We start from the raw sequence: 55,489 nt of genomic DNA, 5'->3' as shown, positions 1-55,489 counted from the left end.
GAATGTGGCTCAGAGGAATAGTCAGAGTTTTTATTTAATGGAGATTAAAATACAATTATGTGGGGTGGACACAGGGATTGAACCCTAGTCTTCGGGGTCATAGACAATTAGAAGAGATCCATTAGATGTGAGTTTCAGTGTAACCAGAACGAACACAAGGCTATCGGAGCCTGCTGCTCCAATACCAACGTTGTATCATTACTATACTGCTGATATTGTGAGGATGATTTGCCTGGAATTGAAATGCCAGTTTAGTGCAGAAATGCTTGGCTTTAGCATTTGTTGGTTTAGCCTATCTGGAGTGAGGATGATGAGGAAGAGTGCACATTCATCCCTGGCTCCCTTTGTTGTCATCTGTAAAGAAAACATCTACTCGTTATGGCATATCCCAGTCTAGATCAAAAATTATGTTAAGCCATCTACCTCCATCACGATAACCTCATTGTTCCAGAGAACTCACTTTGCTGATGGGCATCTTTCTCAGACCAGTAATCTAATTTCACATCTACACTGGAGCTGAGTCTCACAATTAGATTGGTTGCATTGGGTTGGTTCCCTGCCGACCGACAGTTTGTTTTAAACGATGGAGTGAAATACAGAGCTCAAGATATTTACGATTTCACTTTTTACGCTTCGTTTTCCTATGGAATGTTGCAGGGGGGGGGGAATGCCAATGCAATTGAACGGAGAAGGGTGTCTCCTTTGAATGTTCCAAAATGAAATAAATATAGAACTCATTGCATTAAAACAGCATTAATAGCATTGTCTTGCTTTTTCTTGTTGCGTCCATGGTATCTGACTCTGTGTGTTCATATCACCTAGTTCCAAAGTGTCATTGTGGCTGTCGACAGACAACAGCAATCCATCGACTGCGTAAGACACTGATCCATTAGACCTCAGACGTCAGTCCTTTTCACTATCGATGTTTCTATTACTCTCCACGAGTCCAGATGGATGTCCCACAATCTTGTTATAGAAACCATTTTGTGGGAAATGTCATCATTATTTGATTACTCTCTCTGAGCTCTGAGTGTAGCTCTCCTCTTGGACCTCTGTGCCTTTTTATTCCCGTATATGCTCAGCATCAGTAATCTACATGAACATTGAAGGAGGCAATCTGAGTCCCAGAGAATATTGTCTCCCTGAATATAGTTTACTGTGTCATCTTGTTTGATTGATCCAATTATTAAAAGTCATTATTAATTGCAACATTTACCTGGAGCTTAACGCTGCAGATAGCACTGCTGGGTTATTTGAAAAGTCCTAGACAATCGATCAATATTATAATAATACTTTTAGCAATGATGTTTATCTTTAATTCACAATCTGTAGAAACGATAGGAATAAAAAGGTTCTGAACTTTTGTGAAGTATCACAGCACAGTTGGAAAAATATTTGGCAAATAGAAATCCAATATGAATGGCGTTAAGAGAGAGAGATGGGAGGAGTTGAATGGAGCTGGTTGGGACAAATAAGAAGACAACTCATGTAAAATATACTGTGTCTGTAAAATGTATATAGGTTCAGAACTGTTGTGGAATAGCAGTTAATAAAAATATATGGCAAAATCAAAAATCAAACTGGATGGACACCAGAAATAGATGTTAGAGGAAGGCCTGGACTAAAAACAAACTAAATATAACTATTGTAAAATAGATTGTGTCCGTAAAATGTATATAGTATGTATAAGTTGGAAGTAGAAGCCTAGGTGTTCTTGTTTATTAGTTTACTCCAATTAGGGGAGGGGTGGTAGGTTTTGTGGGAAATAAAGGAAAATGTATTTTAAAAATATGTCTGTGTGTGTATATATGTATATATGTATATGTGTGTGTGTGTTTTCAAACCAGAAAAATCCTGTTTTCTTATTCCTTCCAATCTGACATGTATATGATTGACTGGCAGAAATCACGTTACAAGTTGGTTAGACATTTATTGTTATGTTTGCATATATAGATTACAGTATACAGTTATTGACTTGGTTCGGGTTAGACTGTGGAAAGAGGGTTCTCAGTAAAAATTTCCTCCAACATGTTTAGCTGATTGCTGTAAATGATTTGGTTTATTTTTCTTGTGTTCAATTCAAACAATTTGCAATCATTTGAGATTGGGTTTAACAGTATAATTTCAGTCCCTGTCAATTGAACTGGACATGGAATTTATTTATTGGTGTTTAATTCAATTCCTGAACCAACAGGAATTGACATGGAATTGACACTAACCCATCAAGTCTTGGCTGTCTTTCAGTTCAATTCCGCAGAGGTGGACCCGTCAGAGGCCTTTCTGCGGACGTCTGAGACCGATTGGGGGAAAGGCCGTCCTGTCTGTCTGTCTGTGTGTCTGTCCGTCCAACAGTCAGGTGTCTGAGGAATAGCATCCTCCATGCATGTGGCCAAATAGCACTGTAGCAGCAGGACATCACAGGGCCACTCCCTCTGACAGGTCTGAGTGGTTGGAGCCATAGCTGATGGTGAATTCTGTGGGAACTGTGAGGAGCTGGCTGGGGCTGGGAACTTTACTGTCCTGAAGAAATATACAGTCAGAATAGCATAACATTACTTTAGACCAGGGTTTCCCAAACTCGGTCCTGGGGGCCCCCTGGGTGCATGTTTTGGTTTTTGCCCTAGCACTACACTATTCAAATAATCAAAGCTTGATGATGAGTTGGTTATTTGAATCAGCTGTATAGTGCTGGGGAAAAAAACAAAACGTGCACCCAGGATGGGCCCCAGGACTGAGTTCAGGAAACCACGCTAGAACAATATTAACACACAGGTAGGGACTAAGGCTAAACTATTACAATATTATATGAATACTTTTACACAATACGCACACTTTTACACACTACCATATTCTTTGGGAACTAAATGACCTAACTGGGTGTGCAATGATAAGTGCTATAGCAGAAAATGGTTAGCGAAAGAAAATATGATCATGAATGCATGGAATCAACTTGTTATTGTCTTACATCATCAAACTTTCTGTCACTGTAGATATCGTTCTTGTCAATGAACGTGAGCATGATCCAGTCACAGATAATGGAACACTGGAATGAAGAAAAGTAATATATCAATGAATAACTAGGAGATGGTAGGAAACTGGTACAAACAGACGACATCCACACATACCACGGGAGTGCTGAGAATCAAACTCACTATTCCAACAGATGTCATGGCTGTCACTGTGTTGATGATAGTTGGGATGATGCTGAATCGTCCAGCCTGGAGAGGAAGTATTGCAGAAAATGAGATTGACAGAGTCCATATCGCTTTATGTCACCGAGTAATCGTTCTTAACAACTGGTTAATGGTTAATTGAGTACTGATGAAGGATGTTGAAGAAGGAACTTCATACGTGTCCATGAACTATGACGTCCAGACGAATCCCGAAGGCCTTGATAAGTGTCCGGAACTCTTCTCCGTCCTTACTGTAATACTTGGCAAACCTAGACCATTTTACAAGTCAAGACCTGTATGCCTCTTCATAACCAAGTTACAGCAGAGATCGTCTTAAACGTTACAGTAGGTCATGTCAATGAGATGGCAATAGTAAAGACATGATCGTATGCACTAGGCACCAAACCGAAGAAAATGGACTAAAACAGAGAGAAACCAATCTGGCGAATAAGACACACGTTTCCTGGTTTCTGTTGCGAAACATTTTGCTATCGTGTGCACTAATGAATACAACCCAGGCGTTCACAAGATGCTATGAAGAGGCTCACCTGAAGTTGTAGCCAGAGCTGGGCAGGTTCTTCCGAAGATCCAGGCGACGGAAGGAGTACGTGGGGGTACACTCTGAGGGGTCCAGATCAAGGTCACACTTCCAGTTGATGAACACTCCAATCACTCCCCCCTGACAGGACACAATTGATGAGCTGTCTAACTGAACCATTACAGCCGCTCTATCCAACACATCTTCTCATTCCTCCTTAATGTGGATTGTTTCTATTAGTTTTGATTGCCATTATCTATTTAGCTACTTATTTCCATGATCTGTAAACACCGTCTGATTTTGAAACATCACACACGCACACATATTGTTAGAGACGCTAGACTGAGATCATGTGTTCTGTCGTTCATGTGAGCCCCGAATAATAAGGGTTCTCTATGCTTAATATGATTTGTAAAATGGGATATACAGTGTCACTGTCTGTCTAGATTGCGGGTGTAAACGTACAGTCCTGCAGAGCTCGCTGAACTTCTCCCTGGCCTGTTCTGCGATATAGCCCAGCCGGAAGATGGGGCAGTAGGGGTGTTCCTTCTCATTGTAATGACACTTATTCAGATATTTCTGCCCATTTCGTTTGTTTGGTTTGATGTTTCCTCTGCGAAAGAGATAAGAGAGAATTGCTTGCAGAAACAGTTGAGGCTGCATATTAACAGGGAAACAGTTCCCTTTACAGCCGTGCGTGCGTGTGGGTTGTTGAGGGGGTTCATACTATACCTCAGCACTTTAAATTTGGGGAAATGGATGGCATTCTTGATGTAAACAGTGAAATTGATGGCCTCTGCCAATGCCGGCTCCCTGAAGGCCACAACAACAGATTTCTCTTTATTTTATGATTTTACAAGTGACTTATTCCAGACTAGGCAGACAGTCATTTTGTTTGTGACTGCTTACTATCTAAAATGTCATATTGATATTGACCCTCACCATATTGCAGCATAGTCCTCAATAGGACACCAGGTCTGAATCTCACAGGTCTTGAAAGCCTGGTTGTAGTAGGGAACACAGCGCCCAGTTCTCTGTCCTACAGGAAACACATCAGACTGAATGCATTAGCTGGACCATCTACTGACAGACAGATTCATAGAAGTGGCTTAGTGGGACTTTTCACTTAGTTTCCTCTTTTTCAGTCCGTACCATTGCCATCAAAGTTCACTTCCCTTGAGGTGCAGTCAGCATCCTTTGAGCAGTTGGCACTGGGAACAGTGAAATGCTAAGAAAAGAGGAAAGTATCATTGTTTAGACATTATCAGCTTTTCCCAGCTGTCCTGCTGTGGGGTGGTAGTGGTAATGATATATCACATTATCTTACAGAGCTTTTCCTGGAGACAGTGCGAGATGCAATAGTAGAGTATGGAGCGAGGCACACAACTTAATTTAAAGCCCTAGAATTGATCCATGTAAAATGACTGTAGTATTTTTTATTGAGTTGGTTTTTTTGGGGTTTCAGGAGAACACGTGTGGACAATGGTTGAGACCTCTCACCTCAGCACACGTGCCTTGCCTCTGATTGTGTGTGACCTCTCGTCTCAGTATTGTGCTGATCACGTCACCGCCCTAGAGGTGAAATGCCACAGGGAAAAAAGTACAGCACACAATGGTAACTAATCACATAGGCTACATGTAGAAAACATACAGTATAGCTACATATTGCATCATCTTTTTGACACCTATTTTTACCTATGATCCTTGCTTGATGAATAGAGACAAACGTGCATGTTCAGGATCGACTGCATTGCAGTCGGTGACCGCAGACGGACTGATCTACAAATCATCGTGTTTCCTGACGGACTCATTATTATTTGTAAATCAGTCCGTTTTCTTAATCAGTGATCGTGCGACTGAGCAAAATGTACAGTACCAGTCAAAAGTGTGGGCTCACCTCTGAGGGTCGGACGTATTCCACCATGTCCAGGATGTGGTCACCCTGCAGGGCTGTGCCTTTCATCTTAGTGTAGACTGAGCTCTCTGGCCTCGTCTCACTGTCTTGATAGGCTTTCTGACTGATAAAGACATACCTGTAGAAGGGTGATATGACAGCCACAGAGTACCTTCTGTTCTGTGGACAAATCTAGTCTTTCCAAGTGATTTGAATTGCACTTTAATGCACGCCCACACTTGCGCTTATTCAGACAATAAAGATCTCAGTTCATTTGTTTTGGGCTTCGTGACATACTGATGACTTTGAGGCATACTTAAACATTTGAAACTTGATTTTAAATGTTTGAAAATGTTTGTAAAAGCTGAGATTTGATGTTTATGAGTAGACAGACACAAATCTCCGTCAAGGACCATCAGGAAAATGAAAATCGATGAAAATTGGTCAATTTGGATCACATTACACAATGATGGCCAGCGAGACTACAGTTGTCCGTCTTGACCACAGCAATCGTTATGTGCTTACCATCAATTATGCTGTATATTTGTTTGGAGATTTGATTGCGAGTGAAAGGCATTTCCTCACCACAAAGTGGCTATTCTCAGAAAATGATTCATTTCACATCACAGTGTTATGGGTAGTATAGCTATTGAAAGCAAAAAATATGGGTCCACTGACAGAACATTTGATCTGAGCTTGAAAATCAACCAATGTTTTTGTTTAAGTTATCATTCTTTACTTCTTATGCTTTCCAATACCGGACTTAACATTGCCTTGTTAGGCACAGTATCTGCAATATCCAAGGCAGGTCATGGATAATGCAACATAAATACTCAATCACAACAACAAGAAACAGGATAGTTACACACCAAGACAATACCATTTCAAATGGTATATTTTTATGCATGCATAAACAGGAGGCCAGTACTTACCAGATGAAATAGGTGATCACAAGAAATTGAACCCCCCTATATATGACTCCAAGTTTTTTGTTTTTAACCACCATTACCTTGGGGGTCTCATAGTCCCAGAAACCAAGAAAATAATCCTTAATAAACTCAAGCAGTCCCATTGTGATTTCTGAGTTTATTAGCTGTCTGTTCAGATATGAGGTCCTGAGTGACTTGTTCCCAGATACTTCCAAGTTTATGTAATGAGTCAGAGTCAGTCTCACTCTGTCTCTGTCTCGCATTCTCTCTCTCTCTCTCTCTCTCTCTCTCTCTCTCTCTCTCTCTCTCTCTCCCTCTCTCTCTCTCTGCCTCACCCCCTGTAGTACTGTTCTCAATAATACATAGCATAAAATTGATTAGGCGGCACAGTTTTATTCCTGATGGTTTATTTCTGTGTGTGTGTGTGTGTGTGTGTGTGTGTGTGTGTGTGTGTGTGTGTGCGTGCGTGCATGCGTGCGTGCGTGTGTGTGCAGTACCAGTCAAAAGTTTGGAAATACCTATTCATTCGAGGGTTTTTCTTTATTTTTACTATTTTCTACATTGTAGAATAATAGTGAAGACATCAAAACTATGAAATAACACATATGGAATCATGTAGTAACCAAAAGTAAAATTTTATTTTACATTTTAGATTCTTCAAATAGCCACCCTTTGCCTTGATGACAGCTTTGCACACTCTTGGCATTCTGTCAACCAGCTTCACCTGGAATGCTTTTCCAACAGTCTTGAAGGAGTTCCCACATATGCTGAGCACTTGTTGGCGGCTTTTCCTTCACTATGCAGTCCAACTCATCCAAAACCATCTCAATTGGGTTGAGGTTGGGTGATTGTGGAGGCCAGGTCATCTGATGCAGCACTACATCACTCTCTTTCTTGGTCAAATAGCCCTTACACAGCCTGGAGGTGTGTTGGGTCATTGTCCTGTCTAAAAACAAATGATAGTGCCACTAAGCGCAATCCAGATGGGATGGCATATCGCTGCAGAATGCTGTGATGACCATGCTGGTTATGTGTGCCTTGATTTCTAAATATATCACTGTTACCAGCAGAACACCCCACACCATCGCACCTCCTCCTCCATGCTTCACGGTGGGAAACACACATGCAGAGATCATCCATTCACCTACTTTGCATCTCACAAACACGTGGCGGTTGGAACCAAAAATCTAAAATTTGGACTCATCAGACCAAAGGACAGATTTACACCGGTCTAATGTCCATTGCTCGTGTTTCTTGGCAAATGCAAGTCTCTTCTTATTATAGGTGTCCTTCAGTATTGGTTTCTTTGCAACAATTCGACAATGAAGGCCTGATTCAAGCAGTCTCCTCTGAACAGTTGATGTTGAGATGTCTGTTACTTGAACTCTGTGAAGCAGATTAATTTGGGCTGCAATTTCCGAGGCAGGTAACTATAATGAACTTATCCTCTGCAGTCTTCCTTTCCTGTGGTGGTTTTCATGAGAGCCAGTTTCATCATAGTGCTTGATGGGTTTTACGACTGCACTTGAGGAAAAGTTCTTGAAATGTTCCGTATTGACTGACCTTCATGTCTTAAAATAATAATGGACTGTCATTTCTCATTGCTTATTTGAGCTTTACTTGCCATAATATGGACTTGGTCTTTTACCAAATAGGGCCACCTTCTGTTTACCACCCCTACCTTGTAACAACACAACTGATTGGCTCAAATGCATTAAGGATAGAATTGATTTGTTTAACACTTTTTTGGGTTATTACATGATTCCATATGCGTTGTTTCATAGTTTTGATGTCTTCACTATTATTCTACAATATAGAAGATAGTAAAAAATAAAGAAAAACCCTTTTGACTGGTTGTGTGTATTTGAATGAATTATGAATGAATTCTTCAAAGTCCAACTTACTTCCAATGAATAGATAGACACACATGGGTCATCTAAATTTGACTGATTTACTTTTATGTTTTAGGTCTTTTATATTCAGGCCTTAAAATGGACAGCTTGAGGTGTCGGGGTCCTGCGAGTTTATTCCGCGCATGTCACACAACACGTGCATCAGCCACGGTATTTTTTGGTGGTGGTTGTGTTTACATGATTGTCGAGAGAAGTAAAGCCAAACAAAAGTATTTTATTAGAATAACACCAAAATATCTATTGTAAATGGGGGGTCTACAGAAAAAGAAGGTAAGGTTGCCACTGTCTGTCAAATTAATTGTCCAACGATTTAGCTAGCTACGTAAAGCTAAAGTTGGCTACAGTAGTGTATCCGAGCACAGCATTAAATAGCTATGATTGTACTTTAGGCCTAACATGTTTAGGTAGCTGTTAGCTGTAAAACTATAATCTTGCTAATAATAAATGTTTTGTAATAGATTGCTTGCATGAAACACGTCTTTTGTACTCAACTATTGTAGTTTACGTCGGTCTAGTCTTGTTATATGCCGTTGATGCAGATTGTTTTCAACACTTCTATACTAGCTAGTTAACGTTGGCCTAGCTGCTAACATTAACGTTAGTACGGTACATCTTCACCTGGTGAATTAAAAAATACAATAGTACTAAATAGTGATAAAAGATGCGCAGAACATTGTCAGCATCATGCTTTTTGCGAATTAGTATGGTTACACGTGTTGTAGTAACAATCTAAGAATGTCATCCTCCCTAAAAGCCAGGTTTCTCCAATACCCCAATCTTTTACTGTCTTCATGTCTTGTGAGTAACTGTAAACCCATTTGTATTCAGTATGAGAGGGGCTCTGCCACCAACTACATCACACGGAACAAAGCCCGCAAGAAGCTGCAGCTAAGCCTGGCAGATTTCAGGTACTGGGTAACGTTACTACTGACCCACCACAACTTGGGTGGTATTCATTAGTACACACTGTCGCAAAAGTTTTACAATGGAAAATACGTGTTTTGTGAGTTGTAGGCCCTCCTTATTCCAGCCTTGTACTCTGGTTGTGGATGTAATTGCATGGTTGCCTCTGGTATTAGTTTCTGCTATGCCAAATTGAGTCTGCATTTTTGTCCTGTGTTCCACAGACGCCTGTGTATTCTGAAAGGCATCTACCCTCATGAGCCTAAGCACAAGAAGAAGGTGAACAAGGGTTCCACGGCCCCCCGCACATTCTACCTGTTCAAAGACATCCGGTTCCTCCTGCACGAGCCCATCGTTCGAAAGTTCAGAGAGTACAAGGTAATGTTTTATACTAGTGTTTTGACTACTATACAGACATCTTTGTTTATTGACATTTTTGTACCAGACTGTGAATTTTCAGTCCACTATTTTCAAATCAAGGGGCAAATCTAGTAAGGCTGCCTTGTCCTGTTTTGTCTCTGGTAGGTGTTTGTGCGTAAACTGAGGAAGGCATATGGAAAGGCAGAATGGACAGGGGTGGAGAGACTGAGAGATAACAAGCCTGGCTACAAACTGGACCACATCATCAAGGAGAGGTGATGTCTCAATCCACTGCAGTGCCAACTGCAAACAGGAGATGGCAATGTTGAGCATACAATTACATACACTGAATGTTCAAAATATTAGGAACATTTGGCTCTTTCCATGACTGTGAATCCAGGTATAAGCTCTGATCCCATATTGATGTCACCTGTAAAATCCACTTCAATCGGTGTAGATGAAGGGGAAGAGACAGGTTAAAACTGCCATTCAGAGGGTGAATGGGCAATACAAAATATTTAAGTGCCTTTTGAACAGGGTATGGTAAAAGGTGCCAGGTTCACCGGTTTGTGTCAAGAACTGCAACGCTTCTGGATTTTTCACGCTCAACAGTTTCCCGTGTATATCAAGAATGGTCCACCACCAAAAGGACATCCAGTCAGAGTTTGTGTCCCGATGAATCGAGGCTGTTCTGAGGGAAAATGGGGGAGCAACTCAATATTAGGAAGGTGCTCAGGGAATAGAAAATAGGCAGTGACTGCCAATACTCACTTTTTGCTCCCGCCAATCTGGAAGGCTTTTCCTCATAGCTAAGGATCTGGATCATGTTCTGTGCATGTTATTTTACGCACACTATGTAGGGCTGGGCGGTATACCGTATTTTACGATATACCGGTATTGATGCATGGGCCGTTTTGGGTTTTTACTTTACCATCTACATCTCTAGTGTAATGTTATAGTTTACTCCGCTACTTGAGTTCTCTCTCCGCTCTCTCTCTCCATGCTACTTACCACACAGAACTTGCCTTGCCCACTGTCACTCAAGGAGTGCCCTTTTTGTTGGTCGAGTACGAGACACTTGCGTTCAGTTTGCCTGGCCAATGCAGCGATTGTTGATGACTACAATGCTTTTTAATACAAATCCATAAGCATTCTATAATTGCATGATTCAATTCTTTATCTGCAAAAAACGCTAGTTTGTTATTTCTTAGCACATTGTGGCTAAGTCGTGTTAGCTGCTAATCGCTAGTAAGCTGGCTAAATGTACTGAGGCAGAATAAACAGCGCTAGCTATAGAGCCTGGTAATACCAGTGACGGTGTAGGCCTAAATCAGCATGTTGATTGTGCAACAGTATCTTCTAAATGAAAGAGGAGTACGCACAGCATAAATATGTTAGCTACATGAAGTAGTGAAGATAACGTTTTAATGTTGCCAAAGATTATAGGGTCCCCTTGGAAGCACTAACCAACACTTTGGTTCCTATCCTGTCACAATAACTCCGGCATTTTCATTTGCTGTCATGTCAATTAACACTGTATTCAAAGTGCCCACTATTATCTTCTAACTGTAGAATTATAATAATCATATTTTTTTCCCATGCTTCCAACAGTTCACCCAAGTGTTTTGATCTAAATATTTGGTTAAAAATATGGCCTAGATTTTTTTTTGCCCCATATCTTTGCAGCCCTACATGGCAGTGTGGAAATGATCTCAAATGAGTGCAGAAATGTATGAAAATGCAGGGAATTATTTTTGGTTGAAGTTGAATTGAACAGTATAAAACTATCAGAATGTAGAAAGACCCATTGAAATCACATAGAATGTATGTGTTGCCACCCTAGGGTCACACACTACTCGTAGAAAATGTATAACTTTTATTATTCAAAAATATAAATAGTCATACCGTCAATTTCTTTTTAAATACCGTGATAGGATATTTTGGCCATGTCGCCCAGCCCTTACCCTATGTAGCTGCTGCTCATGATGAACTGTTGTTTCTCTTTAAGGGCGCTGTACTGCAGCGCCAGCTGTGCCACCAGAGACTCTGGGTTCGCGCCCGGGCTCTGTTGTAACCGGCCGCGACCGGGAGGTCTGTGGGGCGACGCACAATTGGCCTTGCGTCGTCCGGGTTAGGGAGGGTATGGCCGGTAGGGAAATCCTTGTCTCATCGGTCACCAGCAACTCCTGCGGCGGGCCTGGCACAGTGCGCGCTAACCAAGGTTGCCAGGTGCACAGTGTTTCCTCCGACACATTGGTGCGGCTGGCTTCCAGGTTGGATGGCGCTGTGTTAAGAAGCAGTGCGGGTTGGTTGGGTTGTGTATCGGAGGACGCATGACTTTCAACCTTCGTCTCTCCCGAGCCCGTACTGGAGTTGTAGCGATGAGACAAGATAGTAGCTACTAAACAATTGTATACCACGAAATTGGGGAGATAAAGGGGTAAAATTCAACAACAACAAAAATGATAGGGAAGCAGCACTGGGAGCACTGAGCAGAAGCTATGAATGCAGCAGAGTGGGCAGCAGCTATGTAACAATACAAATCCTGCACATGCACAGAGATCTCCATATCAATAGCCATGGCAAGTCATAAGATCTCTATGGTATTGAGCCCTGTTTACGGCTCATGTCAACACATAACATTTGTAAAGGATGTCCTACAATTCTGCTGAGGGTTATGTTCGGGTCTATTTGTGTGCCAGGTACCCCACTTTCATCGATGCCCTCCGTGACATCGACGACGCCCTCTCTATGTGCTTCCTGTTCTCTACCTTTGCCCGCACGGGGAAGTGCCACGTCCAGACCATCACGCTGTGCCGTCGCCTCACTGTGGAGTGGATGAACTACGTAGTCACATCTCGCTCTCTCAGGAAGGTAGGAAGGACGAGACTGCAGATGTGTCCTCGCTAACATAAATAGTTGGTCCTCAATAAAAAATGAGTGTGGGCATGATTGATTAAGTAATGATACTGACTGTTACTTGTACAATAGCCTCTGAAATGGATTTAAGTCATGACAATTGTGTATACAGTGCATTCAAAGTTTTCAGACCCCTTGACTTTGGCAAAATATTTAAGTTACAGCCTTATTCTAAAATTGATTAAATATTTTTTTTCCCCCTCATCAATCTACACACAGTACCCCATAATGACACAGCAAAAATATTTTTTATCAAATAAAAATAAAACGGAAATATCACATTCAGACCCTTTACTCAGTACTTTGTTGAAACACCTTTGGCAGCGATTACAGCCTCGAGTCTTCTTGGGTATGAAGCTACATGTTTGGCACACCAGTATTTGGGGAGTTTCTCCCACTCTTCTCTGCAGATCCTCTCAAGCTCTGTCAGGTTGGATAGGACCGCTATTTTCAGTTGTCTCCAGAGATATTCGATTTGGTTCAAGTCCAGGCTTTGGCTAGGCCACTCGAGGACATTCCGAGACTTGTCCCGAAGCCACTCCTGCATTGTTTTGGCTGTGTGCTTAGGGTCGTTGTCTTGTTTGAAGGTGAACCTTCGCCCCCAGTCTGAGGTCCTGTGCGCTCTGGAGCAGGTTTTCATCAAGGATCTCGCTGTACTTTGCTCCGTTCATCTTTCCCTCAATCATGACTAGTCTCCCAGTCCCTGCCGCTGAAAAACATCCCCATGGCATGATGCTGCCACCACCATGCTTCACGGTAGGGTTGGTGCCAGGTTTCTTACAGATGTGATGCTTGGCATTCAGACCAGAGAGTTCAATCTTGGTTTCATCAGACCATATAATCTTGTTTCTCATGGTCTGAGAGTCTTTAGGTGCCTTTTGGCAAACTCCAAGCAGGCTGTCATGTGCCTTTTACTGAGGAGTGGCTTCAGTCTGGCCTCTCTACCATAAAGGTGTGATTTGGTGGAGTGCTGCAGAGATGATTGTCCTTCTGGAAGGTTTTCCTATCTCCACAGAGGAACTCTGGAGCTCTGTCAGAGTGACCATTGGGTTCTTGGTCACCTCCCTGACCAAGGCCCTTCTCCCCCGATTGCTCAGTTTTGCCGGGCGGCCAGCTCTAGGAATAGTCTTGGTGGTGCCAAACTTCTTTTGTTTAAGAATGATGGAGGCCACTGTGTTCTTGGACTTTAGAATTCTTTGGGGTGTCTTTCCCCAGATTGGTGCCTTGACACAGTCCTGTCTCAGAGCTCTACAGGTAATTCCTTCAACCTCATGGTTTGTTTTTTTTCTCTGACATGCACTGTCAACTGTGGGACCTTATATAGACGGACAGGTGTGTGCCTTTCCAAATCATGTCCAATCAATTGAATTTACCACAGGTGGACTCCAAGTTGTAGAAACATCTCAAGGGTGATCAGTGGAAAAAGGATGCACCGGAGCTCAATTTCGAGTCTCATAGCAAAGGGTCTGAATACTTATATAAATGAGGTATTTCTGTTTTTTATTTTTTATTTTTCAAAAAAAATCTAAAACCTGCTTATGCTTTGTCATTATGGGGTATTGTGTGTAGATTGAGGAAAAACATTTATTGAAAACATTTTTGAATGGGGCTGTAATGTAACAAAATGTTGAAAAAATCAAGGGGTCTGAATACTTTCTGTATGTACTGAACAATAATATAAATGCAACATGCAACAATTTCAAAGATTTTACGGAGTTACAGTTCATATAAGGAAATCAGTCAATTTAAAGAAATTCATTAGGCCTAATCTGTGGATTTAACATGACTGGGCAGGGGTACAGCCATGGGTGGGCCCGGGAGGGCTTAGGCCCACCCACTGGCTGGGCCTGGATCCCCAATCAGAATTTGTTTTTACACACAAGGGCTTCATTACATACATACATACACACACACACACACACTCCTCAGGACCTCTCCAACGCCTCCTCAAATGATCCTGCAGGTGAAGACGCCAGATGTGGAGGTCCTGGGCTCGCGTGCTTACACGTGGTCTGCGGTTGTGAGGCTGGTTGCCAAATCCTCTAAAATAACAGTGGCGGCAGCTTATGGTAGAGAAATGAACATTAGGTCATTAGCGCTGGTGGACATTCCTGTAGTCATAATGCCAATTGCACGCTCCCTCAACTTGAGACATCTGTGCCATTGTGTTGGTTGACACAACTGCACATTTTAAAGTGGCCTTTTGTCCACAGCACAAGGTGCACCTGTGTAATGATCATGTTTAGTCAGCTTCTTGATATGCCACACCTGTCAGGTGGATGGATTATCTTGGCAGAGGAGAAATGCCCACTAATGGCGACGTAAACAAATTTGTGCCCAAAATATTTTTTTTTTTTAGCCCATGACACACTTGCCGTTTGTTTTTGTTCAGTGCACTTAGCAGTGTTAGAAGCCTATTAAGTGTTGTGAAAGCAGTTTTGGAGTGGTTAGTTCACATTGAATTCGTCTGAATGAGATGCATGCTCTATAGCAAAGAGAATAACTGATATTCCGCATTACACTTGACATGGTTTTGCTTTCCCTGGCAGGTTTTCCTCTCCATCAAGGGGATTTACTATCAGGCAGAGGTCCTTGGACAGCTCATCACCTGGCTCGTGCCCTACCAGTTTGCCCATGATGTAAGTGCTGAGTCACATCACAGCAGTTCAAAGAGACATTTTTTTATTTTATTTATATACTTTGAATTTTTATCGATTTTTCCACTATGTACAGATTCACCATAGTAAAATGTATACAAAAAAATACATGCAAATGACCGGGGTTCAGGGATACGTTGTGTACAATATTCACATCACCAACGTACATACAGTTATGTCATAACCACATTTAGTAGTTAATGTCCCATTACTGAGCCTCAAACCATATCAATTTCTCCCATCTGGCCTCAAACTTGTTTTCCCTTATTTCTTAACAAATAAGATATCTTTTCCATATCGACTTATTGTATAATGGCTAACCAATCATCTAGTTTGGGAGGATCTGATTTATAACATTCTTTGTTATTGCTTTCTTACTAGCTGCAAGAAGGTTCCTAATCATATACTATTCACATGCCCTTATTTCATCCTGTACATTTCCTAGGTAGACAACCAGAGCAAGTCCTAGGCACACCATCCTAGCCCAGGATGTCTTTAATAGTAGAACACACGTTATCCCAAAACACACATTTTTTGCATTTCCAGAAGATATGATAGTGGTTAGCTCCCATGTGTCCACACATTCTCCAACACATTTTTTGCATTTCCAGACATTTGTTGCGTACAAAGTTCACTCATAATTTTAACTGTAATAAATAATCAATTCAGGTTCTTCCAATGTAACTCTGTCCATATTTTTGAGTTAGTGGTTGCCTGTTGTGTTGTACACGCTTTTCCACTCTTCATCTTCTGAGATTTAAAGTGGATTCATTTTTCAAAAATGTCCTTGCTCTACAACAGAGTTTTCTTTACTTTCTATCAAGCCTTGGTACAATACTGAGATTACCCTACTTGCCTATATGCTTTACTAATTGCTCTCAAAACTCAATTTTAGTCCATGGTTGAGTTTATATGCTTTAGCTACTTTGAGAGTAATCCACTTAACTGTTTAGTATCTAAAAAATCCTGGTTCTGTATGTTGCCTTTAGATCCTGAAAACACAATCTTCCCATTCTCAACAGTGGTACACAATGCTGTTAAACCATGATTAACCCAATGTTTAAAACTCTGATCATATGTGCCAGATTTAAATTTGACATATGCACATATCATCATAATAATTATTCTCTCCAATTTTGTGTTTCCAGACCATATCAAACCGAATATCTAACGTGAATGTTGTTATTGGGTCCAGTATGTCCTCCATGGTCTTAAATAGTTCCCTATCTCCCGCCAACGTTTGGGTTGGCTTTCCCGTTATGCTCCTCTCCTCTCTCCTCTCCTTCCATATTGCACAGTAACTTTGATCACACCATTAAACTATGGATCTGAGTTGTGCTGCATAGACACATTCTCAGGTTGGGTAGTGCCCTCCCTCCTTTATCCTTGAAGTTGCAATGTGCAGTATTTAATCCTAGGTTTTTTTGCCATCCCAGATAAATCTCGATATCAGTTTGTCCCATACTCTATATTGACTTTGAGGTATTATAATTGGAAGAGATTGTACTTATTTCAATGTTCACACTTCTATTCTGGAGTTGAAATACTATGGACCATCTCAAAACACCTCTCTTGATCTACATTTATATGGTTGTAGTTCGCTTTATATATCTTCGAGGGAATTCCACTTCAAACCAAATTTGGTGTTCATTTCTGGAGAAGGAGAAGTTAAATGTCAGGATTTGCGTTTTTAAGCACATTCAATTTATATCCAGAGTAATGACCATATTCCTGTAATAGATTCATCAGCTTAGGGAAACTTGGCTCTGGGTTATTCAAATACACTATGACATTACTATGACATTATCAATAGTCCAATGATGTTCTTCTCCCACAGTGAAAACCCCTAGGTTCTCTCTCTAATTGCCTGCGCTAGAGGCTCTATATACAGGGTGAAAAGTGTGGGCGACAAGCAACAACCCTGTCGTGTGCCCCTTTGAGGTTAATCTTGTTTGTCAGATTCCCATTCACCTTTTATTCCAGCTTTCGGATTCTGATAAATGACTTTGATTCATAGAAATGTCCTATTCACACAATCAAACGCCTTCTCTGCATCTAGGCTAACCAAAGCTTCAAATTTCTCCAATAATTGAGGTATAGAGTTTATAATATACATTTAAAATTGACACGGCAGTAGCTATTACATTATTTCTTTGCCTTTGGTTATTGAAATAATAGCTTCCTTCCACGATGGTGGAGTAAGGCCCTCATTCAAGGTCCAATTGAAAGGTGATCTAAGCAATATGGTCAATTCCGCAAAGGTTTTGTACCACTCTGATAGGAATATGTCGCTCCCAGAAGATGTTGTTTTTAACTCTAGTAACTGCACTCACTATCTCTTCCTCTATAATGGGTGCCGTGAGCGCATCATTCAGTTTTTTCCCCCAATAAATGGAAAATTTAGAGAATTGAGAAACTACTTCATTATATCCTCATCTGCTGTGGGTGTTTGAGTATACATGTTTTTGTAATAGCCCTCAAATATATATGTGCTATCAAATTGTATTTGGCACATGCACCGAATACAATGGGTGTAGACCTTTCCATGAATTGCTTACTTACAAACCCTTAACCAACAATGCAGTTCAATAAATAGTTTAGAAAATATATTTTAACACAAGAAAATTACATAACAACAATAACGAGTCTATATACAGAGTCAATGTGCGGGGGTACAGGTTAGTCGAGGTAATTTGTATGTGTTGGTAGGGGTAAAGTGACTATGCATAGATAATAAGCAGCGAGTAGCAGCAGTGTAAAAACAAAATCAAATCAAATTGTCACATGCGCCGAATACAACACCTTACAGTGAAATGCTTGCTTACATATATAACATAATGATGGAGCAACAATAAAATAACAGTAGCGAGGCTATATACAGGGGGTTCCGGTACAATGTGCGGGGGCACCGGTTAGTCGAGGTAATTGAGGTATTATGTACGTGTAGGTAGAGGTAAAGTGACTATGCATGGATAATAAACAGTGTCGCAGCAGCGTAAAAATGGGGGGGTGGTGTGGGGACAATGCAAATAGTTCCGGGTAGCCATTTGATTAACTGTTCAATGGCTTGGGGGTAGAAGCTGTTAAGAAGCCTTTTGGACCTAGACTTGTTACTCTGGTACCGCTTGCCGTGCGGTAGCAGAGAGAACAGTGTATGATTTGGGTGACTGGAGTCTATAAAATAATAATAATTGTGGCCTTCCTCTGACACTGCCTGGTCTTGACAAAGCAGTATATCCTTTGCGTCGGACTCGTGGTTATGGTCATGGGTCAGTGTTTAATTTGTCTACTTTTGTGGATCTCTTATCTTACCAAATACAAAATATATCTGTGTATTCGTATATCTAGCAGTCTTGTAGCTTTACGGCCTCCCCTCATGAATTCTGTTTAAATTATTGTTACTAAGAATATAATCTATTTTTCTCCTGGTTTCTTAAATTTGTTGTGTATCAATGGATCAAGTGATCTTTTCTTTTTGTTCCATACCTTTTCAACTCCTTAATCAAATTCTGATATATAGCCAATGTAGCTTTCTTCTGGAATGTTGTGAGTGTGATTTAGTTTAGCACAAATGACAACCTTCACTGCATCCCATAGAATATTAGGATTCAACTTATTGTTTTCCTCTATACACCTCCTTGTTTTTATTTGGATTACCATTGAATGTGAGAATTTTGAACAAGGCCATCTTAGATGTTTAGATGTATGCCCATAGAAATTATACAATGGTCGGATACATCAGATATCCCAAACACGCATTCCTTCACACTGTGCTCATAGAAAATAATCAATCTGAGAATGGAGTGAGAGACATTGCTTGATGGCAAATTTAAGTTGATGCTGTTAATTGTGGGTAATTTAGAGGAACTTGATAAGCGTACGTGGCAATGGCGCTCCTCAACATTGACTCTACAATGCAACCTTTCAGGCTTAATTATCTATCCTTTCTCCCCCAGCACCCGACAGATGTGGACTACAGAGTAATGGCCACATTCACAGAGATGTACACGACCCTCTTTGGCTTCATTAACTTCCGCCTCTACCAGACCCTCAACCTGGTCTACCCGCCCAAGGTAACCCAGTACCTGGACTTAACTTGCATCGTATTCATTACGCAACAAGCGGAAGAAAACGGAAGGAAACTGGGAGAAATGAGAAATAAGAAATGCTTGTTTTTGGTTTCCGTTGCAAAACATTTTGCTACAGTGTGCCCTAATGAATACGATCCCGTAGAACCATTTCAGCCATCTCGCGTCACAAGCGGCACCTTTTTCGTAACCATGTTCTTTTTGTAGATTAACATTATATTGTCTTGTAGTATACAGAGATCATTGGCCTGCTATTTGTTGTCTGTCTGCGCTGTGGCTAACTCTACCCATCTCTCCAGCTGGACAGCAAAGCTGAGTCTGAGCTGAAGGCAGAGCACGAGGAGGACTACGCTATGGACTCAGAGAGCTACTTGGAGGTGGGCCTTTTCATCACTGTTAGGATTGATACAAATCAATCAATGAGTAAACTAAATATTAACTTGAGGATTCCTGTATATGTCGGACAGGAAAACATATCTCTTTATTGATCTGGGCTACCAGCCTGTCCTTGATGGTACTCTATCAGTAGAAATGTGTTTTTAAGCTGTGTGTAAACTGAACCTGTGAGTTTCATGCGCTCAACAGAAACTGTCAGCCCTGAGTGCCAGCCTGGCACGGGTGGTCGCCACCGCGGAGGAGGAGGAGAACCAGCTGGACCTTTTCCCTACCGAGGGGGTAAGGAGACTGAGTAAATTAGCTACCAGGTGGTCAGGAGTGTGTTATGACCAATGCCTCCCACGTTCACCTTTCATTCCTTCCATTTAGAAAACCCTTTCTTTCCCAGATCTTTGTGGTTGGAGGAACTATTTGTAGCGCACCCTCGTCGTAAATTGATATTTCTGATACAAAAGTCATCCTCGGTATTTGACGTTGATGTACTTTCTAAATCACTGTTAGGCAATTTGAAGATGGGATAAAAATAACTGATAGAACTAATTGCTCACAGAAAAGCCACACTCTGAAAATCAGTGGGTCTACAGAGAGAGGCTCACGTTATTCCCCGATGGATTCACCTCATTAGCAGTGTTAGATTGGGCAACACTCCTCGATGGTTACAAGCTGTTTTATAAACAACATGATGCAACCAAACCACCCCACTAACTGCCTGTGTACCCTTCTAAAAGCTTTTCCTGTCTCCTTTCACCCACCCCTTCTGTCTTTCTTCAGGAGGACCAGGAGAATATGCAGGCCAGAGAGAAGGAACAGAAAGAGCAGGAGGCCCAGAAAAGGCTTTTTGAAGGGCTCAAGTTCTTCTTGAACAGGGAAGTTCCCAGAGAGTCACTGGCTTTTATCCTGAGGTGAGAACCGCCACAGACATTATGGCACCCTGGGAAGTAAAAGCAAGCCAAAGCTTTTGGGGACGGTTTCCATGCCACACCGCACCTCAAAGGGGAGCTTTGATCCACCATGAAGTGAACCATTGTTTTTTAAAAGTAAAAAAAAAAATCTCCATCCCTCTCTGTCTGCCAGGTGTTTTGGTGCCGAGGTGTCCTGGGACAAGTCCCTCTGCATCGGTGGCACCTATGAAGTGACCGATGAGACAATCACTCATCAGATTGTAGACAGGCCTGACATGGACAAGCAGTACATTAACAGGTGAAGGGAACCCGACGGTTCATGTCACTTTATCTGCACTCATTGCAGTCGTTGCCAATGTCTTGCCATTCATTCACAATCTTTGCATGAATTTTATTTCAGCCAGGGCTATTTTACAGACCCAAGTGTTTTGTTGCCCGGCTGCTAACTGTTGCTCTGGTTGGGGGGTTTCCTTCTCCTTCAGTCCCCCCTCCGAGATGGGCTCAGCTCATCCCCACAATGCCCCCTTTCAAAGGGCCTCTTCCTGCTCTGGCCGCTCAAAGGCCCCTGTTATCCAGGGCTTCCGGGGGGTGGAGTCTGTGGGCAGAGCCACGTGTGACAGTTCTTGTCCCCTTTATCGCTTTTCGTAGAGCTTAGCTTTAAACAGGGTACATAATGCCGACACTATGGGCCTACTAACCCTGTCCAGACCTTTATGTCTTTAGCTGTTGCCAATTCAACTTGCCAATGTGTGAATGGTCTCAAATATTTTGGGAATGTTTAAATGTTACATTCAAAGGTGGGTTGGGTTGGCTGACTGTAGTCCCAAAGGTGCAAACTCCGCCCATCTGGCACTCCAGACAGTCTGGATCAAACACTTAAAGTATTTGAAAGAAGACGGCTATTATTTGAACCCAGTTTGATCCATATCTGTGTAGAAACCTTGGTCGTAAAGGAGGCAGGCAGGTGTGTAACTAACCTTGTGCCTGGTGGTCGTGTCCTGCTCCAGGTACTACATCCAGCCCCAGTGGGTGTTTGACTCCGTCAACGCCCAGATGCGCCTGCCCGTTGAGGACTACTTCCTGGGGACGACGCTGCCGCCCCACCTCTCGCCCTTCGTGGAGGAGAAGGACGGCGACTACGTGCCCCCGGAGAAGTTAAAGCTCATGGCCCTGCAGCGGGGGGAGAAGCCCGGTAAGAGCCGAGCAGAGCTGGACTCTGGTCAAAAGTAGTGCACTGTAGAAGGGAATAGGGTGCCATTTTCCTATGCAACCTACAGTTAACCCGCTAAAATAAAAGACATTTTAACATAGTGTCTTAACAGGGCTTTGGGCTATTTGCTTCAATGCACCTTGGCATAGATTCTCAAAGTATCTGGAACTCTATGGGAGGGATGCGACGCCGTTCTTCCACAAGAGATTACATCATTTGGTGTTTTGAAGTGGAAACCTGTCTCCGGTGCCGCTCTAGAATCTCCCATAAGTGTTCATTTGGGTTGAGATCTGATGACTGAGGCGGCATGGCATATGGTTTACATCATTTTCATGCTCCTCAAACAATTCAGTGACTACTCGTAGGGGCCAGATCGAACCCAGATTTTAAAACAGAATAAATAGTTTAAACAAAAAAAATCATCTAAAATGTATTGAACTTATTAGAAAATGGATTAATTTGCCCAATATTATTATCATAAGACATTAACAAAATGCATCTTTCTGAACATTCTGCCCATCTGTCTGCGCGTTTGTCTGTCACTATTTGTAGCCGTTAGCGATGAGTCTTAATGTAATGACAACCGTCTTCTGGTAGATGGAAAAACCTTATCAATTACATGTTTACTACAAAGTAGCGTATGCCTACCTGGCAGAATATGATTATTTGCATCAATTCAGTGGCCATTTGTTTAGCAAACTCTAACATCACTAACCAACGGTCTCTGGCTGGTGCGCATTTTAATCCACATTTCTTTGATTTTTACCCTCGAGGTCTCCTGATGTGGTTTAAGCATTGTTGTGGACTTGGAACATCCAATTTTGTGGATGGGGGCATTGTCATCCTATAGGGGCATAGCCATGGTGGCCAAAATAATGGCCTGCTGAGCATTTTTATACATGACCCTAAGCATGATGGGATTGTAATTCTTTAATTAACTCAGGAACCACACCTGTGTGGAAGCGCCTGCTTTCAATATACTTTGTGTCCCTCTCTGCTTCACATGTTTCTGCACCTGCATGATGTATGTTGTGTTGAACTAAAATGTTCAACCATTTTTTTCTTTAAATATCAGTACAAGAGGATGAAGAGGAGGAGGATGAAGAAGAGGAGGAGGATGATGATGAAGAGGAGGATGATGATGTGGATGATGAAGAGTTGACCGAGGAGAAGAATCTGAAGAAGATGGAGGGTACGCGAGCCCAGGGCAAGGTGAGAGAATCCTAGCAGTCTCTACACCAGGGTTCCACAACTGGTGGCTCAAGGGCCGAATTTGGCCTCGGGTGATTTGATCTGCCCCCTCCCAAGTTTTCAACAAAATATATACATTTTAAAGTCCGCTATAAGTGGTTTTAATTTTGAAGAAAAAAATAATAAGTAGTATTCTATCGCATTATAGAGGGAGGTTGTATTATTGTATAGAAATTTTAAGCAAGGTTTTGAAATGGTTTTAGTTAAATATTATATCAGTTTGGGTTTCTTCCGGTCAATTTGCAGTCTACAAGTTATTTAGAATTATGTTCCTGACCTTCCGCTCAAGAATCTTCCCGTGGCTGAATCTAGATGACCCTTGCTCTCCAGTTTTACCATCTGAATGGCCTGTTTCATCTAACATAAAACATTATCGTAGGGCGTAGTGCACTATAGAGTGCCATTTTGGACACACCCTTAGACGTCTCTTTTCTCGCCTATCCCTGCAGACTTTGGCGGTGAAGGTGACCCCCGGCAAAGTGAAACCCTGGGAAACTGGTTCCGTGGGGAACAAGGTGCGCCTTGAGCAGGAGGAGAAGGCAGAGGAGAAGCGTCTGGCCATCATGATGATGAAGAAGAAGGAGAAGTACCTGTACGACAAGATCATGTTTGGCAAGAAGAGGACGACCCGAGAGGTGAGTTCCCTCCGCTGCGCACCGGCCAAACCGACAAGGCCATCACTGCGTCCCTTTGCCTGTCGATGGAGATAGATATTTACATAGGTACAGGGCTGTAAAAAAGTATTTCCCCCTTTCTGAATTTTCTCTGTTTTAGTGTAATTTTTTACCTTGAGTTGTCAGATCTTCAACCAAAACCTAATATTAGATAAATCTGAGGGAATAACACAAACATTTTAAGTTTTTTTGTTTTAATATTTTAAAGTGATGCAACACCTAATGCCCCTGTATGAAAAAGTAATTTCCCCCTTACACTCAATAACTGGTTGTGGCACCTTTAGCTGCAATGACTCCAACCAAACGCTTCCTCTAGTTGTTGATCAGTCTCTCACGTCGCTGTGGAGGAATTTTGTCCCACTCTTCCATGCAGAGCTTCTTTAACTCAGTGACATTTGGGGGTTTTCGAGCATAAACTGCACTTTCAGGTCCTGCCACATCTCAATCAAGACAATGATCCAAAACACACAAGCAAGTCTACATCAGAATGGCTGTAAAGCTACACATTTCAAGTTTGAATGGCCAAGTCAAAGTCCAGACCTAAACCTGATTTTGAGATGTTGTGGCAGGACCTGAAATGAGTAGTTTATGCAACAAAAAAAACTGATTAACTCCGGAACCACATGTGTAAGGGGGCAATTACCTGTGCACATGGGCATTGGTTCCTTTTTAAATTTGTTTACTAAATAAATCAAATAAGTATCACATTTTGTTATTTGTTCATGTTCACTCATGTTTCCTATCTAATATTAGGTTTTAGTTGAAGGTCTAACAATTGGTGTCAAAAATGGAGAAAGTCCGAAAGGGGACAAATACTCTTTAACGGCACGATTGATGGATAGATAGACAGACGCAGCACATTACTGTGTTGGACCCATCAGTACATTTGCCTCGGGAACAGCTAGTCTCACAGCCGTATTAATATACATGGAGGTAGAGGATCAGGCCTGACATTTTGGGATAACTGGCAGTGTACTTTTTTTTTTTTTTTTTTTTTTCTAGGCTGCTATCTTTGTACCTAATACCTACCTATTGAGCTGTAGGGATAATGATTAACAGGGTTTGAATAGACAGGCCCTGGAAACCTTGCTCGCTAAAACAATAGCCCTTTTAGAGCGCATGTGACCTTGGTTGCACACCCATGAATTCTCGATTTTACTCCACTGTTCATTAACTCATTAACTCTACTTTCCCCTCGCAGGTTAACAAACTGACGGCCAAGAGAAAGGCCCACGAAGACGCCAGCAAGGCTCAGAAGAAGCAGAAAAAAGCCAAGAAGCAGTAGCCGATTAAATACTTGTGTTTTTTCTGTTGTTGTATGGTCGTCAATCATACAAGGTTGAAGTCCCATGAAACGCCATAGGTTTATTCAGAAAAAGTTGGTCCCATTGAACATGATGAGTGTTAACCATGTGGTCACGCATATTGGCAGGTGGGAAAGCTGGAGGAGTCACATTGTGGTGAAATATTATCCACCCTGCCTCAACCATCGCGAGGTGACTGTTTGCTTTGTTCTTATTTGTGTGAACTCAGATATTCTGGTCAGTACTCTGTACCTGAACCCCCCCCCAATGATTCACCCTATTTTAATCTATGACGTGTAATTAAATGGGGTTCTGAATTCTTTAGTAGAGTAACTTGTTGGTGTCATCAGACAAATTGAAATTTGTATGAAACTTCCCCATGAGAACATTTTGTATGCTTAAAAAAGGTGACTCTTTCCTTGATATGTACTTCAAATAAATTGTTTATGGACTTTTGTTTTTGGTTCAAATTGGGCCACTTCTTTTAACTTTAGGGCGGTGGGTAAGGTGTGGCAGCAATGCACACGGTAGTGCTTAGTTACCCCTGTCAACCTAGCACTACCTGTCATTTATGTCCAATCTTTCTTTGCTTTACGCGTTAGGGCCTGTTCTCAAGACTTTCCGTCATGAAAGTTTCAGTGGTGCGGTTCCTTTGGATTAAGATTCTTGCATCACTGTCCATTGTAATGAATTACTTACCGTTACTTCTAGTCACTGCCACTGACTGGGAGTCAAATTCTGCTAGGGTTGGCGGGGCTTGAGTAATTTCTTGGTGCCGTGTGACACTGATGGTTTGTTGACAACCGTAGCATGTTAGCTAAGCCTCACCCAGCTATGGACAGAAGTGACTACATAGCAGCTTAGGAGAATGGAAAAGGGTTAGGCTCTATCCAAAGTTGTCAGCGTTATTTCCGACGCGACAACTAGATGGCGCTGTACTGGTAGCCACAACCATACAAAGCATCAGTCTCGACCAATGACTGTATATGAATGGACAAACCCATCGATCACGTGGCCCCATTCATTGCTATGTGAAGATAGTGCCTTTTGAAGGCAAGGAAGTCAGTTTTAGCAGCTAGGATGGTGTTTTATGGGGTTGTCTTGAAAATCTACATGCACTGTTTGAGTTAGTCCAGGAAGTGATGTTGCAGGCTAGTTTGGTGCTGCCCTCTCCTTGAGTATCTCCAGTTGAAGGTTGACCGTGGTGCTGCCAGTAGCAACTGAATAATCCTTAACTTCTGTGTGTTATTTTGAAAGAACTGGTTCAAGGACATACATCTGGTGTAATAGAAGCAATTATTGGTACCCTGATTTTCTTTTTACACGAAGATATTGACCCCAAAGATTTTTCCCCGTTCACTAGAATGGGGATGCTGGTTTTTAAAAAAAACAATGCCAGCAGTACCGCGGTCCGCCTTGACCTTCATGGCTTCAGTGAGAGCGGAGAGTCGTTCTCCCCTGATCTCGACAAGTCATCAGTGTCATAACACTGTCTGTCTGTAAATAGCAGATGGTAGCCTTCTTGGTTTCAGATGTGCAGTTGGGCCAACTCTGATACCAGAGATGTGGAATCTGATGCCGCCACATGAGGATCGTGGCGTGGAGGTTGCCATGGTTTCACTGTTCACTTTTCCTCACGTGTGAACAGAGCTACCCATCCACCTTTGCTGCTGGAACTGTGATGTGAAAGCACCCCCTCCCTACTTACCAGCATGCCATATCTGCATTCCACACATGCCCGCCTAGTCCGAGTCTCAGCCTGGCACTCGCCAGGACGCACCCCGTTCAACAAAAGACTGAGTGTTGAGGGGGGAAGGGTTAGAGGCAGGGTGGGATGATCAGCGTGATCCCTATGCTTTCTCCTGGATTGAAAGGCTTTAGTGTGTGGAAAGTGAGGGACAGTGTCCACCTCCCTTTACTGTAATAGTCAGTGCTGTATGACAACATATTGTCACATCCCGCTTCCCAGAGTAAAATGGACTAATCAATCTTTGGCTCGTATGTCTGGATCATTCTCTATTGACACTGTGATACTGCCGTTAAATGGACAGTAGTGGTACCAAATACAGTTGTCCATATTCTCACGAGTCCAAAGAAGTCGGCAAATCTCCATTGAAAGTGCATTTTGGTCCAGGAGTAGGCTTAATCTGAGTCCGGTAACACGCCTTTATTATGAAACTGAAAATGCAGAATGAATCAAATCAGCTTTTTGCGTAAGATCTCCTGCTGTTCCTCACAATTAGATTTACTAGGATCCCCATTAGCCGACGCCAATGGGCGACAGCTAGTTTTACTGGGATACCAAGACATTACAGACCAAAGACTACAGTTGACATACATTTAAAACATTCATTAACATGTCGTGTGTTTGCATCTATCAGTTACACACATATGTCAGTACATACACACAAGTACTGTAGGTCACGTGTGGGAGAGGTGTTGCTTTATTTGTTTTTTGAAACCAGGGTTTGCTTTTCACTGGCGCTTTATGAGGTGGAAGGGAGTCCCATGCACCCATGGCTCTGTATAATACTGGACATTTCCATTTCCTTGTTCTGGACCTGGGGACTGTGAAAAGACCACTGGTGTCATGTCTGGTGGGGTAAGTGCTTGTGTCAGTGCTGTGTGTAAGTTGACTATGTAAACAATTTGGAATTTCCAACAAATTAATGTTTCTTACAAAAACAGTCAGTCTTTCCTCATCTCTCAGCCAGGAGAGATTGGCATGCATAGTATTAATATTAGCCCTCCGAGTACAAGGAAGAGCAAGACATGCCGCTCTGTTCTGGGCCAGCTGCAGCTTAACTTGGTCTTTCCTATTAATGTATTACATGTACCTTTGATTCTTAAGTAATATAACTTACAAACTTAGTACAGAATCCATATATCATAACCCAAACAATGTATAGTTTCAACATATACATAAACTGTTGGTCCTTCAGTTGAGAACAGCAGAACATTTTTCAAGCCCATCCCTCAAGTTCAGCTGTTTAGTTGAAAAATGAATTGTGGCTATTGTTCTGTAATGTAACTGGGTTCACCACAAAACAAAGTGTACATGAAATGCAATACCCATGTCTTTTCGGTGTATTTATAACCTATTGTTCATGTTGTGCCCAAGAACATCCCTTAGCCGTGTGTATTACTGATAATCCATGGGTTCTCATGCCTTATTGCTTAATTCATACTTCATTATGTTATTAATCCTATTTTTCATTTTGTTTTCAAATGATCTATATGCACAGCTTGCTAAAGTAGTCTTTAGAACAATACGGTCGTGAAACAGAGCAGGCTTGATAAGTTGGCACAATCGTGGGCTTTGTGCTTTGGCTCTCTGCATGTTATTTTTAAACAATTTGCTAGCCCTCCTATCAGCTTGCATCTCAGACTTGAGTCCAGTGTCTGCTCTCAATAGCCTTCTGTATAAAGACAGAAAAGAGCCCTTCCCCTGTCCCTCTACCCCCTCACTCTCTCTCTCTCTCCCTCTCTCTTTCTCTATGTGCCTCTCTCTCTTTCACACACTGTGTCAAGTCCCCTGACAGGGAGCCTGATCACGTTGAGAGTTGAAAGTGGAGGAGGAGGGTGCCAGAGACATCAGGTTTGCATAATATACAGAGAGAGAGAGCACCTGCCAGGTGAATGGGCTTCTGAGCGTTGGGCTGTCATATGTAATGATAAGGAAAGTACTGGACCATGTGGTGGGGTTGTGACAGCATGTGCGATCCAACGGGAGCAGGAAAAAGGCACCAGTGGACCGGACAGCTCTTCTTATACTCACTGCTATACACTCTGAGGAGAAACAACCGTCCTAGGTTTCAACTTCAGTGGCATTTTTAATCTAACTGCAGTTGCTGGATTTATGCACAAAAGGGTAAGTGTTATTTTTCACAAAGAGAATCACAGATTTGTATATTGAAATGTATACTACAGACCGATTTATGGTTCTCAACAGTGATGTAAAGTACTTCAGTAAAAATACTACTTAGGTTGTTTTGGGGGGTATCTGTACTTTACTATTTACATTGTTGACAATTTTACTTTTACTCCACTACATTCAAAAATCAAATATGTACTTTTTATTCCATTACATTTTTCCTGGCACCCAAAAGTACTCGTTTCATTTCAAATGCTCAAGCTGGACAGCAAAATGGTCCAATTCACACCTATCAATATAACGTGTTGTCATCTCTACTGCCTCTGATCAGGCAGACTCACTAAACACAAATACTGCATATGTAAAAAATTGTGCCATCTGGTTTGCTTAATATCAGGAATTTGATCTATAGCAGTATGACAATTGATTATTTTTTTCACAACTGTACATAAGTACTTTTTAAACCAGATACTTTTAGACTTTTACTCAAGTAGTATTTTACTGGGTGACTTTCACTTTTACTTGAATCATTTTCTATTAAAGTGTCTTTACTTTTACTCAAGTATGACAATTTAGTACTTTTTCCACCACTGGTTCTAAATACCTATTTTTTTTGTCTTATTCTTTGACATCGGTATAATAGAATGATCATAATGTGCAACTAAAATATCTTATCTCAAGTTTGAGTTCTGAAATTTGGGTTGAAGAAAATTGTTTCAAATGATAGAGCAGCCAATATGGCCTGTTACAGAACTGATAATACTGTTACACTATACTCACTGGTTCTAGGGGGCCTAGGCTTGCCTAATTGTTCTGTAACCTGACTACCCAGCAAACATGGCCCTATTGGCCCCATTTGGGTATTTGGTGGGAAGGGTGGGCAGGGGCTTAGCATGGGCTTAACATGGGCTAGCCCACAACAACCCCATCAGCCCAACATGGGCTAGCCCTGCATGGGCTTTCCCCATACCAAGCCCACACCAGTACAACACAGGCTAGCGCAGTGGTTCCCAACCTTTTTCAGTTACTGTACCGCCAAGTACATTTTGCTCTGCCGATTAGTATCCTTGAAGACTAGCTGTCGCCATAGAGCCCCACAGTGGAGGTGTCATAATACCCATCAAAACGAGCGGTCAAACAGGGAAATGATTCCAAATGGTTTTCCACCATTCAATTTTCCCATTTTAGAAACACTTAAAGTACGGGCTTTGTTTTGTGTAGGCTTACCCTGGCATGACATTTTGATAACCATGTAAATCTCTCTCGGACAAGGTGACTTATATCAATATATTTGGCTCTATTTACTCTCATATTCAAAAATACAAATTAGCATCAAAGTAGGCATCAAATCACTGCAAGCTCCTGCACGTCATCTCTAACGGACACCTTCGCTAACAGGTATTGTGTCAATTTAAAACCTGCACAAGACATTTCACAGAATTGTCCATTTAAAGAAACGTAGCCAATTTATTAATTACTACATTTAGCGAACATTAGATAGTTAATCCAGAAATTCTTACCTAAACCTTGATGGATTCTGGGTTCTAACTCCTAAACTTGGAATAGGGTTAATTATCAGGTATCCTATTGAAATATTGAGTGCTTAGGTTTAGAGGGGCTACACCAGAAGTTAATGGTTATCTGTAGGAGGAAAGTATATGGTGGGGGCAATTAAGCTTGGAATGTACAGAGTGTAGGGAAAACGATCACATGGCAGGCATTGATAAAGGGAGAGAGTCATGGATTAGTGATGAAGGGGGTCGAGGGCAGGTCAGGTCACGTTAAGGGAGAAGGAACAGTTTTTAGCTTGCATCACTTAATTTCCTGCCTAGTAACAGAGATGTAGTATTTGGAGAGAAGGAGGAGATTACACCTCAAATTGGGGTACATATACCACCGCTATTGTGAACATGTTTTTTTTTCGGTTCAGCTGTTCGATCCTTTGGGGGACGATAAACTTGCTGTTAGCTTTTGTAGTGTCAGCCGAGTTCTTACTCTGATAATTAGAACCTAACAGCCTCGATTCGGCAATCTCGTCCAGGTCATCATGGCATTTGTAGTTTTTTACGATAGACAAATTAAGAGCTAATTAGCATTTGGGGGTAAAAAAAATCCTTTATGGGAAAATGAATGGTTGAAAATACGATTGGAACCATTTCCCTGTTTGACCGCTAGGTTTTATGGGTATTAAGACTCATACTATGGTACTCTATAGGCATCGGCAAACAGGGATCCTAATAAATCAAATCAAACCCTCTCGTGCATTTAAAGCCTACAGTCTCATGAGTCTGCTCAAGTACCCCCTGTGGAAAGGCCAAATACCGCCTGATTAGGAACTACTGGCCAAGCGGGAACCAGCCCAACATGGGCCAGGACCCCACCAAATCCAACAAGGGCCAGCCCACACCAAACCAAACAAGGGCAAGGGATAGCCCACACCAAGCCCAGTTACTTCATAATGTAGAGGCGTGGACTCATTAGAATATTTGGGGGGCGTGGTTTGCAAATACCACAATTCATGTTGTTAAGTTTTTAAAAAATGCTGACAGAATACATTCAAACTAAATGAGGGTTTGGAACATTAAAGCCAATTATCTTGGAATAATCTTTTTTCAGATAGAACCTTATAGTTCTAAGTTCAGAAGATACAGTTGAAGTCGGAAGTTTACATACACCTTAGCCAAATACATTTAAACACAGTTTTTCACTAAACATTTTAAGAATGTAAAACGTCAGAATAATAGTAGAGAGAATTATTTATTTCAGCTTTTGTTTCTTTCATCACATTCCCAGTGGGTCAGAAGTTTACAAATACTCAATTAGTATTTGGTAGCATTGCCTTTAAATTGTTTAACTTGGGTCCAACATTTAGGGTAGCCTTCCACAAGCCTCCCACAATAAATTGGGTGAATTTTGGCCCATTCCTCCTGACAGAGCTAGTCTAACCAAGTCAGGTTTGTAGGCCTCTTTGCTCGCACATGCCTTTTCAGTTCTTCCCACAAATGTTCTATAGGTTTGAGAACAGGGCTTTGTGTTGGCCACTCCAATACCTTGACTTTGTTGTCCTTAAGCCATTTTGCCACAACTTTGGAAGTATGCTTGGGGTCATTGTCAATTTGGAAGACCCATTTGCAGCCAAGCTTTAACTTCCTGACTGAGGTCTTGAGATGTTGCTTCAATATATCCACATACTTTTCCATTCCTCATGATGCCATCCATTTTGTGAAGTGCACCAGTCCCTCCTGCAGCAAAGTACCCCCACAACATGATGCTGCCACCCCCGTGCTTCACTGTTGGGATGGTGTTCTTTGGCTCCCCCTTTTTCCTCCAAACATAACGGTCATTATGGCCAAACAGTTCAATTTTTGTTTCATCAGACCAGAGGACATTTCTCCTAATAGTACGATCTTTGTCCCCATGTGCAGTTGCAAACTGTAGTCTGGATTTTATATGGCGGTTTTGGAGCAGTGGCTTCTTCCTTGCCGAGTGGCCTTTCAGGTTATGTCGATATAGGACTTGTTCTACTGTAGATATAGATACTTTTGTACCCGTTTCCTCCAGCATTTTCACAAGGTCATTTGCTGTTGTTCTGGGATTGATTTGCACTTTTTGCACCAAAGTACATTCATCTCTAGGAGACAGAACACGTCTCCTTCCTGAGCGGTATGACAGCTGCGTGGTCCCATGGTGTTTATACTTGTGTACTATTGTTTGTAAAGATAAATGTGGTACCTTCAGGCGTTTGGAATTGCGCCCAAGGATGAACCAGACTTGTGGAGGTCTACAAAAAAAATTCTGAGGTCTTGGCTGATTTTGATTTTCCCATGATGTCAAGCAAAGAGGGACTGAGTTTGAAGGTAGGCCTTGAACTACAGCCACACCTCCAATTGACTCAAATTATGTCAATTGGCTTATCAGAAGGTTCTAAAGCCATGACATAATTTTCTGGAATTTTCTAAGCTGTTTAAAGGCACAGTCAACTTGGTGTATGTAAACTTCTGACCCCCTGGAATTGTGATACAGTGAATGATAAGTGAAATAATTTGTTTGTAAACAATTGTTGGAGTAATTACTTGTGTCATGCACAAAGCAGATGTCTAACCAACTTGCCAAAACTATAGTTCATTAACAAGAAATTTGTGGAGTGGTTGTGACACGAACTGGCTCAAAGCCCGTAACAAAAGGGAGACAACTTGGAGATAAGGAGTAACAAAATACATATTTATTAAATACAGTAACTAAGTACAATATACAATGGTGTGTAATCAGTAGTGTAAGTGAGTGTTTTGCATGAATTAATGTGATAATGCAGGGTGTTGAAAGATGCTAAAGCAAACAACCAAGAAACACAACAAAATCCGTAAAGGTGTCTGCGTGGAGAGAGTCTCCCTCCATGAATGGGGAAGTGCTGTATTTATCCTGGGACACACCGGGCCCAGGTGTTTCCCATGTAGCGGACAACCCTCCCAACTCCGCCCACCAACACCCTAACAAGGAAAACAAGAGCAAAGAGAGAATACTGCAGACAGAGTGGGAGGGTCGTCACAGTTGAACGCGTTTTAATGACTCTAACCTAAGTGTATGTAAACTTCCGATTTCAACTGTACTGTTACTGAGAGTGTCGTTCCAGTTTAAGTGTTCTGTTGTGAAGTCAGCAACATCTTTTAATTTAATCATCTTATTAAATTATGTACAAAACATTATGTACAACTGCTCTTTCCATTACATAGACTGACTAGGTGAATCTAGGTTAAAGCTATGATTTCTTATTGATGTCACTTGTTAAATCTACCTCAATCAGTGTAGATCAAGGGGAGGAGACAGGTTAAAGAATGATTTTTAAACCTTGAGACAATTCAGACATGGCCATTCAGAGGGTGAATTGGCCCAAAAAATATTTAAATGCCTTTGAACGGGGTAATGTAGTAGGTTCTGGGCACACCGATTTGTGTCAAGAACTGCAACGCTGATGGGTTTTTCACACCTAAAAGTTTGCAGTGTGTATAAAGAATGGACCACCACCCAAAGGACATCCAGCCAACTTAACACAACTGTGGGAAGCATTTTTTTTTCACCTTTATTTATCCAGGTAGGCAAGTTGAGAACAAGTTCTCATTTACAATTGCGACCTGGCCAAGATAAAGCAAAGCAGTTCGACACATACAACGACACGGAGTTACACATGGAGTAAAACAAACATACAGTCAATAATACAGTATAAACAAGTCTATATACGATGTGAGCAAATGAGGTGAGATAAGGGAGGTAAAGGCAAAAAAAAAGGCCATGGTGGCAAAGTAAATACAATATAGCAAGTAAAACACTGGAATGGTAGATTTGCAGTGGAAGAATGTGCAAAGTAGAAATAAAAATAATGGGGTGCAAAGGAGCAAAATAAATAAATAAATAAAATAAATACAGTAGGGAAAGAGGTAGATGTTTGGGCTAAATTATAGGTGGGCTATGTACAGGTGCAGTAATCTGTGAGCTGCTCTGGCAGTTGGTGCTTAAAGCTAGTGAGGGAGATAAGTGTTTCCAGTTTCAGAGATTTTTGTAGTTCGTTCCAGTCATTGGCAGCAGAGAACTGGAAGGAGAGGCGGCCAAAGAAAGAATTGGTTTTGGGGGTGACTAGAGAGATATACCTGCTGGAGCGCGTGCTACAGGTGGGTGATGCTATGGTGACCAGCGAGCTGAGATAAGGGGGGACTTTACCTAGCAGGGTCTTGTAGATGACATGGAGCCAGTGGGTTTGGCGACGAATATGAAACGAGGGCCAGCCAACGAGAGCGTACAGGTCGCAATGGTGGGTAGTATATGGGGCTTTGGTGCCAAAACGGATTGCACTGTGATAGACGGCATCCAATTTGTTGAGTAGGGTATTGGAGGCTATTTTGTAAATGACATCGCCGAAGTCGAGGATTGGTAGGATGGTCAGTTTTACAAGGGTATGTTTGGCAGCGTGAGTGAAGGTTGCTTTGTTGCGAAATACGAAGCCAATTCTAGATTTAACTTTGGATTGGAGATGTTTGATGTGGGTCTGGAAGGAGAGTTTACAGTCTAACCAGACACCTAGGTATTTGTAGTTGTCCACGTATTCTAAGTCAGAGCCGTCCAGAGTAGTGATGTTGGACAGGCGGGCAGGTGCAGGCAGCGATCGGTTGAAGAGCATGCATTTAGTTTTACTTGTATTTAAGAGCCATTGGAGGCCACAGAAGGAGAGTTGTATGGCATTGAAGGGCCAGAAGTATACAGAATGGTGTCGTCTGCGTAGAGGTGGATCAGAGACTCACCAGCAGCAAGAGCGACATAATTGATGTATACAGAGAAGAAAGTCGGTCCAAGAATTGAACCCTGTGGCACCCCCATAGAGACTGCCAGAGGTCCGGACAGCAGACCGTCCGATTTGACACACTGAACTCTATCAGAGAAGTAGTTGGTGAACCAGGCGAGGCAATCATTTGAGAAACCAAGGCTGTCGAGTCTGCCGATGAGGATGTGGTGATTGACAGAGTCGAAAGCCTTGGCCCGATCAATGAATACGGCTGCACAGTAATGTTTCTTATCGATGGCGGTTAAGATATCGTTTAGGACCTTGAGCGTGGCTGAGGTGCACCCATGACCAGCTCTGAAACCAGATTGCATAGTAGAGAAGGTATGGTGAGATTCTAAATGGTCGGTAATCTGTTTGTTGACTTGGCTTTCGAAGACCTTAGAAAGACAGGGTAGGATAGATATAGGTCTGTAGCAGTTTGGGTCAAGAGTGTCCCCCCCTTTGAAGAGGGGGATGACTGCAGCTGCTTTCCAAACTTTGGGAATCTCAGACGACACGAAAGAGAGGTTGAACAGGCTAGTAATAGGGGTGGCAACAATTTCGGCAGATACTTTTAGAAAGAAAGGGTCCAGATTGTCTAGCCCGGCTGATTTGTAGGGGTCCAGATTTTGAAGCTCTTTCAGAACATCAGCTGACTGGATTTGGGAGGAGAAATGGGGAAGGCTTGGGCGAGTTGCTGTGGGGGGTGACCGGGGTAGGAGTAGCCAGGTGGAAAGCATGGCCAGCCCTAGAAAAATGCTTATTGAAATTCTCAATTATTTGAGTCAACATGGGCCAGCATCCCTGTGTAAAGCTTTTGACACCTTGCAGAGTCCATGCCTTAACAATTTGAGGCTGTTCTGAGGGCAAAGGGAGTGGCTAAGTTCTTTCTTTCTTTTTACCCCTTTCGTGATATCCAATTGGTAGTTACAGTCTTGTCCCATCGCTGCAACTCCCGTATGGACTCGGGAGAAACACGACCCTGCTAAGCGAAACAGCTTTTTGACACACTGCTGGCTTAACCCGGAAACCAATGTGTTGGAGGAAATACCGTCCAACTGGAGACTGTGTCAGCGTGCATGCGCCCGGCCCACCACAGGAGTTTCTAGAGCACGATGGGACAAGGACATCCCGGCCGGCCAGACTCTCCCCTAACCCGGACAACGCTGGGCCAATTGTGCGCCGCCTCATTGGTCTCCCGGTTGCGGCCAGCTTCGGCACAGCCCGGGATCAATCCCGGATCTGTAGTGACGCCTCTAGCACTGCGATGCAGTGCCTTAGACCGCTGTGCCACTCGGGAGGCCCAACCTACACACAATGTCCCATAATGACAAAGCAAATACAGGTTTTTAGAAATGCTTGCAAATCTATAAAAAATATAAAACAAAAATACCTTATTTACATATGTATTCAGACCCTTTGCTATGAGACTCAAAATTGAGCTCAGTTGCATCCTGTTTCCATTGATCATACTTGCGATGTTTCTACAACTTGATTGGAGTCCACCTGTGGTAAATTCAATGGATTGGACATGATTTGGAAAGGCACACACCTGTCTATATATAGTCCCACAAGTTGACAATGCATGTCAGAGCAAAAACAACCTTCCAACAGGACAACAACCCTAAGCACACAGCCAAGACAATGCAGGAGTGGCTTCGGGAAGAGTCTTTGAATGTTCTTGATTGGCTCAGCCAGAGCCTGGACTTGCACCCAATTGAACATCTCTGGAGAGACCTGAAAATAGCTGTGCAGCGATGCTCCTCATCCAACCTGACAGAGCTTGAGAGGATCTGCAGAGAAGAATGGGAGTAACTCCCCAGATACAGGTGTTCCAAGCTTGTAGCGTCATACCAATACTCAAGGCTGTAATCGCTGCCAAAGGTGCTTCAACAAATTCCAGGGCCAGCTCTGTCCTGACACCCATTGGTCGGCCAGCCCAAGTGGATTATTGTTCGTTGTACAAAAGGATGGCGAAAATACATATTTACAGTTGAAGTAGTAAGTTTACATACACTTAGGTTGGAGTCATTAAAACTCATTTTTCAACCACTCCACAAATTTCTGGATAACGAACTATAGTTTTGGCAAGACAGTTAGGACATCTACTTTGTGCAAAGTCATTTTTCCAATAATTGTTTACAGACAGATTATTTCACTTACAATTAATTCACTGTATCACAATTCCAGTGGGTCAGAAGTTTACATACACTAAGTTGACGGTGCCTTTAAAAAGCTTGGAGAATTCCAAAAAATTATGTCATGGCTTTAGAAGCTTCTGATAGGCTAATTGACATCACTTGAGTCAATTGAAGGTATATTTGTTGATGTATTTCAAGACCTACCTTCAAACTCGGTGCTTCTTTGTATGACATCATGGGAAAATCCAAAGAAATCAACCAAGACCTCAGAGAAAAAATTGTAGACCTCCACAGGTCTGGTTCATCCATGGGAGCAATTTCCAATCGCCTGAAGGTACCACATTCATCTGTACAAACAATAGTACGCAAGTATAAACACCATGGGACCATGCAGCCGTCATACCACTCAGGAAGGAGATGCATTCTGTCTCCTAGAGATGAACGTACTTTGATGCGAAAAGTGCAAATCAATCCCAGAACAACAGCAAAGGACCTTGTGGAGATGCTGGAGGAAACAGGTACAAAAGTATCTATATCCACAGTAAAACGAGTCCTATATCGACATAACCTGAAAGGCCGCTCAGCAAGGAAGAAGCCACTGCTCCAAAACCGCCATAAAAAAGCCAGACTACGGTTTGCAACTGCACATGGGGACAAAGGTCATACTTTTTGGAGAAATGTCCTCTGGTCTGATGAAACAAAAATAGAACTGTTTGGCCATAATGTTTGGAGGAAAAAGTGGGATGCTTGCAAGCCGAAGAACACCATCCCAACCATGAAGCACGGGAGTGGCACCATTATGTTTTGGGGGTACTTTGCTGCAGGAGGGACTGGTGCACTTCACAAAATAGATGGCATCATGAGGAATGGAAAAGTATGTGGATATATTGAAGCAACATCTCAAGACCTCAGTCAGGAAGTTAAAGCTTGGTCGCAAATGGGTCTTCCAAATTGACAATGACCCCAAGCATACTTCCAAAGTGGTTGCAAAATGGCTTAAGGACAACAAAGTCAAGGTATTGGAGTGGTCATCACAAAGCCCTGACCTCAATCCCATAGAAAATTTGTGAGCAGAACTGAAAAAGTGTGTGCGTGCAAGGAGGCCTACAAATCTGACAGCTACACCAGCTCTGTCAGGAGCAATGGGCCAAAATTCACCCAACTTATTGTGGGAAGCTTGTGGAAGGCTAACTGAAATGTTTGACCCAAGTTCAACAATTTCAAGGCAATGCTACCAAATACTAATTGAGTGTATGTAAACTTCTGACCCACTGAGAATGTGATGAAAGAAATAAAAGCTGAAATAAATCTTTATCTCTACTATTATTCTGACATTTCACATTATTAAAATAAAGTGGTGATCCTAACTGACCTAAGTCAGGGAATTTTTTACTAGGATTAAATGTCAGGAATTGTGAAAAACTCAGTTTAAATGTATTTGGCTAAGGTGTATGTAAACTTCTGACTACAACTGTACATTGTGGAAACTGAGGAATTTAACTAAAAAAACAAAAACTGTCACGCCGAGAGGCTCTATAGCCACCTCTCTCTCAAGGATTGACTAATTTGGGCATTGGCAATGATTGTGATGGTGTGCATAGCAACTTAGCCCTCACATTGAATGTTTTCCTGAATGTCTCTGTTTGGGGTTCATTGCCATGAATGTTTTCATGCACAGTATGTCAATATGTGCTTAGGTGACTGAAGATTATGATATCATTAGATAATGGATACATTACTGCTTATACGATTTGTGGAGAGAGTGACTTTTACCATTGCCCTTCACCATACAATTCCATTTGAATGGGGTTGTAGACAAACAGAAAGTATTCACACTCCTTTTTCCACATGCTGCTATTACAAAGTGGGATTGGATGTCATTGTCATTGTTTGTCAACCATCTGCACAAGATACTCTGTAATGTCAAAGTGGAAGAAAAATGTGAACATTTGTTTTTTGTTTAAATCATGAAAAATAAAACACTAATATGTCCTGATTAGATATCTTGATTAGATATCTTGATTAGGTAAGTACTCAACCCCCTGAGTCAATACAGCGATTACAGGTGTGAGACTTTCTGGGTAAGTCTCTAAGAGCTTTCCACGCCTGGATTTTGCAAACATTTGCCAATTATTATCCTGTAAAACTCCCCAGTCCTTAACGATTACAAGCATACCCATAGCATGATGCAGCCACCACTATGCTTGAAGATATGGAGAGTGGTACTCAGTAATGTGTTGCATTGGATTTGACCCAAACATAACACTTTGTATTCAGGACGAAAAGGTAATTGCTTTGCCACATTTCGTTCTGTATTACTGTATTTCTGTATTGTGCCTTGTTGCAAACAGGAAGCATGTTTTGGAATATTTTTCTTCTGTACAGTCTTACTTCCTTTCACTCTGTCAATTAGGTTAGTATTGTGGAGTAACTACAATGTTGTTGATCCATCTTCAGTTTTCTCCTATCACAGCCATTAAACTCTGTAACTGTTTTAAAGTCATCGTTGGACTCATGGTGAAATCCCTGAGCGGTTTCCTTCCTCTCCGGCAACTGAGTTAGGAAGGACGCCTGTATCTTTGTAATGACTGGGTGTATTGATACACCATTCAAAGTGTAATTAATAACTTCACCATGCTCAAAGGGATATTCAATGTCTGTTTTTTTTCTCCCATCTACCAATAGGTGTCCTTCTTTGCGAGGTATTGGAAAACCTCCCTGTTTGAAATTCACTGCTATACTGAGGGACCTTAAATATAATTGTATGTGTGGGGTACAGAGACGAGTTACTCATAAAAAATCATGTTAAACACTATTATTGCCCACAGAGTCCATGCAACTTATTATGTGACTTGTTAAGCAAATTTTCACTCCTGAATTTATTTAGGCTTGTCATAACAAATGATTGAGTACTTATTGACTCAAGACATTTCAGCTTTTCATTTTTAAATAATTAGTATAAATTCCGACTTTGACATTATGGGGTATTGTGTGTAGGCCAGTTACAAAAACATCTCAATTGAATCCATTTTAAATTCAGGCTGTAACACAACATAATGTAGAAAAAGTCAAGGGGTGTGAATACTTTCTCAAGTCACTGTTACTTCTTAGCTCCTACCCATATCAGACAATACTTGGTAGATACAATATACCACATGTAACATTACGCAATAACAGACACCTGCCCAACAAAGGTGTGCATCCTTCCCAGAGCCAGAGTAAGAGCTCAGCCTAACGAAGCACACATCTATACCAAGGTCCATTGGCAGGTTAAACAGCTCCATGAAAAGATCCCTGATTCAGGGGGACGAGCGCTTAAATGTCTCCCATATATCCCAGTGCCTGGGCTGACTCTTAGGGAAGGCAGAATGCCCCCTCACATGCCTCTATAATGGTCCCGTCATGGAACTCCCAGACAAAGGAGCAGAAGACATAGCCCCATTTTCAACTCCATCACTGAGTGACCAGCAGCCACAGAACGTTTTCTTTTCCACCAAAAAAAACAACCATGTATCACACAAATGTCTGCAAAATGGTGATGGTGATTCTAGCTGATGTTAGACCTAATTGTTCACGGAAGATTTCAGTATTGAGGAAACGTCAAACTTCAACAAAGCCGTGGGAGCTTTCTGTCAAATAAAGAGCATTTTGATACAGATTTGGTTTGTCTTTAGTATAGTTGCTCGAGCATGCTCTAGGTTGCAACTGGGTGACCCACGTTACGTACTTAATGCTGCCAGTTTGTTCTGGGTCACTGTGCAGTCCGATCTGATTTCAGGCTGCAGGTTGAATGGCTGCAGATCCGTACTGGATCACTTTCCAGCCCTGTGCATTATTCATCTAAGGGACAGATGACACAGAACCACAGGGTATATCAGTCCGTGCTGTTGTGTGGCTACACCGTGCCTGTGTTCAGAGTAAAGGTGTAGCTGCAGCACTTTCAAAAGCATGCAGGTACAACGCTTTATAATTGGAAGAATAGGTGTGATCCCTCACAATGTCTTACAATAAGACTTTTACAATGTTAAGCCTGTCTTATGTATCAGAATGTCAACTTAAATGAGGATACATTCTTGAGTACAGCTTTGATGATTTGGTGCTGGGACATGTTTCTTCTTTGGACAATTCCCCATTGCACCTTTATCAAGGAATTGCATGAAGGATGCAGTGTGTGTTCAAATGATCAATCAATCTACATTTCTTGCCATTCGCTCAACATAAACCTAGTAGTTGTTTCATTACCAAAGGCACACAATGTGCTCATTGGAAACAACCATTTGACTGAGCTGAGACGTGTGTTCCCAAACAATTAGGAACAGGAGACAGTGGATCCAAGTGACTAACAGACTTCATGTCAATGAAAAAAAAGGGGAGTTTGTTGATTTCAGGACTGTCAGCCTATTGTTTTGGTACACTGTGGATAAACTTACACTGCTTTTTTGTTTCAGATAGCCCTCAATTTGGGACCATGGTTGTCAAACAGGGGAGGCAATGGAGGTCGATGTGCAAAGGCCTTGTCCTGGGTACCCTACTTACCAGCTGTATGATCCTGCTCTACTGCCTTTCTGCTCCACAGGTCCACTTCAACCTGCCCGAGTAAGCCCCTTTTAGACACTTTTTACCCGGGGAAGTTGTTGGGCATCCTTTGCAGTAAATATTGCATCAACAACATTCAGTAGCAATATATATGGTATACAGATGATACAGATTGCTTTATTTGCCACATGAATGGTGGTAATAGGCTACTATGAGAGGCAAAATGAGTTTTGGGTCCTCTATGTCATTGCATAATGGTAAATCAGATCATATTTGTGATTTGATGTGTTGTGCTGTACACTACCTGTCAAAAGTTTGGGCACACCTACTCGTTCAAGGGTTTTTCTTTATTTTGACTATTTTCTACATTGTAGAATAATAGTGAAGACATCAAAACTACGAAATAACACATATGGAATCATGTAGTAACCAAAAAAGAGTTAAACAAAGCAAAATATATTTTACATTTGAGCGTCTTCAAATTAGCCAACCTTGCTGTGATGACAGCTTTGCACACTCTTGGCATTCTCTCAACCAGCTATTCTGAGCACTTGTTGGCTGCTTTTCCTTAACTCTGCGGTCCAACTCATCCCAAACCATCTCAATTGGGTTGAGGTTGGGTGATTGTGGAGGCCAGGTCATTTGATGCAGCACTCCAACATTCTCCTTCTTGGTAAAATAGCACTTACACAGCTTGGAGGCGTGTTTTGAGTCAGTGTACTGCTAAAAAACAAATGATAGTCCCACTAAGCGCAAACCAGATTGGATGGCGTTTAGCTGCAGAATGCTGTGGTAGCCATGCTGGTTATGTGTGCCTTGAATTTTAAATAAATCACTGACAGTGTCACCAGCTAAGCACACCCACACCATCACACCTCCTCCTCCATGCTTCACGGTGGGAACCACACATGCAAAGATAATCCGTTCACCTACTCTGCGTCTCACAAAGACACGGCGGTTGGAACCAAAAATCTAAAATTTGGACTCATCAGACCAAAGGACAGATTTCCACCGGTCTAATGTCCATTGCTTGTGTTTCTTGGCCCAAGCAAGTCTCTCCTTATTATTTGTGTCCTTTAGTAGTTATGTCTTTGTAGCAATTTGACCATGAAGGCCTAATTCATGCTCTCTCCTCTGAGTGTTGAGATGTGTCACGAACTCTGTGAAGCATTTATTATAATGAACTTATCCTTAAAGTCTTAAAGTAATGATGAACTGTTGTTTTTCTTTGCTTATTTGAGCTGTTCTTGCCAAAATATGGACTTGGTATTTTACTAAATAGGGCTATCTTCTGTATACCACCCTTACCTTGTCACAACACAGCTGATTGGCTCAAACGCATTAAGTCAGAAAGAAATTCCACAAATTAAGTTTTTACAAGTCACACCTGTTAATTGAAATGCCTTCCAGGTGAGTTCCACATGAAGCTGGTTGAGAGAATGCCAAGAGTGTGCAAAGCTGTCATCAAGGCAAAGGGTGTCTATTTGAAGAATCGCAAATATAAAATATATTTAGATTTGTTTAACACTTTTTTGGTTACTACATGATTCCATATGTGTTATTTTATAGTTTTGATGTCTTCACTATTATTCTACAATGTAGAAAATATAAAAAAATAAAGAAAAACCCTTGAATGAGTAGATGTGTCCAAACTTTTGACTGTTACTGTATGTGTACGCTTGCTCTCCATAGGGTGCCAGTGCCTTACTCCTGCGCTCATCGGCCGGCTCAAGCCCACGCCTCACCACTCAGAAATGGCTCCCAGTATGCCACGGGACAGACGGGCCTCTGCACTCCCAAAGTGGATGTCATGTTCATGAAGACCCACAAGACGGCCAGCAGCACGCTCCTCAACATCCTCTTCCGCTTCGGAGAAAAGCACAGGCTCAAGTTTGCCTTTCCAGACAGCCGTAACGACTTCTTCTACCCATCCTCATTCCAACGCTCCCAGGTCAAGGACTACAGGCCTGGCATGTGCTTCAATATCATATGCAACCACATGCGCTTCAATGCACCGGAGGTGGCCAAGGTGCTCCCCACAGACACCTCCTACATCACCGTCCTCAGAGACCCGGCTGAGCTCTTTGAATCCTCCTTCCACTACTTTGGCCGCCTGGTGCCCATGACCTGGAAAATACCAGGCAAGGACAAGGTGGGGGAGTTCCTGCGTGACCCCCGCCACTACTTTGACCCTGATGGCTTCAACTCCTTCTACCTCAAGAATCTTCTGTTCTTCGACTTCGGGCAGGACAACACTCTGGAGCTGGGCGACCCGAGGGTGGAGGAAGGCATCCGGGCCATCGCAGGCTGCTTCCAGCTGGTCATGCTGGTGGAGCACTTTGAGGAGTCCCTCATCCTGCTCATGGACGCCCTCTGTTGGGAGATGGATGACCTGCTCTTCTTCAAGCTCAACGCCCGGAAGGGCTCCACCGTGTCCAAACTGACCCCAGAGTTGAGGGCCAAGGCCCTGGAGTGGAACGCCGTGGACTGGAGGCTTTACCAACACTTCAATGCCACCTTTTGGAGGAAGGTGGAGGCATACGGGCACCAGCGGATGGCTGACGACGTGGCGGAGCTCCGGAGGAGGAATGCAGAGATGGCGGCCGTCTGTATTGAGGGAGGGCATGCTGTGGATGCAGATAACATCCAGGAGACAGTCATGCAGCCCTGGCAGCCCATCGGGGAGAAGTCCATCATGGGCTACAACCTGAAAAAGAACGTGGACAAGGCCCACCTCAAGCTGTGCCGTAAGATGCTCACACCCGAGCTGCAATACCTGACAGAGCTGGGGGTCAACCTGTGGATCACTAAGCTGTGGGGACATGTGAGAGACATGATCAACTGGTGACAAGCGGGTGACTGAAGGGTGATTTGAGAGAGAGAGAGAGAGAGAGAGAGAGAGGCATATGTGGCCTGAGAGAGAGAGACAGAGGCATATCCGTGGCGAGAGAGAGAGAGAGAGAGAGAGAGAGAGGCATATCCGTGGCCTGAGAGAGAGGCATATCCGTGGCCTGAGAGAGAGAGAGAGAGAGAGAGAGAGAGAGAGAGAGAGAGAGAGAGAGAGAGGCATATGTGGCCTGAGAGAGAGAGACAGAGGCATATCCGTGGCGAGAGAGAGAGAGAGAGAGAGAGAGAGAGGCATATCCGTGGCCTGAGAGAGAGAGAGAGAGTGAGAGAGAGAGAGAGAGAGAGAGAGGCATATCCGTGGCCTGAGAGAGAGAGAGAGAGAGAGAGAGAGAGAGAGAGAGAGAGAGAGAGAGGCATATCCGTGGCCTGAGTGAGAGAGAGTGGGAGAGAGAGAGAGAGCGAGAGAGAGAGAGAGAGAGAGTGAGAGAGAGTGAGTGAGAGAGAGAGAGAGAGAGAGAGAGAGAGAGAGGCATATCCGTGGCCTGAGAGAGAGAGAGAGGCATATCTGTGGCCTGAGAGAGAGGCATATCCGTGGCCTGAGAGAGAGAGAGAGAGAGAGAGAGAGAGAGAGAGAGAGAGAGGCATATCCGTGGCCTGAGAGAGAGAGAGAGAGAGTGCGAGAGAGAGGGAGAGAGAGAGAGAGAGAGAGAGAGAGAGAGAGAGAGAGAGAGAGAGAGAGGCATATCCGTGGCCTGAATGCCTGCATAAGGTCATAAGGGGGTTTGTTTAGCACAGCCTCCTCATGGAATGATGAACTCTTCCTATGTGTCAGCAGTATTGACTTGTTTGCCTAAATGGAAAACTCCACCCCAAAACTATCTTTTGGTATTTGTTTCATTAGTCCATTGTTGATATTGTCCCAAAACGTTTTGCATGTCAGCATTTATTTAACCAGGCAAGTCAGTTAAGAACAAATTCTTATTTTCAATGACGGCCTAGGAACAGTGGGTTAACTGCCTGTTCAGGGGCAGAACGACAGATTTGTACCGTGTCAGCTTGGGGGTTTGAACTTGCAACCTTCCAACCAACCACTCTAACCACTAGGCTACCCTGCCGCCCCATTACAGCTAGTATGATGCATTTCGAATCATATGATGCTGTGTTTTGCAGAATATGATGCAAAATGCATCCTACCAGCTGTATTTCTGTATCTTGAAAACTTGATCGCTGACAAGCAAAACATTTTGGGACTATATCAACAATGCAGTGCTTAATTTGTAAATTGGTAGGTGCCAGAACAGTGTGCCAGAGAGGGGGGTGACTTGCGGGGCTCTGATGTACCAGAATACATGAAGAAAAAAAATCACCTTTATAATAAATTCCATGCAGCATTATCATAGCTTTTGCTACTGGCATAGAGCGGTAGAGAAGAAGCGCTTGCATAAATTCTACATATGGGGGGGGGAAAATGGAGCTTAGTGTCCGTGAAAAATGTGGCCTTTTATTAAAACATTGAATGAAATTAATTATACATCATATTAGATTAATGGAGACTTTAGCATACTATTTTTAATACCTCACGAATGATCGAAATGACAGGCAACTTTGACACGGAGAATCTGAGATCACTAGAAATGAGTTTGTCTTGAATTCATCAATAGCCTAGGCCTGTGTGTGCGGGGAGACACATAGTATACAATATGAGGAGGAAATTATAGTCCTAAAAAAGCTTTGCAATTTCACTGTCTCTCGCTGCTCACTCGCCGGTGATGGCCGATGCACTCGTGCCAAAAAGCGTATCTCTCTTGCTTTACTTTGTAAAACAATGCTGTTGTCTCAATATGCCTATTTGGAAGTTGATAACAGGTTAGCCTTCTTTTCAGCAGGATCCATTTTCTTTCCAACCTGTGTTTTCCCGCGATTGTATTTGAAATATTGCGAAATGCCTGTTTTGGCTGCATGCTGTTTGTTCACTGAAAGATTTTCCGCGCGTTCCGGACTGTAGGCATGCCTTTGCGGTTCGGCTACACACAATCCACACCTAGCCAGCATTTTTTTTATAAGCTATTGATCCTCTGTGGGTGAATTATAGTTTTACTCCTGATGTAGTATACAGAATTGTTTAATGTCTTCCTGAACAGACAGCGGTAATTCTTCAGCGTTGGCAAATGTAGGCTATTTCAATCTATCAGTGTTGCTGCGGCACCTCCAGCAACCTTCCTGTGGCTATGATTATATAAGGAAATAAATTATGAAGTGCAAAGTGTAAGGAAGTGCTATTTCTTATGCAGGTGACCAGCCTACTGCTATTACATTGCTATAACTGAGACAACGTATTTTCACAGTAAAACATGTTAGGTCCCATACAGGATAGCTCCCACACCCACACACACAGCACACACACATTACACACACTAACTGCCGAGGACACACAGATAAGACATACACCCACACATTGGGAGGAAGAGACAGCCTTGACTTGCAGAAACCAGCGCACACACCTAATCTCCTTTTTAGCTGAACATTGTGTGGCAAAGAACAAGACTCAGAGGGATGACGGACGGCCCAACAGGGCCAATCCAAGAAGACTACACCTCAGCCTGAACCAACCCGAAGACCCGATCTTCTAGAATCAACCTACTTTCTGTTCTGTATATGAGACATGTGCACTCTGTTATCTGCGCTCTTTTCTGCTGGTTCCTTAAGAACCGAATGAAATGGGCCCGTATACGTTGTACCAGATATCTTTACTCATAATTAAACTGTCACTTGTCATACAATAGACCACCTTGTCTGAATCGATCCTTGACCGGCTCACCCTCCTACATATCCCATTATTAACAGAAACTTGGTAGCAGAGGATGGTTTACTAACGACCCAGTCCAGAGTGGTTGATGTGGGTGTGAGGGGGCGAGTTGGTGAAAGGACGGTTCCCGGAGGACAGGTGAAAACCATTCGGGGGTGGACAACAATTCTGCTCAACTCGGGAAACTGATCTCTGGTCGACCACAAAATAAGGTAAGCAAAACCTGTTTTATCAAACTTTGCATATTGTCGAATAGTCATACCAAATTACGATCAGTAGTACCGAGTGTGGGTAAGAATTTTTGTGTAAATTTTATATAAATAATGGACTTGAAATTGACAGTGAAGTAAACATATGTGGTAATTAGAATATCCCGATAGTCCGGCATGAGAACGGTCCGGTGGCAGACACCGGTAAGGGATGAGTAGTAGTTAGAATATTCCGATAGTCCGGCATGAGAACGGTCCGGTGGCAGACACCGGTAAGGGATATTTAGTAGTAGACCTAATATTAATAGAATATTCTGATAGTCCGGCTGTGAACGGTCTGGTGGCAGACACCAGTAAGGAATAAATAATATAGTCTAGGATAGATTTTCACCGATAGTCCGGCTAGTGACCGGTCCAGCTGTGTCTGGTAAGGTGGTCTATTATTGAGTATTGATGTGACCAGGATTATATTCTATGTATAAGTGATATTCGTTCGGGCGTCTGAAAAAGGGCGTGATCAGTTTTATCATTAACATCTGAGTATGATTCGATCATTCATCTGCAAAAGATAAATCCAATTAGTGTTTTAGATAGAACCAATAGCCGGTAGTGTCCGGTGAGGTTAAAATCCAATAGCTGGTAGTGTCCGGTGAGGTGTCTACAATAGATTAATGTATGATTAAGATATGTTGGACTGAAAAGTCCGCTTTGTGTTGTGGCCAGAATGAATGTGATAAATGTACTAATGTGTGATGTCATAGAATAAGATGTTCTAATTGAACAATTGTGTTTAAAACTATGTCCATGTAATAATATTTGTGTGTTGACTATAGACTAAATGTAAACGGCGTTTCACAAGTCCCTGATATTATTACCATTATTTAAAATTATTGTGAGCAAAGTATTTCCTAAATTCAAAAAAAAAAAAAAAAAAATATATTATCCAAATTGTTAAAACATAGTTTATGTTGATAATCATTTCCTGAATTGGTGGCTCGTGTTTAATCATTAAAACATTATTGTTTAAAATTCTGGATATATGACGGAGAGGCTCTGAGTTAAGACAGAGTACGAGTAATAGTGTCTCCTAAGAATACATCACTGGCACGAGCCAGTGACGGGCTAAGTATATCCAAAGAGTGTACAAAATATTTCTAAAAAAAAACACGTCAAATCAGCACCTAAGACAGGTGGAGGAGAGGTTTGGCATTACACACAAGTTTGGCTCTGTGTATAGGCCGCAATCGCAGGGCCTTGTGGAACGCTGTAATCAAAATCTGAAAGCTAAGATAGCTAAAGTGTGTGCAGGGACCAAATTGACCTGGGTGGAAGCCCTGCCCCTGGCACTGATGGCCATGAGGTCCTCACCAGGTGCAGGGACACATCTTTCACCCCATGAAATAATGACAGGTAGAGTAATGCCAGGGCCACCAAGAGAGGGAGGTCATATGCCCCCTCTTGATGTGCACCAGATAGGGATGTCTGACTATGTGAAGAAATTGACGGAATTGTCTGCAGCTCTCTCCAAACAGATACACCGTGTCGCAGAGGGGGAGCTGACTGACGTCCCGGAACAACCAAGGGTAAAAGTTGGGGACTGGGTAAGGATCAAGGTCCACAAGAGAAAGTGGGCTGATCCCAGGTGGACTGGACCGTACGAAGTGAAGGAGGTTACTTCACACTCAGTCCAGGTCAAAGGTAAATTAGGCGCACCTTGGCACCACCTGACACATTGTACACCAGCCCCAACCCCTGCCAGAACTCTGGCTGAAGTAAGAAGTGATTTACTCACATCCAATTCGAATTCAAATTCTGACATCCCTCCCGTCTGATCATGTGGAGGAGACTCCCATCCTCAGATGATAGGGACACTAGAGTAGCACCATGGGCTAGAAGGGCTAGGAGACCATGGGAAAGACTGGGTTGTTCTGGCCCATTGTTTGTCCTAATTATAGTCAATGTTGTTTTGACATTGGGAGTAATGATATGGGCAGCCCAGCGTATAATCACTGACCAGGAACAGACTACCCAGCTAAACATCACCAATGCTTCAATATTCTCGGATACGCATGTTCTGTCTAAACGTCAAGTTCAGAATAATGACTTTGAGTGTACTGCAGAATTGATTAGGTCAGCTACTCTGTGTATCCCGCCTAACGCTACTACCACTGTTATACTTACCTGGGGTGTTATTGGAAGCCCAGGTGGCGGTTATGGTACTCATGCAATCAGTTGGTCTAGATCAGTGTGGTACATGACAGAAGGGGGGTATAATAAATGGACGTGGAAGAATTTAGTGGCAGAGACTGGTCCTGACTGGTCTAGCTGGACAGTGCATCAGATGGCACTCCTGTGGCGGAGCAGGTTGACGTTAACTAAAGTTACAACTGGTTTGAAATTGGTAATCAAACACAGGGAAGATGGTATGACTTATGACCTCCATTGTAACTTTCCTTTGTGGTCTGATCAGCCTCATTGGAAAGCCATTTGGATGGAGAATCTAGGGTAATTTGTAATACTGATATTAAGGTAATTTAATACAAAAAGGCAGTGAAATTTACATTATAGTGTCATTATATTTTCTCTGATGAACGTGGTGTGAAAATTTAGCTAGGATAAGTTTTATTTATGGTAGACTCATGTTAAGTATTTGGGACATATTTTGAGCAAACAGGGCAGGGAAGAAATTGAGATATTTGTGTTTGGTTTTAACACCTGTATATAGGGGGTGCCATTTGAATATTTAATTTGTGGTCATGGGTAATACGGTTTGTTTTTGTTTTTATTTTTTAAGGTAAATTAATTATAGTGGGGTTTAATTAACCTATATAAGGACTTTAGAAAGTGCCACCATAGACATGTTTTTCTATAAAAAAAAAATCCATGAGTTTAGATAAAGCCAAACAGTGAGACATTTAGTTCAAATTTGGAAACATGAGAAAACGAGCTACAGACAGATAAGGGGAAAAGGCAGACAGAAGAGCCCTCCCCTGCACTGCAGAGACCTTGAAGGTTGGAGAGCAGAGAGGATAAGTTTTACAAGGGAGCCAGGACGAGCAAAGATAACAGAATGTGTAGATAACAGTTACTGAGTGGAGACAAAAGGGAGAATTGGACATGTGGAAAATGAAAGGGGCGCTCCTACATGATAATGTCAGAACAGAAGGATAATATACTAATCTTACCTAAGTCATTATTTAGAGTAGGTAAGGTTGTTACCTGGGCAGAGCCAGGTATCAAAAGGGGGATGGGTAAATTGTGGTCTAGGATAGGATGGGGCCTATTGGATAAGAAACTAAAGATATAATCAGATAAAACATATGAGACACTGTTTGTTAACCAAGCCTGTATGTCCAGGATTTTATGCATTACAGGTGAACTACAGGTGAAGTCACTCAATCCAGTCCCAGAGGCTTGTTGGGGGGACCATACAAGGACTCCTGGTGACAGCTAGCTGAAAGAGCTACCCGGATTCATATCGCACGGGGGAGGGTAGGACACATGACACTGTCGAACAAAAAACAGTGTTCGAGAGGAGAACTGGAATTAACAGAATTCCGGGGGCCATCTCTCGAATGAAGTAACCCTCCCTGTCCTGTCACCCCTGTTTTTGTTCATAGAAGTGAAGATGTGTCTGGCTCTTGCTAGTGATGTGTTCTCTGGGAGAGGGTGGGGCTTTACAGGAGTGTCAGTGTACCTGTGTAATGGGGGAGGGTGTCCATATGGGGATTACATGATAACCAACTTGGGACAATTCTAGGATTGGAGAAGAGGGTATTCTTATAGCATAGGGGATCCCACAAAGGTGGATAGGTTTTCCATCATATGGGGAAAACCTGGTAGCACTGTTGAACTTTGTAAAGGTGATGAAATCCTACTAACCATCAAAACTATTAAGCTCTCTGATGCAGGCACTTACACCCTCGGACTACAAAGGACCGGGACAGACACGATGGGTGTGTTTTCTATTAGGGAGCTGCCAAAACCAGAGGTCCCAGACGAACCAGGGCCAGACACACTCCTCTACCACCCCTGGACCGAACCTGCCACCTACCACCACTGTGTTAAAAAATCCTATTCAGGTAATTAATGTTAGAGACTACACAGCTATTGATCAATTAGGCACTGAGACTGGGTTTGATGGTAGGGACAATTTGTGGCTGTCTTATATGAGGTACACAGCTAAAACCCTGAGAAGAAAGGACTGCACTATTTGTAGTCATGCTAGACTTGTTCTGGCTACACACCCATTTGCTATAGGAGAAGGAGAGGGGTGGTTGTGTATTCTGAGAGGTTTTTACCAGGTTCAGCCCAATTCAACTCTCTGTTCCTCTTTGAGCCTTGTGTTTCCTACAGTACCTCCTCATCGGGCCCCTTGGGGTGTTAAGGCATATGGGGGCAATTACAGTTGCATCACGGGTACAGGTAGTGGCATGGACTATGGGAGATTGCCTGAAGCTGATTGCAGCAGTAACATAACCATTTATGCCACTTGGCCAGTTACAGGCCTAAACCAAACTAGTGGTCTGGCTGATGTGTGGTGAATATGTGGACCCAAAAGAGTACTGAGACCCATTCTTAGAGGAGACTGGCAAGGTACGTGTGCTCTGACCAGTTTGATAATTCCACTGACCATTGTTGATGTTACTTCTGAACAGCTGTTGGGTTCTGTATCCAGGGGACCTGAAAACATTCCATCCCATGGGAGACATAGATGTAGTGCTCCATGGACAGAGGATGTAGTTGACATACACACTAACCTGTTGGGAGTGCCAGTGGGGGTTCCTCATGAGTTTCAGGCCTTGGGTAGGAATGATGGACTCTGGCACTTACTACCTATTATAGGTCCAGCCATAGTGGATGCTAGACAGACTGCATGGATCAGTTATATCTACTATAATCAACAGCGTTTTGTGAATTACCCCCGTGATGCACTCACTGGTCTGTCTGAACAGCTTGAGGCCACATCTAGGGTTGCCAGACAGTCTGCAAGATGTTCGGTGAACAATGTTGCACGTATATTCCTAATAACACCACTCCAGATGGTGGTATAGCTAAGGCCTTTAATGGGCTTGGTGCATTATCTGCTGAGATGAGGACCATGGCGGGGGTGGAGGAGTCTGGACTGTTCTTTTGGTTGGGAGCCTGGTTTGGTAAGTACACTGGTATGGTGGTTACTGGATTTCTGACCCTAATTCTTGTATTTGTATTATTGATGTGTTGTGCTGCTTGCATCATACCGTGTTTTAAGAAGTCTGTTACAGATGTGACTCTAACATGTTTAATCCCATTAATGACTACGGATAACCCCAGTTGTAATTGCTCTGCCTGGGATGCTGTCTATCCCATGACTAAATCTACTGCTAGGAAACCATTGTTTTCCAACAAGGTTGCCAGGGCACATTTCACCTGTGTCAAAATGACGGGAGGCGGTACTAATGTGGGACAGGTTCCTGGGAATTGGTGTCTGGATACAATCAACATTGTTGGGAGTTTCAGTCCAATATCCAGAGCAGATGTGAGGTGGTGGTGTGGCAACACTGTCCTGTTTGATAAATTACCCTCCAATACTACTGGAAGCTGTGCACTTGTTACTCTCCTTTTGCCTGTTTCTATCTACCCTACAGAGGCTGGAGACCTCATCCTTAGGGTCCAGAGGGTGAACCCTGAATATTGGAGTGGACGTTCCAGGCGTGCCACCACCCCATCTAGTGGTGATCCGACGTACATAGACGCCATTGGAGTCCCAAGGGGAGTTCCTGACGAGTACAAGTTGGTGGATCAGGTGGCAGCTGGGTTTGAGTCCTCCATTTGTTGGTGGTGCACTGTTAATAAAAATGTGGATAGAATACATTCCAGAATCGCATTGCAGTGGATATGCTACCGGCAGAGAAAGGTGGAGCTTGCACTATGTTTGGTGAACAGTGTTGTACTTTCATCCCTAATAACACAGCCTCCGATGGTAGCTTGACCATAGCCCTAGAAGGTTTGAGGACTCTTAATGGTAAAATGAAATCTCATTCTGGGATTGATACCTCAATGTGGGACTCCTGGATGAGTGCCTTTGGTAAATATAAAACCCTGGTCTCCTCCATTTTGGTCTCCATTTCGGTGTTCGCGGCCATTTTGGTTCTCTGTGGATGCTGTTGCATTCCATGTATCCGTTCCCTCACCACTAGGGTTATCTCTAGAGCTATTGACCTTTCCCCCCTTTCCCAGATGTTTCCTCTGCTTGCTAATGACCTGCCCGAATTTGAGGATGAGGTTGAGAGTGCCTACTAGGTTTTGTTTTTCTTTTCATGAAATGCTATGACTGCTGAAATAAGGGATAATGAGTGACACCCTAGTGGGTGTCAAAAAAGGGGGCTTAAATTTCACATCATTTTCTTTTGTTCTGTTTTTCAATGAGCTGTTGTTCTCTTTTGGCATGAGGGTTGCAAGTTCCTAGGTGGCTGGTAGCCAATCTAGTACATAGTGGGATCGAATGGAGAACATGAAGGTATTTTAAACTTTGTAATTGTTAGCCTAGTTTATGTCACATCTCTTAGGAGATGTGAAGAGAGGGAATCACAAAACTTTTCCTTCTGGGAAAAGTTTTCTTTTTGTGTCTGGATATAGTTAGGTTGTGTCACGTCTCTGGGGAGACGTGAAGAGAGGGATTTGTAAGGAAGTGCTATTTCTTATGCAGGTGACCAGCCTACTGCTATTACATTGCTATAACTGAGACAACGTATTTTCACAGTAAAACATGTTAGGTCCCATACAGGATAGCTCCCACACCCACACACACAGCACACACACATTACACACACTAACTGCCGAGGACACACAGATAAGACATACACCCACACATTGGGAGGAAGAGACAGCCTTGACTTGCAGAAACCAGCGCACACACCTAATCTCCTTTTTAGCTGAACATTGTGTGGCAAAGAACAAGACTCAGAGGGATGACGGACGGCCCAACAGGGCCAATCCAAGAAGACTACACCTCAGCCTGAACCAACCCGAAGACCCGATCTTCTAGAATCAACCTACTTTCTGTTCTGTATATGAGACATGTGCACTCTGTTATCTGCGCTCTTTTCTGCTGGTTCCTTAAGAACCGAATGAAATGGGCCCGTATACGTTGTACCAGATATCTTTACTCATAATTAAACTGTCACTTGTCATACAATAGACCACCTTGTCTGAATCGATCCTTGACCGGCTCACCCTCCTACATATCCCATTATTAACAAAAGCTGGAGAGAAGAGAGTTGAAGGTTCATGTCTATCAGAGTAGAAAGACGGAGAGAGAGAGGTCATAGAAAGTGAATCTCATTTTAGTTATGTAAAGGATACAGTCGTGCTTCCTTCTCTCACCACAGCAATGGTCACGCGTTGGTATAGGGCACAATGTTGGGCAAACCATAAACCCGGGCCAGCCCAACATGGACACATTCTTAGAATATCAGGCACGTTTTCTCATTACGTTTTTTTTACGGGGCAGGAGTCAAAGTTGAATTAACTCAGATTGCTTTTATTATATTTTTTACATTGTAAACAGTGAAAATAATTGTTCATGCCACAAGATGTACTGGATCCTGGCAAATGGGTTCTGGAACGAAAATGTTAAAAACGGAGAAGTGCCAAACCTGTTCCAACTGGATCCG

At 42.6% G+C, this 55,489-nt stretch overlaps 3 protein-coding genes and 1 long non-coding RNA gene across 6 annotated transcripts; 3 read left to right on the top strand and 1 right to left on the bottom strand.

Moving 5' to 3' along the window:
• Positions 1-1,910: 1,910 nt before the first annotated feature.
• Positions 1,911-6,771, bottom strand: p2rx2 (purinergic receptor P2X, ligand-gated ion channel, 2). Its single transcript, XM_021620984.3, has 12 exons — positions 6,538-6,771; positions 5,609-5,744; positions 5,212-5,283; positions 4,864-4,939; positions 4,654-4,750; positions 4,444-4,524; positions 4,177-4,324; positions 3,722-3,852; positions 3,352-3,442; positions 3,153-3,218; positions 2,966-3,043; positions 1,911-2,520 (listed from the first exon to the last, which is right to left on the bottom strand). The coding sequence occupies exons 1-12, from the start codon at positions 6,675-6,677 to the stop codon at positions 2,416-2,418; spliced, it is 1,221 nt and encodes a 406-aa protein (XP_021476659.3). The 5' UTR covers positions 6,678-6,771; the 3' UTR covers positions 1,911-2,415.
• Positions 6,772-8,527: 1,756 nt separating this feature from the next.
• pes1 (pescadillo ribosomal biogenesis factor 1) lies at positions 8,528-25,567 on the top strand. Its single transcript, XM_021620980.3, has 15 exons — positions 8,528-8,717; positions 9,276-9,355; positions 9,575-9,728; positions 9,876-9,985; positions 12,413-12,584; positions 15,179-15,268; positions 19,243-19,359; positions 19,674-19,751; positions 19,960-20,049; positions 20,542-20,672; positions 20,845-20,970; positions 21,680-21,864; positions 22,958-23,094; positions 23,583-23,768; positions 25,009-25,567. The coding sequence occupies exons 1-15, from the start codon at positions 8,694-8,696 to the stop codon at positions 25,090-25,092; spliced, it is 1,764 nt and encodes a 587-aa protein (XP_021476655.3). The 5' UTR covers positions 8,528-8,693; the 3' UTR covers positions 25,093-25,567.
• Positions 25,568-27,581: 2,014 nt separating this feature from the next.
• Positions 27,582-46,281, top strand: gal3st1a (galactose-3-O-sulfotransferase 1a). 3 transcript variants are annotated; one of them, XM_021620982.3, is made up of 3 exons: positions 27,582-27,713; positions 41,885-42,032; positions 43,665-46,281. In XM_021620982.3, the coding sequence occupies exons 2-3, from the start codon at positions 41,905-41,907 to the stop codon at positions 44,818-44,820; spliced, it is 1,284 nt and encodes a 427-aa protein (XP_021476657.1). In that variant the 5' UTR covers positions 27,582-27,713; positions 41,885-41,904; the 3' UTR covers positions 44,821-46,281. The 3 variants fall into 3 exon arrangements, with proteins under 3 accessions (XP_021476657.1, XP_021476656.1, XP_021476658.1); XM_021620981.3 differs by lacking the exon at positions 27,582-27,713 and adding an exon at positions 28,492-28,982; XM_021620983.3 differs by lacking the exon at positions 27,582-27,713 and adding an exon at positions 28,665-28,982 and having other exon boundaries at positions 41,889-42,032.
• A 1,224-nt stretch (positions 46,282-47,505) lies between these two features.
• Positions 47,506-55,015, top strand: LOC118940280 (uncharacterized). The gene is made up of 2 exons (XR_005036817.2): positions 47,506-47,837; positions 49,353-55,015. It is a non-coding gene; the product is annotated as an uncharacterized LOC118940280 (long non-coding RNA).
• Positions 55,016-55,489: the final 474 nt, after the last annotated feature.

This window comes from Oncorhynchus mykiss, chromosome 11 (genome assembly GCF_057628025.1).
Source record: "Oncorhynchus mykiss isolate SJ-2025 chromosome 11, ASM5762802v1, whole genome shotgun sequence".
In the NCBI taxonomy this organism is placed as follows: Eukaryota; Metazoa; Chordata; class Actinopteri; order Salmoniformes; family Salmonidae; genus Oncorhynchus; species Oncorhynchus mykiss.
This window is presented reverse-complemented; position numbering and strand designations above follow the sequence as displayed.

Excerpts from the sequence above, each read along its gene's own strand:
- p2rx2 (XM_021620984.3), bottom strand. The coding sequence starts at position 6,677 with ATGGGACTGCTTGAGTTTATTAAGGATTATTTTCTTGGTTTCTGGGAC. Across the intron at positions 3,853-4,176 it reads TCAGCGAGCTCTGCAGGACT|GGGGGAGTGATTGGAGTGTT; the intron begins GTACGTTTACAC and ends GTGTCCTGTCAG. Across the intron at positions 2,521-2,965 it reads GTGACAGAAAGTTTGATGAT|GACAGTAAAGTTCCCAGCCC; the intron begins GTAAGACAATAA and ends ATATTTCTTCAG.
- pes1 (XM_021620980.3), top strand. The coding sequence starts at position 8,694 with ATGGGGGGTCTACAGAAAAAGAAG. Across the intron at positions 9,986-12,412 it reads GACCACATCATCAAGGAGAG|GTACCCCACTTTCATCGATG; the intron begins GTGATGTCTCAA and ends TTTGTGTGCCAG. Across the intron at positions 12,585-15,178 it reads CATCTCGCTCTCTCAGGAAG|GTTTTCCTCTCCATCAAGGG; the intron begins GTAGGAAGGACG and ends TTTCCCTGGCAG.
- gal3st1a (XM_021620982.3), top strand. The coding sequence starts at position 41,905 with ATGGTTGTCAAACAGGGGAGGCAATGGAGGTCGATGTGCAAAGGCCTT. Across the intron at positions 42,033-43,664 it reads GTCCACTTCAACCTGCCCGA|GGTGCCAGTGCCTTACTCCT; the intron begins GTAAGCCCCTTT and ends TGCTCTCCATAG.